Here is a 72,089-nt window from a genome sequence, read left to right on the forward strand (position 1 = left end):
CCTGATCTCCTGATATACATATTGGTACTACTTCTGTTCCCAAATAGTTGGCGCATAAACTTAGTTAAAGGGTCAACATTTTCTAACTTTGAGCGAATATATTGAAGAAAGTATCAACAGATTTAATTTTAAAATACATCATATGATTTTTTTTTTGAATTTGGGTTTATATTAATTAAGCAGCAATGTACTGATTACAATCACACAACACACTCTCCATCACGCAGGGTGGAACACTTCCCAGCATAACATTCTCACTCAAAACACTACGCCCTAGCTTAGCCAAATTATGAGCCACTACATTATAAGATCTATGAATTTTAGTAACCACTACAGCAGGGTGGGAATAACCGAAGTAAGTTTTTGATCTCCATAGTGAAACTAGCACTCGCAGACTTGTACCCGCCGTGTTCACTTCAGCAATCAGAGTAGCACAATCATTTTCAATGTGAAAAGGACCAGAAAAGTTTGATATGACTGCCTTAATAGCAGAAAGGCTAGCCACGGCTTCAGCTGCTTCAGCATTTTTACACATAGGAATATGTCCCCATGCCGACAGAATTACTCCTCCATAGCTATCTCGGAGAATAGCCCCCCAAGAACCAGAGCTAGAGGCATCATTAAAACCTGCATCAAAGTTAAGTTTAGCCCAGCCATCTGGAGGTTTTGTCCAACAATCAGTCATCTTGGTATTCTTTAAAACTTCAGCTTTGATATGATCCAACAGAGGTAGTTTTCCTTTCGGGTCAATCACAGTCTCAATGTCCCTTGTATCCTGCATAATTTGAAGATAGGCCTGAAGAAAAATAGCAGATTGTTCAATCCCACACTTACCATCTCCAAAGATAATATTATTCCTCAAGTGCCATGTTCTCCACCACAAGAACAGAATTTTAGCTCTCATTTGCTCATTGACCCGACTTAGGCTAATTATAGCCCAATCTGGCCTTGTGTTATTGAAGAATTGATCATCAGGAAGACCCCAATCGTCCCTAAGCTTGTTTCTTAACGCAACTGCCTTTGAGCATTTAATCATTGCATAATAAATTGTTTCAGCTTCCATACCACATATTTGACAAGTAGGAATAATATCCATGTGTCTCTGGCATCTCAAGTCCTGAACACCAAGCGCATTGTTGACAAGTTTCCAACCGAACACTCTCACCTTAGGAGGGACTCTAGCTTTCCATATAATGTCCCACATAGCTCTTTCACCAGCCGGTTTGGAGCTAATTCCAGGGGCATGTTCATTTAACTTTAGATCAGGACCCAATCTATATGCACTTCCCATAGAGAATACCCCATTCTTCTCATAATTCCAAGCAATGAAATCATCACCATTCAGGGAAGGGATATTAATTTGAAGAACCTCATCAGCATCAGGCTTATAGAAAATCTCTCTGACAATATCCTCTTTCCATGTCTTAGTAGTTGGGTCAATTAGATCAGACACCCATCTATATCTAGACCGAGAAGCATTCACAATTATTTTCAAATTTCCTCTAGGCACCCAATTATCACGCCAAATCCTTATTTTGTTTCCCGAGACAACCCTCCAAATAACTCCCTTTTTAACAAATCAAGGCCACGCCGCATGATACCTTGCCAACATGGAGAGGAATTCTGGATAAACGTTGTATCAATAAGATTACCTGCGAGAAAGTATTTGGCTTTCAATAATCTAGCACAGAGGCTATCGGGGTTGTCAATAAGACGCCAAGCCTGCTTTGCAAGAAGAGCTTGGTTGAAAATCCTCAGATCTCTAAACCCCGTTCCACCATGAGACTTTGGTTGCGTCATCTTATCCCAACCGATCCAATGTGTCTTCCTACTATCAGTGTCATCTCCCCACCAAAAATTCCTGATAATTTGAGAAAGGTCATCACATAGGCCAGCAGAGAACTTGAAAACACTCATAGCATAAGTAAATATAGATTGGGCTACAGATTTAATCAAGACTTCTTTCGCTGCTCCAGAGGTGTATTTCTCACACCAATCAGAACACTTTCTTCCCAGCCTCTCTTTTGAAGGTTGACACTTGTCATCCTTCATTCTTCCCTCTGGCACCGGCAGCCCTAGATATCTATCTTCAAAAGAAGTTGTTTGAACATTTAAAATAGCCGCAACCTGATCTTCGTCCTCCACCAGACAGTTCTGGCCAAGCATCAAAGAACATTTAGCAGGGCTAAGTAATTGTCCTGTCCCTTTCTCATAGTTACGAAGAACACTATTGATCTTAGTAGCTTCATCCCTATTTGCTTGAAAATACAGGATACAATCATCCGCAAAAATAAGGTGGGATATACCCGGGCTTCTTCGACAAATAAAAAGTTCCTGAATGTTACCAAGATCAATTTGATGTTTGAGAAGCTTTGATAAACCCTCCGCCACAAAGAGAAACATATATGGCGACAACATGTCTCCTTGTCTAAGGCCTCTCGAAGGGGAAAATCTTTTCAACAGCTTACCATTAAATCTATCTGAGTATCGTACAGTCCTGACACAAGTCATAATCCAGTGGATCCACTAGTCTGCAAAGCCAATTTTCTTTAAAGCTTTCTCCAGAAAATCTCAGTCCACTATCATACGCTTTCATGAGATCAAGCTTGTAAGCACAAAATTTTCCAGCATTATTCGAACCTTTTTGCAGAGCATGAATACATTCAAAGGCAATGATAGCATAATCAGTGATCATGCGTCCAGGGATGAATGCACTTTGTGATTCAGAGATCATGTCCTGAAGAACGGGCCTCATACGGTTTACTAGACATTTCACAACCACTTTGTATAGCACATTACAAAGGCTTATGGGCCTATAATCCTTTAGAGTGATGGGGTTCTTAATCTTTGGTATTAGAACAATGGTCGTATCATTGATACCCTCAGGCATATCACCGTCTCTAAAAAATTCTTGACAGCAGCTATGATGTCCTCTTTAAGAGTACTCCAATTCCTCTGGTAAGAGCAAGCTGGAAACCCGTCAGGACCAGGTGCTTTAGTTGGACCAATTTGAAAAAGAGAAAAACTTATCTCCTCATTAGTAAATTCAGCACATAAGGATTCATTCATATTGGCATCAATCTTATCTTCAAAAAGATCAGTAATTATATTCGGCTGAACAGAATTATCCGCAGAATACAATTCCTGGAAGTACTCAATAGTGATATTCTGCATTTTCTCAATCTCAGTAATCTCAGTACCATTACCGGACTGGAGTTTCTCGATCTTGTTTTTTTTCGCACGCCATGTGGCCTTCCTATGAAAATACTGTGTATTCCTATCGCCAGCTCTCAACCAGTTTATACGAGATCTTTGTCTCCAGTGAATCTATTCCTTTTCAAGTAATTCATCAATCTCAACATTAATCTGCCTGATCTTCTTTCTGCTTTTGTCATCAGATTTCATACTTATGTTTATCAACAAAGTTCTCTTCCTTTCAATCTCTTTTGGAATGCATCCTGTAGTTCTTCCACTCCAAGCATGCAGTGAGTCCATAACTCCACTCAAATTATTGGCAACATCACCCAGATCCGCGGGCTTTTGTACATAGCCCAAGCCTGCTCAATTTCATCACCAAGACTTGTTTCACGCTCCCAATACACTTCATACCTGCGCATAGGTTTATCTCTGGTCACAGCACCATAATTGTCCAAGAACAATAAAGTAGGACAATGGTCAGAGCGTGAAGAAGTGAGATGCACAACCTGGTTATTAGGGAAAAGGCTGGACCAATCCGGGCTTGCCACAGCACAATCAAGCCGGACCTTAACATTTTTGCTGACATCTTGATTATTATCATAAGTCCAGGGTCCTCCTTTAAATCCAAGATCATGCAAATCACAAAAGGAAAGAGCTTCTCTAAAATCCTTCATTTGCTTTTCACGTCTACAGGAAGCTGAGAAATGTTCCTGTTGCCACATGCACTCATTGAAATCCCCTAACATGAGCCAAGGACCATTGAGCAAAGGTTTTATTCTTTTTAGTAAATTCCACATATTGTGTCTTTCATGCGTGCGAGGTTCCCCATAAACAAAAGTGCATCTCCATTTTATTCCAGCAGAAACATCATGAATCCTCACATCAATGAGGCGACGATCCACTATGAACAACCTAACATCCACACTCTCATCCTAAAAGAAAGCTAGGCCACCTCCTTTCTCTTTTTCACAGAAGGTGACCACATTTTTCGATACCTTGTCACCAAGTCTCCACCTCAATCCCTCTACCACATTTTTATTCTGCCTAGTTTCAGAAAGAAATAAAAATTTCGGTTGGTGTACCTTTATAAGCCTCATGAGTTCTTGAACTGTCTCAAGTCGGCCCAAACCCCGACAGTTCCAGTATAGGATTTTCATGGCTCCTGACGGGCGACCACACTCGCGCATGTCAGTTTCCCGGCAGCCCCAAGGTCGGTTGCTTCCTTGTCTTCCTCCACCCGAGTCTTGTCTTCTCCAGCAGACTCCTCCACCCTCTCTTGATTCTCACACACACACCACTCCCTACATCCTGAATAGCAAGCACTACAGTACTCTTGCACACTCCCTTACCACTCACTCCACTACCACACACACACTTACAAGAATCATTTACATCATCAACCTTTCTTTTTCCTAAGTTTCCACTATTCTCACTCTCCAGATGGATCACCAAAGTAGGATCTTCACCTTGCATAGCAGCATCTTCAGCATTTTCAGATCCTTCCTTATCATCAGAGTTCTCTGTTAACGGAGGTTGAGGGATACCAGCAATAAAATGCTTGACCCCTCCGAAGCGAACAGCATCAAGATCCTCTTCTTGCTGCCTATACATTCTCTTCCACCTTCTCATTATTACCTTTTCCTCCTTTGAAGCAACTGTGCCTTCCTGTTCCAGCTTCTCCTTCAGCTTGACGAATTCTGCAGCCCCTTTCTAAATATTGTGTCGTGTGTTATGCTTAGCTTCATCTTGGCTCTCATGTTCAAAGGTTAGGGTCAGAGGAACTTGCTCCTTCGGTTTTGTTGCGACCGAAGGAACAACCGGCGACACCGCTAGCTTGTCCACCGCTGATGAAACATCATCAATCACTTCTTTAGGAGCCTTGACGTTGCCATCCTCCACAGCATCGTCCTCTGCAGCTCGAATTGGCAACCCCAATGCTGGAGTAGAGGGGCCGCCAACTCGTTTCTCTTGTTTGTATCTAGGGGCTCTGATGTCTGTAGAGTAGACATCAACACGTCTATCTCTCAGCAGAGCATAGAACCTTTCAGAAGTGTGTCCTATGATACCACAACATAAACAGAAAAAGGAAGTTTATCATATTTTACAAAGTATCTGATCTCATCTACACCTCCTTCGGGCTGCACTTTGACCCATCTCATCAAAGGTTCATCTACTGGGTGCTCTATCCAAACACGCAAATGCTCATCAACTATTACTCCATCCTAGTTGGAAACCCAGATCACCTTACCCAGGTCCCCCCCCCCCCCCCCCCAGCAGCCATCCCATCTCCACCTTCATGAGTGGATACGGTAGATCACGAATTTGGACCCAGATGCGCATAGCATCTAGCTTCACATCAGCAGCCTTACCCTTACCATCGAACTTAGCGAAGATGACAACATCACCTTTGTGTGTCCAGGGACCGCCCTTGAGGACGAATTGACGATCCCCGTCCAGCTGGAACTTGACGATGAACCTTTCATCCTCGCTTGATGTGCGCTGGACAACTGCATCCCCATGCAGCCGCCACACCGGCTTGAGGCCGTCAATGATGGCTTTTGGGTTGGCTCTGTAAGCATAGATGAGCCTCCCCACCACAAGTCATCCATCGACAGCCTGGTAGGTTGCATCCATGTTGACGATGATCGCAGCTTTCTCCTCTGAAGGCACGAGCATGATGGCCTTGCCCACGTGCTGCTTCCATCCCTCTCCCTTGTCACCCAGCTTCACCATGCTTGAGCTAGCCATTAGACAGAGCAAAGGAGAGCGGGAGTAGTGGCGAGCGGAGTATTGAGATGTGTGAACAATTCTCCCTCTCGCGCTGTATAAATAATCAGACCCTGTACTTCTTTCTTTTGAATCTTCCTCTAATTGCTCCTTGCCTGACTCAGAATCATCCCGTTGAACAGCTAATTGATGAACAGTAACTGAAACTTGATTATCCTGATATTCCGCCCCCAAAATCAGCCTATCTGGGCGACAGTTGAGAGACGAAATTTCCGGCTTAATTTTCGCATGGCTAATCTCCCTGTTTGATTTCTCTATTTCAAAACCGCTCAAATCTTTGCCTATGAATTCATTTGCCTTCAATCGCATCAGATCCAAGCAATTCCTAGAGTTCTGTGAGACTTGAAGAATATACCTCGCACGCTGATGAAAAACACTCCAATCGATTAGGGATCGATCCCCCTCCTCAGTCCGCACCTTCCGAGGGCCAGGATGGCCCCAGGTGGCCGGAGATTCCGACATAACTCAGGCGAAATCCGCCTCCGCCAGATCGCCCCGACAGTCGCGGGAGCCGAACCAGTTTCGGTCTAAACTAACATGGAACCTATGATGAATCTATAGTATTACAGATCTCCATGATTATATATATATTCTTGGTAAAACTTTAAAATATTGATTCCAACATAATATTCTACCGTCAGTCATCAAAATTCGGATTGTAGAAATTTTGTGACCTACTGACCTTGGTTTCATCTACCGTCAGAACCATGCAGCAAGTGAGTGTGATGCGGCCCAATAGAAGGTGATTTTTTTTATTTGAACACTATTTTTCAAGTTAATAAAGATAAGAAAAATGTAATATAAAGAAGACAATTATTCATCTGTATCAAAATAAATGCTCTTGTGTCCGGTGTACACACATATTTGACAAGAGAAAAGCAATAAAGAATATGGACGACAGTTCGATTTATGTTCTGGAAGTTTATATAAGTGTTCTTACATATTCATATACTCACACATTTATTCAGATATTCATTAGACCACATAATTGAAATATCTCTACCATAAATATGTATGATAACATAAAATTTATGTTAATGTCAAAAAAAGAATTTATGAAGAAAATATTGTAAAATTAGTTTTGAAAACTATACCGTAGTGCAAATGTATTTTTCATTGATATACATTACAACCATATAATAAAACAACACTAAAACTCATATTTAGCGCATACATTATATGGTTTACTATGTCAAAAAAAGTGAAAGAAAATTATACTCACTAGGACACTATCATTCTACATATAAGTTTAAAGTATAAATGTTTAGTATAAAAAATGTAATTAATTCTGCTTGAGTCAATGCGCATGTCTAAATTATTGCTTGGACATGGTTTGGGTTTATAGGCTTAGGGGGCGACGCAAATGGACACGCGGACGAAAAATGCGTCTAGGCCCTGCTCCAGCGGGGCGACGCATAGAGACCGGGCAGTCCGCAACGATGCAAACCTGACCCAAATATGCGCATCGGATGCGTATCTGCGGACGTTGCGTGGACACGCAAAGTGTCCACTCGCGTCTGGCGGACGTTTCGTTGGGTCCGCCTTGCAACGACCCAGGCACGATGCGTCTTCTCAGGTGCGCCAGTGACTGGCGCTGCTGCGTCGATTCGGCAGTCTGCGTCACGCTAATAGCGATGCCTCGCCTACCGAGCGGTCGACACCCACCTCTGCCAACACAGTAATGACGATGTCATGCGTGCCGCACCCGCCGTCTGCCTCCGGCCTATATAAAGAGGGCGCGCGCTCGTCTTCATCATCCACTCCCCCACACAAACCATAACCACCACAACCTCCACCGTAGCGTCGCCTAGATCTTCCTACGACATAGCCAGCCCCGCGAGGAAGTCCATGGCGGGTCCAGGTGGCCGGAGAGGTGGTCGAGGCCGCGGGCGTGGCCGCCCCCAGGGCCAGGGCCCCGAGGTGGAGCATCTACGGCCCCACGGTCGATGTCACATGCGCCATCGTCGTCTTCGCAGGAGGACCACTGCTTCGAGTTCCTCCTCTGCATCGGCGAGGACCCCCTCGACATCAAGCAGCTCCCAGACAAGTTCGCCGAGTTCATCGATGGCGTCGAGCCAGCCAGTTGCAGCTACGGGAGGCCAACTGCAACTTCTGCCGGTGGCCTGTCGAGATCTTATTCGACGAGCGGGGCAAGATGTACCTGCACACCGGGTGGGACAAGTTCGCCCGCAACCTCGCACTCGAGTCCGACTACCGGCTCACCATCCTCTACGAGTGGGACGGCGAGATGATCGTCAAGGTGTTCGACGACACGTCTTACCGCAGACACTACCACACTGGCGAGTCCGGCTCAAACACCGACAGTTAGAATTATCAGAGTGTTCTTTCTTTGCAGCAAATACGGCCACGGATCAATTGAAGCCGCTAGTGGCGGTTTCTAGATGTTCATCCTCAGAAGGACCAACAGGGCTATCAGTACCAGCTATATTTTCCATTTTGGGTGACTGAGAGTGTCTCAGAGTGTTCTTTCTTGGCAGCGAACATAAGAAAGCAGTGAAGCCAACACTAGTTAGGTTTCCTCATTTTGCAATGTTTTAACTATGTATTAGTTTGTGTAAACCGTATTCCAAACTATGTATGTATTAGTGTGTGTAAACCATGTTCCAAATTATATATTAGTTTGTGTAAAACCATGTTCACAATTATGTATTAGTTTGTGTAATGTTTGGAACTATGTTTATAAATGGAAAAGAGAAAAAAACAAGTAGGAACAAAAATTCGTCGGGCCGCCGAAGGCACCCCTAGACGCACGGACAAAAACTGACATTTTCGCGTCCGCCAGGCGACGGAAACTGACGCGCGCGAACAATTTGGGGGTCCATTTGTGTCGCCCCGTTGGAGATGCCCTTACAAGTACATTAAGTGGACACATTAGTACCGTCTGAAAGTACTCATCTCGGAGGTACAGAGCCTAAAGAGTATGAAAAAATAATCTTTGCCCTATTACCATTTGCAATGTAAGGCTGGTGTCCAAGGTGTTGGCAATTGTTTGAAGTTCAAACCAAAATGCCTTTGTACTAGGGAGGTTCATTTCTGATAATACTATATTAGCATATTAGACGTCACATTTTATGAAGAGAACAAGATATGGAAGGAAATACTACATGACAGGTCAAGTTGCACATGAGCAAAGGTTATGATTGTGTGGAGTGGTCGTTCTGGAAATAAACCACGTTGAGGCTTGGAATATGCTTTCCAATTCGTGGAGAATGTTATGAAGTGTATATGTTATGTATCATAAGGTTTCAAGGTTAGTGGCAACACGACAGGTACTGTGGTTCCTGGTCGAGGGTTACGACAAGGTAATCCTATTTCACCATACTTTTTTCACTTGTGTTGAAGGCCTCACGACGCTAATTCATGATGCAGAAGCGAGATGAAACAATAATGGTATAAATCTAGCGCCAAGTATGAACCACCTCTTGTTCGCTAATAAATTGAAAGCATCAAATGAAAGCTCAACATAGATAATTCTATCCTACAAAACTATGAAGAAGCGCTAGGGCAAGTGACAAGCCGAGGCAAAGTCCTTTTTAGTTCAAAAACCCCCGAGGGGGACAAAGGAAGCAATTCTGGGAGAATTAGGTCTACGCATGGAAGATTGGCGGGTAGGGGGATACTTTGAACTACCTATGTACCTTGGTAGGGAAAGATCAAGAGCGCTTGTATATTTGAAGGAGAGAACTCTTTTGGCAGAATTAGAGGATGGAAAGAGACGTTCCTATCCAAAGCTAGCAAAGAAATCCTTATTAAGGAAGTAGCACGAGTGGTACCAACATATTCCATGGAGTATTTTTACCTAGCTAAGAGTCTTTGTGATGAGATCACAGAAGAAATCTGCAAATTTTTGCTGGTCAAAATAAGCCGATGATCATAGGGCACATTGGATTAGTTGGGGGAGGATGACAAGACCGAAAGAGGAAGGGCGCCTTGGATTCAGGGATCTTGAATATGGCGATGCTCGAGAAACAAGTATGTCCATATTGGTTTATTACATGCAACATTAGTCAAAGGAGGTTGGGGGTGTATTGGCCGAGACCATGACGGTATCCCAGTTTTTTGCCGCTGTAGGTGCCATAACAAATGCAGGTGAAGCCTTGAGGACTGAAGCTCATGCATTACTACACACCCCTTGCTGATCAATTAGATTAGTCACAATGGGAAGTATCATAGACTAGTATCATACATATGATATTAGTTTATGATACAACACCTACAATCTATAGTATCATGAATTAATATCATAATTTTATTATATTTAATATTTTTTAGAATCTCAATGCAAATACGTGTACATGATGATGTGTTTGCCACTCTTTGCCACTAAAACTTTTAGTTTTACGTGCTATGATACGGTATCTACCTATGATACTTCTCTCACCTCTCTCTCCATTGTGGCTAGTCTTAGCAACTGGGAGGCCAATGTTTGCAAGTGACTGCCATGCCTTTAAGGTGTTGTGAAGTGTATATGTGGATTGCCTAGCTCTTTCCATTAGTTCGGACTTTTGGTTCAAGTGGCTAGTGCATGAAGCTTAACATGGTATCAGAGCCTCAGGTCTCAAGTTCAAATCCTGGATTTCACATGATTTTCGCAATTAAGCCTAAAAATTGTTGTTGCCCTCCTCTTTAGCCACCGCTGTTTCGGTGTGCTCTTCTTCTTTCACGTGTTGACTTTCTCTTCTCCCGTCACACGCGAGTAGGGGTGTTGTGAAGTGTATATGTGGATTGCCTAGCCCTTTCCATCAGTTCGGATTTTTGGTTCAAGTGGCTAGTGCATGAAGCTTAACATAAGGCAGCATCGAAATCGTTTGTTTAGGTATATATGTGCGTCTTGTTCATTAGCTAGCAGCTAACGTTGTGCTAGGAGGAAGAGAGGGTATGTAAATTGCTGTTGGTTGCTCTCTTAGTCTTGTACGTAGTCCTATTTTTTTCTCAAGAATGTACGTGGTCCTATTGTGTTTTTTTAAGCAGCGAACTAATTGGGATCAGAAATAGTTGAGCTACTATGTGAGTGTTGTGTCCATGCTAACAAAAGATCAGAGAAGCCATTTGATCTTGCCATTTGTGATACCTCAACGGCAAGTATATACTTTCCAGATCTACTGTACAGGGCCGGTCCTGAGATTTTTGGGGCCCGGGGCGAAACTATAATCTAGGGCCCTAGAAGCGTCAGATAGTAATTTATATACGCAAATATGAAATTTTTCCAATAAAAATTTAATCATACAAATGCAATATTGACACCGGAGAATGATTATTTTATGAAGAATTTCAAACATTCATAGAATGAAAAGTTGTTTGGGGTGGTATGTCGATATCTATCTTGCCGATTATTAAATCAACTCTGACTAAAACCATGTTGTGGCGACATCCCTGTTTCCAGGATTTGGGGGCCCGTTGCGATTTACAAAATGAAGACCCATTTTTTCCAAACTCAGCAACTAGTAAAGCAAGGTCATGTGTTTACTTAATTATATAACTTCCGAATGTGATATCCCCGTACAATGTTCAGAAATATATCAAGTATCATTTTTAAAAGGGTAAATATAGCACTAAAATAATAAAGGAAACCTCATGCTCTTGCCCAAAAGCATCATCCATTTGGTGTTTCTTGAAATAAATTCTTCTACCATATCTTTATAATTACCACAAGAATCTCTAGCAAGCGGGAAGCTAGCTGGTGTGGCACGATGACCGATTTTAGACCCAACGATCGATCGGCTGATTACAAGCATTTTCCTAAATTAAAACCAGTCTTAAACCTTGTCTTTTAGAATTGAAGGGAATTTCTTATTTTAGGAAATACTCCATGCAGGGTGGTAGTGACGGACAGACCCCACCCACCTTTTGTTTGAGCAGAACGACCCCATCCATTTAAACCCCCCCCCCCCCCCCCCCCCTCCCCCCTCCCCCCTCTAAAGAAAATTTTAAAAAATTGACCAAGCAAAAGAAATAAAAAGGCCCAGTACTTCAAGGAAAAGGCAGGCCTTTTCTAACCCACTACGCAGCATAACCCTTCGTCATCGTCTCCGTAACTGCACAGATGAAAAGCTCGGACATTCTCTAATGGCGCCGCCACTTACGTCCACCACTGCTACACCAGGACTTGGGCCCCCCTTGGTTGCGGGGGCCCAGGGCGGCCGCCCCTCCCGCCCCCCTAGGGCCGGCCCTGCTACTGTACGTACCACATACTCCGGAACTGGGTAATATTCTACCTCTAGTCATCAGAATTCGGACTGCGAAAATTTTGTGGCTTACTAACGTTGGAAGATCTTAGCTTGGGCCAGATTTTATAGACCAAATAACGACCAAACTCTAGGTTAGATCATTTTAGCTTTCATGGGTCGCCCCATGTTTGGAAAGACCGGATGTGCCAAATGGGCTCTTCCGGCCAAGTTTCTTATTTGTCGTTCTGAGCAGTGACCGGAGGCTCATATCTACCGCCCTGTTGCGGTCAAAACCCACCGGCGGGCAGCGACGGGCAACACAGTAGAGCCGGGAACAACCTAAGGCTGCGGCTGGCCCTGGTCCCTCCGAGCGACGGCCCGCAAAGCCTCTGGTACACACGTCCGATGCTGATGCAAGGGCGTGCCACCTGACCTATACCTGGTCAGGAAGGTGATGGAGATGCCTCGCTTAGTTTCCTGCATGGCATACACGTAAACATTAAATACGAGCCTCGATCGGCTCTCGAGTTATCTGTGAATCGGCTCAAGGAGCCGATCCACCCATGATTCGTACGAGGTGCACGAATATATGGTGGTCCTGCTTGATCAAGATAAAGCTAAAACGATCTACGACGATTTAGGGTTTTCACCGCATAATCGGATCATCCTACTCACGATTGGGCCTCGCGGCCACGCACGGTGATCGTAAGCCGATCCTAGATAGGGCCTAAAAACCAACACGAGGTTGATCCCCGGAACATCCTGTCTAGGACTAGCAAACGACACCCTACGTGCCGCTGGATCCTCCAACCCTTTGTAAGGCCTAACTATTGCAGATATTAAACTAATCCTTGAAGAACAAGGAGCAACCGTAACGGATCGGATCTACTAAATTATGATCAAGCGGGGTGCCGCCCCCACACCTAAGATAGGTGTGAGGGCGGCTAGATATGCAAGGGTTGCACTACGATAGCATATGATATGAAGAACAATGCTAACCCTAACATATCTAAGATAACTACGTTGCTCGCCATCAAAAAGGCTTCAGTACGAGCAACGCATGAACAACATGAAGCTTGTGCTGCCTAGATCGCAAGATGCGATCTAGGCAGCATGATGCTTACCGGTAGAAACCCTCGAGACGAAGGAGTTGGCGATGCGCCGAGATTGATTTGTTGGTTGAACGTTGGTTGTTGTTTATTTCATAAACCCTAGATACATATTTATAGTCCAGAGGACTTTCTAACTTAGGCGTGCACCTAACCGTGCACGGGTAAAACTCTATCTAAGATACGATCTACTATATTACAGATATATGGGCAATCTAGCCCAACTTTGCATATAAGGCCGATCCACGTATTTCTTCCGTATATAATCTTTAAGCCCATCTTGATCGCGGCCCACCTCTGCATGGTCAAATTCTGGTGATAACACATGCCCCCCTGATTTTGGAATTGATAATTCCAAAATCACTCTGTTCTTTCTTCGTCGGGTCATGTCATGGCAGAGCAGAACCGTCGCAGCATTCTTCATCATGATGCCCTGTTTTCTCAACTATTCCGCGTGATTTGACCGTTGTCTTTGGGCACCGCCTCCTCGGAAACTGCTGTGGCATTGAATTTCTACTATAGCCCCTTTATTTAACCGCTCTGAGCAGTTTGCCACTTCATCACCTTGCTCTGTTCTGGCCATCGGCACCCAAAAAACCCCCAATCTCCCATAGCCATGTCTTCCTCTTCTTCCTCTTCCACCTCGTCGGTCTTCTCTGACTCCTCCTCATCCCGCGAGCCGACGCCGGAGTGGGGCTCGTTGGCGGCGCACGACATTCTCGCCCCAACGACGTGGGACAAGGAGGAACACGATTCCTCCATCTGGTCTGAGGATGACAAATCCCTGACCGACGGAGAGGGCGACCTTCAATTCCTCGTCGAAGGGGAAGAGGAGGCGGAGAGCGAGGATGACCGCTTCTCCTGGGACGATTTCACCTCCTCCGAGGAAGAGGCGGAGGAGGACGACGACGACTCCCTCGAAGGTTACCCACCAGCGAAGCGCCTCCGCACCTGGCGGGACGACGACATCGATGACGACGATGAGGAAGATGAGGCTCCCGTAGAAGGCTACGGAAGCTCTGATGAGGAGCCTCTCTGCAGCTGCGCCGGAGGCAGCGACGACGAGGGCAGCAACGGCCCCTAGATTAGGGATCAGTAGTAGTAGTTGGCTTTTGCCCTCCTCTTCCCTGAGCAATCGGCTCTTTCTTTGTAAGAAACCCCTCTATTAATGAAGAAAATGTCCCTCCATTAATTTTGCTTCCTTGTCAACTTTGCCGATCGTCGAATGGAGTTGCCATACAGAGAGCCGATAGCAGAACATCGGCTCGCATTGCGATCTAAGGCCAAGCTGTCGCCTAAACACGCAGTCCAACAGGCCTCAATAGGCCTAATTCTCGTCCACACCATCAGATTTCTGGTCTGAACCGATTCCGTTAACTTGCTAATTTGAGCTTATTCCTCTAGAGTCGATATCAACGTATCGGCTTTGTTATTCTGAAGTCGATGCCCGTGCATCGGCTGTTTTTGCATACTGTTATCTCCGTATGTTTTCTCAAGTCGATGTCCTGCGCATCGGCTGTAAATTTTTTTTTTACTGGCCGATTAAAATCGGCCCCCACATCTTACTGCCCATCATCCCACATGCTTGGGAAATACTTCTTGAGGTGTTGACCATTGACAGCTACTGGGAACTTCTCGCTGTTCAACTCTTCCAACATGTATGCATTACCCTTCAAGGCCTGGACAACTTTGTACGGACCGTGCCAATTAGGAGACCATTTGCCATATGCCTTGTCCCTGGTTCCCAACGGCAACACAGCTTCCCATACTAGATCACCAATTTGAAACTCCTTTGGTCTAACTTTCTTATTGTAGGCACGAGCCACCCTGGCTTTGTTCTCCTTAATCTTCTCCAACGACCAAAGCCTAAGTTCTGTTGCGTCCTCAATAGTGTCACTCATCAAGGCTGCATATTCTTCAGCTGTCAGATCATTCTGAAACGTGACACGTCTTGATCCAGCCGTAATTTCCCAAGGTAATACGGCTTCCTTTCCATAGACAAGCTGGTACGGCGAAGTCTTTATAGCTCCATGGCACGACATGCGGTAGGCCCATAACGCTTCTGATAACTTCTCATGCCAATCCCTAGGGTTCTCGTCAATTTTCCTCTTGATCAGCTTGATCAGGCTCTGATTGGACGCTTCAGCTTGCCCATTAGCTTGAGCATAGTATGGAGATGATCGGATCAGTTTAATCCCCATGTCATCGCAGAACTTCCTGAATTCCTTAGAAACAAAGACCGAACCTCCATCGGTCGTGATAGTTTGGGGAATCCCGAACCTATGAATGACGTGTTCTTTCACAAACTTGATCACATCTTCTGATTTTACCTTCTTCATGGGGACGGCTTCCACCCACTTGGTGAAGTAATCTGTGATAACCAAAATCCATTCGTGTTTTTTGCTCGACGCCGGATGGATTTTGCCGATCATATCCATGCCCCACCCCCGAAACGGCCAAGGCTTGATGATGGGGTTCATCGCCGATCCGGTACCATATGAATCTTCCCGAACATCCGACACGCTTGGCACCCCTTGTAATAATTGAAGCAATCTTCAAGCATGGTGGGCCAATAAAACCACGATCGTCACGATCAGCCACTTCATCTTATGAGCCGATGATGCGTTCCACGAGCGCCTTCATGCACCTCATGTAAGAGCCGATTAGACTCGGTTGGTCCTGTGCACGTGAGGAGCAACCCTTCCAACGTCCTGTAGAACATGTCGTCTCCTATGAGGACATACTTCATGGCTTTGTATCGTATCCGTTTAGGTGCCCCCCGAGCCGAATCTTTTAAGTAATTGAAGATTTCGGCTCTCCAATCATCCTGTTCCAGGAATTGTACCTGAACTTCTGACCCGTCAGCTGTATCTATGTAGCCTGACGCCATTTGTGCGAGATTGTTGGCCTCGGTGTTTTGGGATCTTGGGACCCAATTAAAGTTGATGTACCGAAACTGTGTCATCAACTCACGGCATTCCATCCAATATGGGAAAAGCGATTCACTCTCGCACTTATATTCATCCGTGAGCTGGTTAATCACCAACTTGGAGTCTCCAAAAAGCTCTACTGCTTCCGCCCCGGCTTCCAGTAGTAACTCCATTCCCTTACGTATTGCCTCATATTCTGCTACATTGTTGGTGCAAGGGGTAGATAATCTGATGGAGAAGGAGTATTCTGCCCCCCGAGGCGACACGAGCAGAATGCCGATGCCACAACCATCGTCGCAAGCCGATCCATCGAAGAACATAGCCCATGCACGTATAGATAGTGCTGCTATATTGGTACCGATCCGTTCAGCGATAAGATCGGCCAACGCTTGTCCCTTGACTGCTTTCGCAGGCTGATACCGGAGATCGAACTCTGACAACGCAAACATCCACTTACCCTACGTCCCACCGGGCGTGCCAGAATGTGTTGCGGTCAAAACCCACCGGCGGGCAGCGATGGGCAACACAGTAGAGCCAGGAACAACCTAGGGCTGCGGCTGGCCCTGGTCCCTCCGAGCGACGGCCCGCAAAGCCTCTGGTACACACGTCCGATGCTGATGCAAGGGCGTGCGACCTGACCTATACCTGGTCAGGAAGGTGATGGAGATGCCTCGCTTAGTTTCCTGCATGGCATACACGTAAACATTAAATACGAGCCTCGATCGGCTCTCAGGTTATCCTGTGAATCGGCTCAAGGAGCCGATCCACCCATGATTCGTACGAGGTGCATGAATATATGGTGGTCCTTCTTGATCAAGATAAAGCTAAAACGATATACGACGATTTAGGGTTTTCACCGCATAATCGGATCATCCTACTCACGATTGGGCCTCGCGGCCACGCACGGTGATCGTAAGCCGGTCCTAGATAGGGCCTAAAAACCAACACGAGGTTGATCCCCGGAACATCCTGTCTAGGACTAGCAAACGACACCCTACGTGCCGCTGGATCCTCCAACCCTTTGTAAGGCCTAACTATTGCAGATATTAAACTAATCCTTGAAGAACAAGGAGCAACCGTAACGGATCGGATCTACTAAATTATGATCAAGCGGGGTGCCGCCCCCACACCTAAGATAGGTGTGAGGGCGGCTAGATATGCAAGGGTTGCACTACGATAGCATATGATACGAAGAACAATGCTAACCCTAACATATCTAAGATAACTATGTTGCTCGCCATCAAAAAGGCTTCAGTACGAGCAACGCATGAACAACATGAAGCTTGTGCTGCCTAGATCGCAAGATGCGATCTAGGCAGCATGATGCTTACCGGTAGAAACCCTCGAGACGAAGGAGTTGGCGATGCGCCGAGATTGATTTGTTGGTTGAACGTTGGTTGTTGTTTATTTCATAAACCCTAGATACATATTTATAGTCCAGAGGACTTTCTAACTTAGGCGTGCACCTAACCGTGCACGGGTAAAACTCTATCTAAGATACGATCTACTATATTACAGATATATGGGCAATCTAGCCCAACTTTGCATATAAGGCCGATCCACGTATTTCTTCCGTATATAATCTTTAAGCCCATCTTGATCGCGGCCCACCTCTGCATGGTCAAATTCTGGTGATAACACATGCCCCCCTGATTTTGGAATTGATAATTCCAAAATCACTCTGTTCTTTCTTCGTCGGGTCATGTCATGGCAGAGCAGAACCGTCGCAGCATTCTTCATCATGATGCCCTGTTTTCTCAACTATTCCGCGTGATTTGACCGTTGTCTTTGGGCACCGCCTCCTCGGAAACTGCTGTGGCATTGAATTTCTACTATAGCCCCTTTATTTAACCGCTCTGAGCAGTTTGCCACTTCATCACCTTGCTCTGTTCTGGCCATCGGCACCCAAAAAACCCCCAATCTCCCATAGCCATGTCTTCCTCTTCTTCCTCTTCCACCTCGTCGGTCTTCTCTGACTCCTCCTCATCCCGCGAGCCGACGCCGGAGTGGGGCTCGTTGGCGGCGCACGACATTCTCGCCCCAACGACGTGGGACAAGGAGGAACACGATTCCTCCATCTGGTCTGAGGATGACAAATCCCTGACCGACGGAGAGGGCGACCTTCAATTCCTCGTCGAAGGGGAAGAGGAGGCGGAGAGCGAGGATGACCGCTTCTCCTGGGACGATTTCACCTCCTCCGAGGAAGAGGCGGAGGAGGAGGACGACGACGACGACTCCCTCGAAGGTTACCCACCAGCGAAGCGCCTCCGCACCTGGCGGGACGACGACAGCGATGACGACGATGAGGAAGATGAGGCTCCCGTAGAAGGCTACGGAAGCTCTGATGAGGAGCCTCTCAGCAGCTGCGCCGGAGGCAGTGACGACGAGGGCAGCAACGGCCCCTAGATTAGGGATCAGTAGTAGTAGTTGGCTTTTGCCCTCCTCTTCCCTGAGCAATCGGCTCTTTCTTATTTTTTCCTTTTTCCTTTTTCTGTTTATAGTCTTATTTTTAAAAACTAACATTTACCGGGTTTTTTTTGTCTACAGATTGAAAAAATGTTCCATTTTAAATTCGTTCAAAATTTGAAAATCGTTCAAAATGTAAAAATAGTTCAAAATTCAAAAAAAGATCAAAATTAAAATTTGTTCAAATTTCGAAATTCATCCAAAATTTGGAAATTTGTTCAAGATTAAAATTTTATTCCAATATCGAAATTCGTTTAATTTAAAATTCGTTCAATTTTTTTTCAAATTTTAAAATTCGTTCAAATTTGAAAATTCGTTCAAGAATGAAAATTTGTTCAAAGTTCGAAATTCGTTCAAATTTTGCCAAACTTGAACATTTTTCAAATTTAAAAATTTTCTAAATTTATTTTTAAACAGAAAAAAAAGAGTGAAAAAAAAGAAAACAGAAAAAAAAGAAAAAAAAGAAAACAGAAAACGGAAAAGAAAAGAAAAAGGAAAAAAAAAGAGAAATAGGGAAAATCGCGTAACCGGGCTGGCCCACACCGCGCGCGGGGTGTGCGGCGCGGTGCAGGCGCCGACCTGGTCGGCATATAGGAATCGTCCTGGTGTATAGCGATCGCCGCTCCACCCTCTACGCAGCATGGGCCTGGCCCATATATCTCTAACTATGGTTTTTCCGTTTGCTGTTGGTTTCTTCGTTTTTTTCAGTTTGCTGTTGGTTTTTTTGACTTTTTTTTTCTATTTTCATTATTTCTCTGTTTTTCTTTTTTTTCTGGTTTCTTTTTCTCGTTTCATACTTCTGTTTTAAAATAATTTACGAAAATTTTCAAATTTGAAAAATGTTCAAGTTTGAAAAAATGTTCAAAATAAAAAATGTTCATATTAGAAATTTGAACGAATTTAAATTTTGAACAATTTTAAAATATGATTTTTTCAAATTTAGACGAATTTTGAATTTTAGACGAATTTCTAGTTCCGACCGAATTATTCGAAAATTGTACAATCTTCAAATTATCGAAAAGATTTTGAATTTTAAATGATTTTCGAATTTAAACAAATTCTGAATTTTGAATGATTTTCAAATTTTGAAAAAATTAAAATCGTACATTTCCAAAATCTATATACATAATTTTTTTGACAAATTTTGAAAACAGAAAAGAAACAGAAAAAGTTAGTTTAAATAAACAGAACTATAAAAAGGAAAAGGAATAAAGAAAAAAAAGAAAAAAAAACGCCTGATGGGCCGTGACTCAATTAACAACCTTCGGGTCGGAGAGTTTTGCGGCAACGTCTGCGCCGACCCGCTCGGCACATAACAGCTCCCCCCTAGCGTGCTATAGGTGCAACTCCGCCTGAAGGTTCCCTATGGGCCATCTGGTAAAGTTTTTTTTCTTCTTCTTTGTACTACTCGCTCGGTTCTCAAATAAGTTGACATTTAGGGTCAAATATTTTCTATAAAAGAGTGTACTTCCATCTTTCCAATGCACTTTAAAGAAGTAAAAAATTGTTTCTTTTTCATCGCACAAAAATCAAACCGAATAATATTCCATGTTATCTTCATTTTCGACATGATCTTCGCTCATTGGAGGTAAAAATATTAAAAAGGTGAGATATTGATTTGCATCTTCCCAATGTAATTTTATTTCCACTTGATAATTTGTTTTCAAAAACCCGCAAGTTCACTTATTTGTGAACGGAGGGAGTATTTATTTTTTAGTTATAATTTAATTTAAAAATGGTAATTACAAAGAAGAGAATTTTCCACTTCTATCAAAACAAATGTTTATACACGAAAATAAGGGTTCATGTGTTCCAAACTAAATGTACATGCAGCCCAGAAAACACAATCACACATTTACTACAAAAAAGTATATTACTCCCTCTGGTTCAAAATAATTGTCCAAAAATATGTATATACATACTAAAACATGTTTAGATACTTCTTTTTTTGGGCAACTGTTTTAAACCGGAGAGAGTAATAAAATATAATATTATATGTAATTAAAGATTTTTTATGAATCACAAAATAATGGTAATTCATATTATAAGAATGTTTCATTAAATTTTCACGTGTAAATTACTACGAATAATAAGTGTCTAAAACAAAGTCGGATTTTTTTTATTACTCGCATCTAATATTGTGGAGATAAATTATAATCCTTACATAATTTCTAAAATTCTTATGTCATATATACAAATAATAATAATATTTTATGAAAGAGGATTATTTATTCTTGATGCGGTCATCTAAAATAGGTAGTCTAGTTGTTATCTTGGCTACTGAGAACCAACTTACGGTTTGGTGGTTAGGAGGGCAATGGTACCCCCAGCCCATCAGAGTTCAAGTCCTAGGTTTGACACTTTGGTGTCTTATAAAATGCGAAATATTTTCAGTGGAAGGTGACGTTCTCATCGACAGCGAGACGCCTATGGTGTGACTTCATCAATCTCAAGACCCGTCGGATGAATTTTCTTCGAATCAGTCTATCGGAGTTGCTCATAGGGGTAGGGTATGTGTGTTGCGTGTGTGAGTTCATATGTGCGTATATATGAGTGTTTACTTCCGTACTGTGTTTCGCAAAAAATTATTATCTTGAATACTACGAAAAACCATGAAGAAAATATATGGATAGTCTAATTATTATGTAACAATCTAATATTATGACATACTATATAAAATATAACCATTTATAAAATTATTATTTCAAACATATAATAACTTCAGCATGAAATATATTCCTATAATTTGACGCCAAAATGGAAATATCAAATGGTATGATCCAGCCAGTTTGAAATGTTACAACGTTGGCAAATAAACCTTATGAATTGGCAGGCATACAACATACGTGCACAATATATAATAGTTTACTAGATATATAACAAATTTTGTCTATGATTTAGATGATACAAACATGACTAAAATAATACTTCATCCGCTTAAAAATGAGTGTCTCACTTTTATCTAGATACAGATGCATTTTAGTTCAAGATACATCTGTATCTAGGTAAAGTTGACACACTTATTTTTAGACGGAGTGGTTACAAATAATTAAACTATGCAATCTGACGGAGAATGTGCAGAAAACAAGTCTGAGCATATATGGCTAAGAAAAATGTTTTAACCAACAACAAGTCTAAGCATATTGCTAGGAAAAGTGTTTGAAGCATGATCTAAAAAAATATGAGATATCGTTGAGAGACATGCTACCGAAAAGTTTGTTGATGTCGGGGAAAAGTCATCCTTAGAGCATCTCCACTAGTGCCCTCCAAATAGGCGTCGGCAAGGGCGCCTGTACTACATCCTCTATTTGGGGGTGCTGCTCCCAAACCGGCTCACCCAAACCGGCGGTCCCAATAGAATTTTTTAGACAAACTAAACATTTTCTTGTAGTTTTATTTTCATGTCATTCAGGATCGAGGAATGAATAATGTTTTAGCATAGCGAAATCTGAGTTCGCTTCACATACAGTAAAACATTCGCTTCACATACAGTAAAACATTATTCATTCCTCGATTCCGGATGACATGTGAAATTGGTTTCAGCTCTAGCTTACTGGCCGCCTGGCTCTATGGAGATTTGGACAATCGCCCGCTGGTGCGCCGCCTGCTCTCTCCGCTGCCTCTCCGTCATCGATTCCCCGTTGCCCTCTCCGCCGCGAACGTCAAGTAAGCCGCTCTATCCGCGGCCGCCGCCTCCTGACACAGCTGCTGCTCTAGCTCCTCTCGCCACCGACGGTGCTTCACCCCTGCCTCCGTAGCCGCAGCTGCATCTCCTCCAAGCACCGCCACTCGTAGGCTTCATCCTGACGTTGTTGCTCCTCCCGCACCTCCCACCACTGCTGCCGCCACTCGACAGTCCGATGCCGCCGCTATGCTTCCTGTTGATGTTGCTCGTCCGCAAAAAATGCATCTGCGGTCGCTGCTAGTGCCACCTCCTCCCACGTCTCGTACTCTACGAGCTGCAGGTCATCCTCCACGGCATCTACAGTCGTCGCTAGCGTCGCCTTCACCCACACATCGTACATTGTGGGTTTAGATTTTTGCACGACTGAAGTGAGAGGCGGGGAAGGAGGAGTTAGTTTAGACCATCGGCGAGGCGGGAAACCTCCCGCGCAGCGTCGTGGCGGGAGAGTTTCCCGCGGGGCGTCGTGGCGGGAGAGTTTCCCGACAGCGCGACCCCATCGCAAAACGCGACGTGCCGGTGCGTCCGATCCGCGCCCTTTGTGAATAGGTCGGAACGGGGTTGTCGACGCCTCTATTAGGCTCGAAAACACGCCGGCGCTTTTTGGAGCACATCGGTGTGAGCCGATTTTGGCCTCCGGCCCCTAAAAAGCTATCGAGGGCGCAATCAAGGCCGCCGGTGGAGATGTTCTTTTTTATGGAGGGTGAAAATGCTCTTATCACCCTTGTGCCATACATCATTCGAAGATGTGTTGTAGTGTGTCTCTGGAGAGGAGCGGCCTCTCTTTTATAGGCATGGGAGGAATTAACACGCAGCGATGAGACATGAAATTCAGATTTTATGTAGGTTCTACATTGGCTCGGCCCACCATGAAACAAGAGCGTGGTGGGCGTGCGCGGCAGACAATGGAGGAGAAGCGCGTGTAGAAGTTGTGTTCTCACGCTCATAAACAAGTGAAAGACCCTGCCTTATAGGGAGGTCCAACTCCTTATAACTAGCAATGTGACTATGTGAAACTAAACTTTTGTCACCTTATTTGTTATGCATGAATGGGCCACATGAGCCTCTAGGATTTCAGAAATGATCAAAATAGGCAATATGAGTATGACCCATATTAGTCAAAATTCCAACATCTACCATCACATAATAAAAAAATGGTATGCCAAATACATTAACTTTCTTCTCATTTTTTTCTAAGTTATCAATTTCTTCAAAACTTCAATATTCATGAGTTGTCAGCATAGCTAGCTGCATGGGTTGACGACTAGTAGTACTCCCTCCGTCCCATTAAGATTGTCCGAGATTTGTCAAAATTTAAATGTATCTAGATGCTATTTAATGCATAGATATATCTGAATTTTGATAAACCATAGACAGCTTTCTTGAGATGGAGGGAGTATTTACCAGCCTAGTCGATCACGCGGTGGCATGATGCCATACATTTTGCGTGATAGACATAGGCACATATCTTCTGATCTTGGACCCCAGAAATTTTCAGTTTTTTTGGCTGCAGGCCTGCAACACCATCATGTGCGCAGCCCTGCAGTTACAGGTTCAATGCCCGGCTGCCAGCCGCCGCCCGGCCGCCGGATCGACACTCGCTGCACAGTTGACAGATAGCGAGATAAGATGATGGCCATAGCTGCTACCTACGCGCATGCAGGCTCCTGCCGTACGGTCCATGCCGATCTGCTTTATCATCTCAAGAACGTGATGAATCTGAATGCATGTATACCATGTGTTCGGTGATGGGAGAATCGGGCGGCTTGGTCCGATACGACCACCACCCACCAGCATGTTCGACGGGACAGCATCAGTGAATCGATCTCGCGGTATCTTTGGCATGAATGCTTTTCCTCCTTCAGGAACGATCGAGGTCGTCGACGGCCCTGTGCATTAGCAGTACTTCATGAAGAATCGGTCCCATGAGTCGATGCCTGCATGCCATCGCAAATTCTTATGCGTCTGAAGCGTGAACCACGTTTAGGGTTGCTACTGAGTATATATACATTGTTAATTTACTCCAACTGGCAGATATCACCATCGTTTGAACAATTGAACTTATCAGCGTCACACGCAGGATAAGCTCAAAAAGGCTGAATGATTCATAAAATGTGTTAGTATCTTAGCCAATTTCCGTGTGAGTCATACTAGCAAACTTAAGCATATATATCAGACTAAGTAAATCTAGCGGATATGAAAAAGGAATAAGAACTAGCACATGGACAAGAGGCAGATACACAGCGACGGGGAAGCCTACCACCGCGGCTTCTCTGTTGTTGTCGTCATCCATGGTGTTATCGATGTCGTCGGATTCGTGGAGGAAGAAAAAGGCACGGTGACGATGAAGAACATGAACAAAGGCGAGAATCGTGCCAACACGTTCCCCCAAAATATTATCATCCGTCTCATGGTACATGATCTCACCGCATGGGGCTTCAGAGGCTTTCTCCCTGGATGGCCGTGCACGCGGTTGCCAGGATAAGAAAGACTACAGACTAGCACATAAAAAAAACTAATCGCAACAGAGAGAGATAGGAGTGGAGAATACCATATCTATTTATTGTCAAAAAAAGAATTCCATATCTATTTTGTCTCTGGTCTGTGTGTATAGAAGGAGAGTACAGGCACCGATCGAACCGCCACATGGTGGAAGGCAAGGATTTAGAGCATCTCCAGCCGCGTCCCCCAAAGCGTCTCCCAAAGGGATTTGGGGCGCCGGACAAAAAAACCGTTTCAGCCGCGTCCCCCAAAGCCCATTTTTATCCGGCGCGCCCCCATACGGTTTCCGGCGCCCCGAGCCCGTCCCCGTCCCACAGGGGACGCACCGGGCACGCCGGACACAATGAAAAGCGAGGCGGGGAGTGGCGGGGCCGACCCGTCAGCGGCACAGTTAATTTTAACCTAACCGTCGCCTACCTCGCGACGGAAGTTATTCGCGCGCAGTGACACACGGCGGCATCTTTGCCTTAATGGCGACGGAGGGGCAGGCGAGACGTCTCGTCGGTGCTGCGCCGACGAGACGCGTCGCCGGCGTGCGCACGCCACCGCCCGTTTCCGCGCTTTCTTCCCGCCTCTTCTCGCCTGTTCCCGCGCTTTCTTCCCGACGCCGGCGTCTATAAAAGGTCTCCCGGCTCAATGGTAGCCACTGATACGTCTCCGACATATCGATAATTTCTTATGTTCCATGCCACATTATTGATGTTATCTACATGTTTTATGCACACTTTATGTCATATTCGTGCATTTTCTGGAACTAACCTATTAACAAGATGCCGAAGTGCCAGTTGCTATTTTCTGCTATTTTTGGTTTCAGAAATCCTAGTAAGGAAATATTCTCGGAATTGGACGAAATCAACGCCCAGGGGCCTATTTTTCCACGAAGCTTCCAGAAGTCCGAAGACGAAACGAAGTGGGGCCACAGGGTGCCCAAACCCTAGGGCGGCGCGGCCCCCCCCTTGGCCGCGCCGCCCTGTCATCTGGGGCCCCTGTGCCCCCTCTTGACTTGCCCTTCCGCCTACTTAAAGCCTCCGTGACGAAACTCCCAGTACCGAGAGCCACGATACGGAAAACCTTCCAGAGACGCCGCCAACGCCGATCCCATCTCGGGGGATCCAGGAGATCACCTCCGGCACCCTGCCGGAGAGGGGAATCATCTCCCGGAGGACTCTACGCCGCCATGGTCGCCTCCGGTGTGATGAGTGAGTAGTCTACCCCTGGACTATGGGTCCATAGCAGTAGCTAGATGGTTGTCTTCTCCCCATTGTGCTATCATTGTCGGATCTTGTGAGCTGCCTAACATGATCAAGATCATCTATCTGTAATTCTATATGTTGCGTTTGTTGGGATCCGATGAATAGAGAATACTTGTTATGTTGATTATCAAAGTTATATCTATGTGTTGTTTATGATCTTCCATGCTTTCCGTTACTAGTAGATGCTCTGGCCAAGTAGATGCTTGTAACTCCAAGAGGGAGTACTTATGCTCGATAGTGGGTTCATGCCTGCATTGACACCTGGGACAGTGACAGAAAGTTCTAAGGTTGTGTTGTGCTGTTGCCACTAGGGATAAAACATTGATGCTATGTCTAAGGATGTAGTTGTTGATTACATTACGCACCATACTTAATGCAATTGTCCTGTAAGCTTTGCAACTTAATACCGGAGGGGTTCGGATGATAACACGAAGGTGGACTTTTTAGGCATAGATGCGATTGGATGGCGGTCTATGTACTTTGTCGTAATGCCCAATTAAATCTCACTATACTCATCATGATATGTATGTGCATGGTCATGCTCTCTTTATTTGTCAATTGCCCAACTGTAATTTGTTCACCCAACATGCTGTTCGTCTTATGGGAGAGACACCTCTAGTGAACTGTGGACGCAGGTCCAATTCTCTTTACTGTAATACAATCTACTGCAATACTTGTTCTACTGTTTTCTGCAAACAATCATCTTCCACACAATACGGTTAATCCTTTGTTACAGCAAGCCGGTGAGATTGACAACCTCACTGTTTCGTTGGGGCAAAGTACTTTGGTTGTGTTGTGCAGGTTCCACGTTGGCGCCGGAATCCCTGGTGTTGCGCCGCACTACATCCCGCCGCCATCAACCTTCAACGTGCTTCTTGACTCCTACTGGTTCGATAAACCTTGGTTTCTTGCGAGGAAACTTGCTGCTGTACGCATCACACCTTCCACTTGGGGTTCCCAACGAGCGTGTGCTTTACGCGTCATCAAGCTAAATTTCTGGCGCCGTTGCCGGGGAGATCAAGACACGCTGCAAGGGGAGTCTCCACTTCTCAATCTCTTTACTTTGTTTTTATCTTGCTTAGTTTTATTTACTACTTTGTTTGCTGCACTAAATCAAAATACAAAAAAAAAAATAGTTGCTAGTTTTACTTTACTTGCTATCTTGTTTGCTATATCAAAAACACAAAAAATTAGTTTACTTGCATTTACTTTATCTAGTTTGCTTTATTTACTACTACTAAAATGAGTAATCCTGAAGTTGAAGTTCGTACGTTTAAGCAACGAGGGGGAGAATGTTTGAGAGATGCTTGGTATAGAATTAGTGATGCCCATAATAGATGCACTAAGAAACACTCCACCATTATTTTACTCAGGAATTTTTATGTTGGTATCTCTAGCTGGAATAGATATGTTCTTGATAGTCTCGCAAAAGGTGACTTCCTAAGTACTCCTGCATTAGAAGCTAGTTGCATTATTGAGAGTTTATTTGGAATACCCCCTGTTGATAAAGTTAAAACTGAAATCTCTCTTGAAGATGTTATGAAAAAATTGGAAACCATAGAGAAAAATTTTCCAAGTATTGAAGCTGAATTGGAAATGTTACTTGATAAAACTGATGAACTTGATAAATCCTTAGGAGGAATTAATGAAAGAATTAGTGTCCTAGGAACTTGTGTTGTTCATGATGATCAAATCAATAGGATTGATGAACTTGAAAAGGCTATGGGAACCTTGGGTTCAACATTTTCTTCTCTTAAATATAAGGAGAAAGCTTATGTGGGTAAGGAGCAAAAGTTTATGTATGTCTCTAAAGTGCCTAAACCAAAGAAGTATTATTATAGGCCTAAAATTGACAAAGCCCTTAGTACCACTGCGGATGGGGGAGCTCATAATAACGATACACCACTCTCCGATAATACTTGATACACACTTTCTGCGCCTAGCTGAAAGGCGTTAAAGAAAAACGCTTATGGGAGACAACCCATGTTTTTACCTACAGTACTTTGTTTTTATTTTGTGTCTTGGAAGTTGTTTACTACTGTAGCAACCTCTCCTTATCTTAGTTTAGTGTTTTGTTGTGCCAAGTTAAGCCGTTGATAGAAAAGTAAGTACTAGATTTGGATTACTGCACAGTTCCAGATTTCTTTGCTATCACGAATCTGGGTCTACCTCCCTGTAGGTAGCTCAGAAAATTAAGCCAATTTACGTGCATGATCCTCAGATATGTACGCAACTTTCATTCAATTTGAGCATTTTCATTTGAGCAAGTCTGGTGCCATTTTAAAATTCGTCAATACGAACTGTTTTGTTTTGACAGATTCTGCCTTTTATTTCGCATTGCCTCTTTTGCTATGTCGGATGAATTTCTTTGATCCACTAATGTCCAGTAGCATTATGCAATGTCCAGAAGTGTTAAGAATGATTGTGTCACCTCTGAATATGTTAATTTTTATTGTGCACTAACCCTCTAATGAGTTGTTTCGAGTTTGGTGTGGAGGAAGTTTTCAAGGATCAAGAGAGGAGTATGATGCAACATGATCAAGGAGAGTGAAAGCTCTAAGCTTGGGGATGCCCCGGTGGTTCACCCCCGCATATTTTAAGAAGACTCAAGCGTCTAAGCTTGGGGATGCCCAAGGCATCCCCTTCTTCATCGACAACATTATCAGGTTCCTCCCCTGAAACTATATTTTTATTCCATCACATCTTATGTGCTTTTTCTTGGAGCGTCGGTTTGTTTTTGTTTTTGTTTTGTTTGAATAAAATGGATCCTAGCATTCACTTTATGGGAGAGAGACACGCTCCGCTGTAGCATATGGACAAGTATGTCCTTGGTTTCTACTCATAGTATTCATGGCGAAGTTTCTCCTTCGTTAAATTGTTATATGGTTGGAATTGGAAAATGATACATGTAGTAATTGCTATAAATGTATTGGGTAATGTGATACTTGGCAATTGTTGTGCTCATGATTAAGCTCTTGCATCATATGCTTTGCACCCATTAATGAAGAAATACATAGAGCATGCTAAAATTTGGTTTGCATATTTGGTTTCTCTAAGGTCTAGATAATTTCTAGTATTGAGTTTGAACAACAAGGAAGACGGTGTAGAGTCTTATAATGTTTTCAATATGTCTTTTATGTGAGTTTTGCTGCACCGGTTCATCCTTGTGTTTGTTTCAAATAAGCCTTGCTAGCCTAAAACCTTGTATCGAGAGGGAATACTTCTCATGCATCCAAATACTTGAGCCAACCACTATGCCATTTGTGTCCACCATACCTACCTACTACATGGTATTTTTCCGCCATTCCAAAGTAAATTGCTTGAGTGCTACCTTTAAAATTCCATCATTCACCTTTGCAATATATAGCTCATGGGACAAATAGCTTAAAAACTATTGTGGTATTGAATATGTAATTATGCACTTTATCTCTTACTAAGTTGCTTGTTGTGCGATAACCATGTTCACTAGGGACGCCATCAACTATTCATTGTTGAATTTCATGTGAGTTGCTATGCATGTCCGTCTTGTCTGAAGTAAGAGAGATCTACCACCTTATGGTTAAGCATGCATAATGTTAGAGAAGAACATTGGGCCGCTAACTAAAGCCATGATCCATGGTGGAAGTTTCAGTTTTGGACATATATCCTCAATCTCAAATGAGAAAATTATTAATTGTTGTTACATGCTTATGCATAAAAGAGGAGTCCATTATCTGTTGTCTATGTTGTCCCGGTATGGATGTATAAGTTGAAGAATAATCAATAGCGAGAAATCCAATGCGAGCTTTCTCCTTAGACCTTTGTACAGGCGGCATAGAGGTACCCCTTTGTGACACTTGGTAAAAACATGTGCATTGTGATGATCCGGTAGTCCAAGCTAATTAGGACAAGGTGCGGGCACTATTAGTACACTATGCATGAGGCTTGCAACTTATAAGATATAATTTACATGATGCATATGCTTTATTACTACCGTTGACAAAATTGTTTCATGTTTTCAAAATCAAAGCTCTAGCACAAATATAGCAATCGATGCTTTTCCTCTATGGAGGACCATTCTTTTACTTTCAATGTTGAGTCAGTTCACCTATTTCTCTCCATCTCAAGAAGCAAACACTTGTGTGAACTGTGCATTGATTCCTACATATTTGCCTATTGCACTTATTATATTACTCTATGTTGACAATATCCATGAGATATACATGTTACAAGTTGAAAGCAACCGCTGAAACTTAATCTTCTTTTGTGTTGCTTCAATGCTTTTACTTTGAATTATTGCTTTATGAGTTAACTCTTATGCAAGACTTAATTGATGCTTGTCTTGAAGTGCTATTCATGAAAAGTCTTTGCTTTATGATTCACTTGTTTACTCATGTCATATACATTGTTTTGATCGCTGCATTCACTACATATGCTTTACAAATAGTATGATCAAGGTTATGATGGCATGTCACTCCAGAAATTATCTGTGTTATCGTTTTACCTACTCGGGACGAGCAGAACTAAGCTTGGGGATGCTGATACGTCTCCGACGTATCGATAATTTCTTATGTTCCATGCCACATTATTGATGTTATCTACATGTTTTATGCACACTTTATGTCATATTCGTGCATTTTCTGGAACTAACCTATTAACAAGATGCCGAAGTGCCGATTCTTTGTTTTCTGCTGTTTTTGGTTTCAGAAATCCTAGTAAGGAAATATTCTCGGAATTGGACGAAATCAACGCCCAGGGGCCTATTTTTCCACGAAGCTTCCAGAAGTCCGAAGACGAAACGAAGTGGGGCCACAGGGTGCCCAAACCCTAGGGCGGCGCGGCCCCCCCTTGGCCGCGCCGCCCTGTCATCTGGGGCCCCTGTGCCCCCTCTTGACATGCCCTTCCGCCTACTTAAAGCATCCGTGACGAAACCCCCAGTACCGAGAGCCACGATACGGAAAACCTTCCAGAGACGCCGCCAACGCCGATCCCATCTCGGGGGATCCAGGAGATCGCCTCTGGCACCCTGCCGGAGAGGGGAATCATCTCCCGGAGGACTCTACGCCGCCATGGTCGCCTCCGGTGTGATGAGTGAGTAGTCTACCCCTGGACTATGGGTCCATAGCAGTAGCTAGATGGTTGTCTTCTCCCCATTGTGCTATCATTGTCGGATCTTGTGAGCTGCCTAACATGATCAAGATCATCTATCTGTAATTCTATATGTTGCGTTTGTTGGGATCCGATGAATAGAGAATACTTGTTATGTTGATTATCAAAGTTATATCTATGTGTTGTTTATGATCTTGCATGCTTTCCGTTACTAGTAGATGCTCTGGCCAAGTAGATGCTTGTAACTTCAAGATGGAGTACTTATGCTCGATAGTGGGTTCATGCCTGCATTGACACCTGGGACAGTGACAGAAAGTTCTAAGGTTGTGTTGTGCTGTTGCCACTAGGGATAAAACATTGATGCTATGTCTAAGGATGTAGTTGTTGATTACATTACGCACCATACTTAATGCAATTGTCTGTTGCTTTGCAACTTAATCTTTGGAGGGGTTCGGATGATAACCTGAAGGTGGACTTTTTAGGCATAGATGCAGTTGGATGGCGGTCTATGTACTTTGTCGTAATGCCCAATTAAATCTCACTATACTCATCATGATATGTATGTGCATGGTCATGCTCTCTTTATTTGTCAATTGCCCAACTGTAATTTGTTCACCCAACATGCTGTTCGTCTTATGGGAGAGACACCTCTAGTGAACTGTGGACCCAGGTCCAATTCTCTTTACTGTAATACAATCTACTGCAATACTTGTTCTACTATTTTCTGCAAACAATTATCTTCCACACAATACGGTTAATCCTTTGTTACAGCAAGCCGGTGAGATTGACAACCTCACTGTTTCGTTGGGGCAAAGTACTTTGGTTGTGTTGTGCAGGTTCCACGTTGGCGCCGGAATCCCTGGTGTTGTGCCGCACTACATCCCGCCGCCATCAACCTTCAACGTGCTTCTTGACTCCTACTGGTTCGATAAACCTTGGTTTCTTACTGAGGGAAACTTGCTGCTGTACGCATCACACCTTCCACTTGGGGTTCCCAACGAGCGTGTGCTTTACGCGTCATCAGCCACCACACCCCGCCGGCAACAAACACAGCCCTCGTCGCTCCACCGCCATCTCCTCCACCACCAGTAGCAATGGTGAACCGCCCCGGCGCTGGCCACTTCCCTCCACCGCCGTCTCCTCCACTTGCAGTCCTGTAAACGCAGGTCGACACCGACCCCTCAGCAGCGGCCCGGGAAGAGCGGTGGCGCGCACACCGTCAGCAGCGGCGGGAGGCAATGTAGCAGCAGGGCCGCCAGCTGCGGGAGGCGGCGCATGCGGCGGATCTAGCGGCGTTCGGCGCCCATGTCCCCGCTGCTGGCGAGGCCGCGGCGGCAGCAGCGTGGCACGAGCAGCAGGGCGCCACTGTTGCGGCGTCTGACGCCTCGACGGGACAGGAGGCGCGACGGTGCCGGTACCGGCCGGAGATGGAGCAGCGGTGGGTTGACGAGCGCCGGCGCCAGCGCGTTGAGCGGGATGCGCTGTATCGAAGATCGCGAGAGGCGATCGAGCGCCGGCGGCGGGAGTCGATCAGCGCCCGGCAGCTGGCGCGCGAAGGAGCGTCGGCAGCGGGAGGCGGCGCTGGCGGCGATCTGGGGAAGGCGGGCAGACCAGTTGGCGGCGGAGGCCGACGTGTTGGCGGCGGCGATGATGGAGGCGCCAACAGATGTGGAGGACGATGCGCCAATGGAGGAGGAGGAGGCCGAGGCGGAGGAGACCGAGGTGGAGGACGACGACGACGACGAGTTCGAGTGGTCCGACGACGACGGGCCGCACCCGGACGAGACGGCCGATCAGCAACGCGCGCTCGTCGAGTCCTTCGAGTCGGAGAAGAAGCTCCAGGAAGACGCCCGTGCCCGCGAAGAGGCGCAGATTCGTCGCGCCGTCGAGCTCTCCCTCCAGGCAGCGCGGCAGGGGAGGGCGGACGTCGACGCGCTGCTAGAGCAGCAGCGTCTGGCCACCGCCCTACGCAAGGAGAGGAGGCGCGCGCAGGAGGAGCTGCGGCGTAGGGGAGGCGACGACGGGGCGGGGCCGTCGAACGCACCGCCGGGCGGTCAGTAGTGTAGGTTTAGATGAAATCTAGCCGTTTTCATTCAAACTTTGTAATATATAATCAAAATTGAATGAAAACCTTTATTTTCGTGCACCAAAATTCATTTGGGGCGGCGTTTGGGGGACGCGGCTGGGGAGCGACATCCCCCAAAGGCGGCACGAACAAAACATGTCCCCCAAACGCTCAATCCGGCGCGGTTTGGGGACGCTTTGGGGGACGCGGGCTGAAGATGCTCTTAGTCTTTGATGTGTTTCTAACTTGATTCGCGTACAATACGAGCGATAGCGAAAGAGTGCGCGTGAAACTCCTTCTTTTCTCACTCACTTATAGTAACTCTAATAGATTCTTAAACATTCAAACCCTTACGGTAACTACTTTATGGTTTCGGCATCGAATATCGCTCCGTGCAGATCCCGTATATTTACGAAATCCTTATTTATTTTAAGGTGCACAATAGTTCCGCCCCGCCTCTCGAACCCATTGGCGTGCGAAGTTTTAGCCCTTGTGCACCCACCTTCCGCCGAGTCCCGCCTGCGATTTCACTGCCCCCTTCGACCTCACACAGCCTAAAGGTCGTCCACCGCCTGATGCGCCTATTACACGCCATTTGAAACGTGTCGGTCACAGATTGCTTCCGCGTAGAATTGACCGAGGTCGTGGCCGACATGAATGTCGTGTAGAGTTTCGATTCAGCCGCCGTGGAGCTGTAGGCGCCCAGATTCAGCTTCGTCGGAGCTAAAGAGGCGTGCCTAAAGGACATTGTGATAATTTTTCGTTGTGTTGCAAGCTAGGTTTAGTATTGTTCAAGGTCCTGCTCATTTCTGGAACAAGAAAATCCTCGCAACAACATGACTGCATGTGTGATTCTCCAAAACAGGATCATCGCGGATGAGACGGACTTGAACTTGGAGTTTTTCTACGACAATGTTGGTAGCTTTGTCAAAGCAACAAAAAATCTAGATCCGATTCAAGCATTTATTAAGACCTAACGGCAGATTGAAGACAATGCCACACGTACCCAGCTTCGTGATGATCTCATTGGGCACCGTTGCATGGGTGGACCCATTTTTTATTCATTTGATTTCATATTTTGATATGTGATTTGAACGTTTATTTGCTTCCCGAGCCATTCACTATTGGTTTAATTATTTAGTATTGAACTACTGATTTAATTTGGATTATATTTGTATTGTCTGATATTTAAAATATTTATAACTTAGTTTATGTTGTTGTCACATTTAATTACATTGAGTTATCCAAAATCATACACATGTGCTAAAATTGTGAAAATGTCCAAAACATAGATTTACGGTTGTGTGGGGTCTCCTCGAACAGACCCCGTAAATGAAACCGTCAAACCAAAGATTAGGTGGGATCTCGCGTGATGGTGTAAAACTGTTTTTGAACACCCAATATACACGTTTGGCAAGCACGATTTTATGGGATCTGTTAGAGTTTTTCTTAGTAGAGCTAGAAAAATTGCCCTTATAAGCTACTCAAACTCTATTCCAACTAGCAATGTGGGGTTAAACCTTATCTCCATAGCTCCAAGCTACCATAGTAGATGAACTTTTGAGATTTTGAAATTTTTAGGCTATAAGCGCACATAAGTTTGAAAGAAAGCTTTGGACCCATAAAGAAGAGAAAAGTCCAAAATGAACCATGAACTCATAGCCCGAAGGTAAATCGAACACCTAACTCACAATACCCGTAATCGACACTTTGAAATATGTGATATCGGTCTAATTTAAACCTTGCGACATCTTATGCAGGAAAACACTAGCATGGCTGAGATTTCTATCAGTAGTGGGGCCAGGGTACCGTTGCACTTACCGCATCGGGGGATGGAGTTGTTACGCATGCGCGAGTGAAATAAGTAGGGAACAAAATTAGGTTTCATAATCTCCCCCCTCCACCGAGGCGATTGTTGGCGGCGGAGCGGTGGGCCGGAGTATGTCGTGGTCTTTCGGTGTATCTTCCGCTCTAAGTTCCGAGATGCTACAGGAAGGAGGGGGGAAGTGAGGTCACCGGTGCCCTACAGGGAGAACCTGATGGCGTACGAGCCGGCGAAGTTTTGCTGGTGCAATCCAGTGAGGAATGCACCTAGGTGGATATCGTGGAGTAGACGAACCTAGGCAGGGAGTACTACGCCTGCGTATGTGCTATGGTAAGCTTGAAATCTTCTGAATTTTGGCATGCTTACTTCTCCTTTCCCTCTATAATTCACTTGTGTTGGTTTAGAATGTAGTTGGTTTTGGTTATGTGGAATGGAATGATCCTCCATTGCCAAAGTCTTGGACCACATTTCTTGGCAATTTCCGCGATGAAGTGTGGAGGCTGCAAGGTGAAGAACAAGCGGGAAGAGAATTTATCATTCAGACTCAGCAAGATCAATTGAAAGAGAATGGTGCAAAAAATAAAGAGAAAATTGGAGAAAGTGGTGTTCATTTTAATTGTATTTGTGATAGGTGAAAGTGCATGGAGCCCCCATGTGTGGTTTTGGTAATTAATGATAATCCCTATGGACTAATGTTTGCATTGAGTTATATTTGTAGGAGTTGTTCATAGGCAATGCTTGAACCATAGGTTGGCTTCAAGATTGCAATAAGAAACTAATGAAGAAGATCAAGTGTCAAGTATGTCTTGAAGATGAAGATGAAGTGAGCCCTCAAGTTCTTCAAGACATCAACATGATGAAGAATGAAGAAATGGCGTGCAAGTTCAAGATGAGCCAACTCGAAGAGATCATATGCTTGAAGCTTGCCACCCATACGGTGTTCATGGATATGTGAAGACGCGCCGAAGAAGAAGCTCTCCCATAGTGGAGTATGGGGGAGCATTTCGCATGACTTCATCTAGCAAGCACAATCAAGAAAGGCGTTCCATCTTGTTGCGGTCAAGACCATCATCATCAAGATCAAGTGGAATGCACAAGGTTAAGGTTTGCTCTTGATAGGGTTTCTTTCTCACCGGTCTCATGGTGTAGTTGGAGACCGGTTTATAGTTTAGTTGTCGTACTATCAAGATGGCTCTCGAGTGAGTAACTCGATCGTATCCTTCGGAGAGCTCAAACCTTTGCATCCTTGTATCGTCTTTACTGGTTGATTATTTGGATCTTATCCATGAGGTGATTTAGAGCTTGTGGTTATTTCCATAGCAAGCTCTAGTTCATCAAAAACGGATTCCGCATGAATCACTTGTTGCGTTTTCGATATTGGAGTTTTTCTCGGTTTCTCGTATTGAAAGGTTTCACTCTAAAATACATAGAAAAACCTACCCTACTTGTTCTTAAGCTTTTCACTCTTTGTGGGGTAGCTCTAGCCATCTTCTTTACAACAAAATTGGTTTCACCTAAATCCGAGTTTCCTAACTCAAGTTGTTGCATTTTCCATATTGGAGGTTTTACCGGTTTGCCTTTTTTAGATAGGTAAAACATTTATTCATTTGTTTCTATCCTTGTCGAGGGTACTCCTCGCCAATGCCCTCCGATAGGGGCTTAGGGTTGATGGAATCTTGTAGGCTGACACGAGACATCGGTTCACAGACAAGCGGGGAGAGCGATTTACCCAGGTTCGGGGCCCTCGATGAGGTAAAACCCTTACGTCCTGCCTGTCTGTCCTTTGATTATGAAAACAATGGGCTACAATGGGGTGTCGAATAGTTCGGCTGAGATCTAGTCGAGATTGCTATTGCTAGGGTTACCTAGCTCTAAGCTTTTTCTGGCTAAGATTGCTAAGATTGATTGTGTCCCTCGGCAGCCCCTCTCCTGGCCTTTATATAGGAGGTCGGATCTCAAGGGGTCTAACCGAACACGACTAGATTTACAGTAGTTTAGATCCAAACTTTCCTTGTTTGTTCGCTTCCTCGTCTTGCACGTCAAGGAATCTTCTAGGGCGCTGACCTAGAGGCCCACCACGCCTTCAGGTATCTTCATGGGCCTCCAATTAGACAATACCGGATAGGGCAACGCTGGTTACTCGAAGGGTAATGCCCACGTCAGTAGCCCCCGAGTGTCTAGCCGGAGATAATTCGGGTAGAGACTTATTGCATGTCTTCTCTTGATATTCTTCTCTTTCATTGTCCTTGTTCATCTTGAATCTGCTTCACCTTCTTTTATCGGGTGCGCGTCAGCGCTCCCGATGGGAGTAGCCCCCGAGTCTAGGTACGGATGCTTGCAATCCGTGCGTAGACTCAAGTTGTTTTACTCGAATACTTTCCTCTGCCGAATTTTTCGCAGGTCTTCATAGGTCATCCGATATATTTTCTTTACGCAAAGGATAATGAGTAGCGTGCCCAACTTTTGTTGGTTAACTGCCGATGGCAAAACAACGTTACCCTACACAGAATCAAGTCCCCGGGCATGATCCTGGAGTGTAAAAAACTTTTAACGGGTGTGCACCACGTCCTCCCGATGGGAGTATTTATCGAGTCTAAGTACAGACTCAAACCTTCTTCCTTCGACTGCTTATTCTGTCGAGCCTTCTTTTATCGGGTGCGCGTCAGCGCTCCCGATGGGAGTAGCCCCCGAGTCTAGGTTCGGATGCTTGCAATCCATGCGTAAACTCAAGTCCTTCATCCGATGACTTTTCATGTTTCCTTCGAATGCCTCTAGTTTTTTTATGACATCATTGTTGACGTGCAACTGCTGCGGGCTGATTTGACGGGTCCTGACCTGACGGGCTTGCCCTAGCTCTGTGCAATCAGTTTTTTAGGGCTTGACCACTATACGCGTAACGATCGAGGTGGCTCCTCGATTTTCGCACAATCGTGGATGTAGTGGGCCGCCGGTTCTTCCCCTTCCTCAAGCGCCACGTGTTTACTTAACTCTTAACTTCTTCTCAAAAATCTCCAAAGGGCAAAAAATTCCCAATCTTCTCCACGGTTCCCGCAGTATCTCCTCATTCTCCCCCTTCTTCCTTCCTTCGCCATTGTCGCGCCGCCACCACAGTTTTTCCAATCTTCCTCAGATCCCACGATGGTGAAGAAGAAGAATCATGCCGCTGCCGCTAGCTCCACCAGCGGAGGTGCCGCCGCCAAGTCCTCCTCTTCTCTTCCGAAGGGGAGCGTTCCGAGCGCCCCTCCTCCAGTTCCGGCGCCGCCAGCGCCGTCGAGCTCAATGGTCAAACCTGGAGACTGGGTAGCATCAACCGTCACCAAGCGTGACGAGAAGAGGTCCCGAAGCCTAGGATTGATATCCTCCGATGCGGGGAGATGTGATCCTTCCAGGTGCGATTTCTCGGCCTAATCCTCCTGCTGGATTTACTGTGATGTTCTTATCTTTCCTTCACCGAGGCCTTTCGCTCCCCGCTCATGGGTTCCTCCTCCATCTCTTGCGGACGTACGAAATCCAATTATGGCAACTTACCCCCAACTCAATCCTCCATGTTGTTGTGTTCATCACCCTTTGCAAGGCGTTCTTGGGTATCAAACCTCATTTCGGGCTGTGGAAGAAGATCTTCTATGTGAAGAGATACAGCAGTAGTAATGGGTACTTTGTCACCGGAGGAGTAGGTTTTGTTGCTCGCTCAGAGGTCAATTACTTAAATTTCCCAATGAGAGAGTCCGTGCAAGGATGGAGGCTGAAATGGTTTTACGTCAAGGACTCCTCGTCACCCGAGTGTCGGCTGCCTTGCTATACCGATGTTTCTGAAGCCAAGCCCAAGAACTCTTGGAAGAATATTCTCTCAGCCGACGAAAGGGCTTTAGCCGAAGAATTATTTGCCAAATTCCTTCGCATCAAAGAGGCCGACGGCCAAACTATGATTGGTACAGAGGTGGCAGCAGTATTCCTGAAGCGTCGAGTCCAGCCAGTCATGGCCAGAGTTCACCCGATGTGGTTGTACTCAGGTCCAAAGGATGAAACCAGGATTAATGCTGCCGATCTATCAGAAAAGGAGCTGCTTGACGAAGTCCGTCGCCTTACTTCCTTTAACCAGGAAGATTCGATTCCGCTGATCTCTTCTTATGCTCCCCTTGACGTTGATCATCCACCATCAGGGATATTTTTCTTTCCTCACATTCCTACTATGCCTTTTTTCTTAGCTGACATAATTACCTATGTTCTTACTTGTCATTTTTCTTCGCCAGATCCCCATGGCTTCTGAAAATACACGTGATTCACCGGATGATATTTCTGAGGGGAGAGGCTCCTCAATCCCCGTAGATTTTCACACCACCGAGCAAACAGGTCCAGAGGATGAATATAATGGTCTGATGGATCTCGAAGTTGCCCACACTGACCTTCCCTCCTCAGCCAATAACACTTGTGTCGCAGATGGATCAGTGCGTAATGTCGACACTGATCGTGATACTTTTGTTGATGCAGCTGCGGAAGGGGCCAGAGCTTCTCCTGCGAAGAGATCAACCGGCGGCTTTGCCGATGAAGATGATCTCTTCGACATGTAAGTAGTTCTTTTCTAAAGTTATACTTTGCCTTTTTTACTTTTCACACCCCTTTTATAATCATAGTCGACCATTCACCTTTGCAGCGACGAGGGCTTTATCGAGCCTCCGCCTAAAAAGGCCAAATCTGATGCTGCCTCGCCGGTCGTGGTGGCTTCCGAAGCTTCAGCTCTTAAGGCTGCCCCCATGGCTCAAGCATCGACTGCCTCTTCCCTTTCCAAAGGGAAGGATGTTTCTCCAACTGCTGCCACTGCGGCTCCTTTTTCTGTAAGTCTTCTTCTGATTGCAATTCAGATATCTTGGAGCGTGCCTTGTTTAACTGTTTTTCTTTCTCTCTTAAGGACCTGCGAGGCGTTATCTCTTCTTTGGAGGTTTTCGCCTCCCGATTCACTTCTCTAGAAGCTGACAAGGCTCGGCTGCAAGAGGAAGTCGAATCCTCTTCCTCTAAATTAGATGGCGCAGTCAAGATAGCTGTTGCGGCTCGCCAAGAGATTGATTCTCTGAAGGAGGAACTAATCAGGCTAAAAGAGAATCTAAAGGAGGAGGAAGCATCCAGGCTGGCGGCTGAAGCTCGAGCAGCCGAAAAGGATGAAGTCCTTCGCCAGTCTTCTTTGGCCTTGCTTGGTAATTTCTGTTATACTTCTATCGAATGACGTACTTATGGATTCGAACTTTTTGTCAATGACTGAATTTTTTCCTTCCTCTCTACTGCAGAAGCAGCAAACATCCCTGTCGATGCCCTGGAAAGGGTTCCAAATAACTCCCCAGCAAATGATGTATCAACGATCCTCGCTTCTCACCAGCTTACACAAGAGCTTCTTGTAAAGGGAAAGGGTGCCTTGGCGCGGATGCACTCGATGATCTTCCCCAAGATCAAGCAAGAAAAGACCCTGGGACAGCTGATCGATACCTTCGCGGTTGACACCAAGGAGGTTATCTAGGTATTCAAGCGTACATCGCGCACTTTTGGTGCTGTCCTTGCCTTCCAACTTATGATGGGTTACGGCTTTAAGGGTGACATCGAGGAAATGACTAAGGGGCTTCTGAAAGAGCGAGACGGGCAGCTTGTTGATTTGAGCACCTTTAAGGCATCTGCTCTTACTTGCGCCCGTCAGCTCCTTGAACTGGTTTCATCAAGGAAGTCGTCGGCTGGACCCAGTTTATCAACTCAGACCCAACTCCCTTGATTCTTGTAACAAACTTGTGCCTTAAGCTGATGCGGAACATTGTTCTGCCGCAAAACTTGTGCTTGTAATAAACTCCGTGCTAGCAGTGTTGTTAGCACACTTTTGTTATGATATCACTTTCTTGCACTTCTCCCGATGGGAGTTATTTTGGATGTTCGGCTGTACCATATCCATCATCCCTTTATAACGGTATTTTCTGCAGGTCTTCCCAGTGCCCTCGTTTGTTGACGACTCGTCGGGTGCTCTTCCTGAAAGTGATCGGATCCAGCGGATGAAGGACCGGGTCACGCAGATGGAAAAGGACTTACGCAGCACTTATGCCTTAGCTGCCATCGTCAATAAAAAGAGCGAGATTGCAGCTGACGTGGAGCGGTACATTCTTGGCGAGCTGCATAAGGCTACCGAAAGTTTAAACTGTAAGTTTCTTGATCCCTTTGCCTGTTTGCTAGCAACTTCTTGTCTAAGTCTTTATTGATTCTTTCGCCAGTCATAGCGTTGAACCATGCGGAAGAGAACAAGCGGATACACGAGCGAGTGCATGCTTTGACTCAGCTTTCCTCATCCGAAGAGATTTTCTGGCGGGAACACTCGAAGGCCTCGACTGTCGTCAAATTTCAGGATCGAGTGCAACAGGTCCACCAGTTCTTCGACAAGTGCTACAAGGCTATGAGGGTAGTTTGGAAGACGATGTTTCCTTTGAATGCAGTTCCTCCTACTCTTTTGACTTTGATGTCTGAGTTTGGAAATGCCAAGAAGGTTCGGGAGCTAGTAAGATCTCAAGTTTTTGCAGGGGCCAAGTGTACGCTTGCCCTTGTGCTTGCTTGTTATCCTTCAGCTTGCTTGTTATATATCGCCAATGCAACTGGTGATTTTGAAGAGCTGTACCCGAAGGTTTTAGCACCCGCCCATATAATTTTCGACAGGCTTGAGGAGGAGTCAAAGGTACCTGAGGAAAGGGAAACTCCGCAAGGGTGATGTGAAGGTGTAAAGTTACTTTTGTAAATATACTGGCTAGTCCATCCGAGTGTTAGGATTGTTAAGCCGAAACTTTTTGTCTGGTTGATACATGAATATGTACTTTTACCATGCCGTTGGCAAATTTTCAAAGGAGCAAAGCTTAATTGCCCGTTGGACGTATGTGTACTAGTTGGTCAGCAAATCATTATGAGTGATCAGCTCGTGTTGCAGGTTTTGCTAAACCTGTTGTATGCGCAACTTTGCTTTCAACCGATTGTAAATTTCGACAGTCATTCCCAAATATTTCAGGTGTAATGATTCTGCCGATGAGCCCGTTGCTCTCTGATATTTCCATAAGTGAAATATCGAGCGTGGGTTGTGTGCAAGTTTTCCAAACTCTTGCTTTGTACGGCACTCGTAGAGGCATCTGAAGCAGAGGGAAGGGTTAATGTCCTTATTCTTCTTTGAAGTGCTCGTAGAGGCTTTTGCCCTGGGTGCTATCTTCTGCCGCGTGTTACGTTATGCCATTACTTGGCGGCAGCACGGTCATAGATGCTTTAGATTACTGCAATACTTTAACAAGAATCGAAACTTATGTGCTTATTGATAGGGTAAATACGAAACTAGAGGGCGAAAACAAGATGCCTTGTGTAAAGTAAAGGCAGAAAATTTAAAAACTAAGGGAGTGTTTTATCAAGGAAGGGGTTCTTCTCTTCTTCAGGAGCATCTTCCGATATCTTCGTCATGCTGGTGGTTGCTGCAGCACTATTGATTTCGCCAGATGCCTAGGCAGCGATTGTTAGCATCTTGCCGCCTCCTATATCTTCTGCTTTGGCGTCAGCCGAAACTTTTTCTGCCGATGCTTTTGCTGCTGGGGCTTCAGGAGTTGGCTTCTTCTTGGTTTCCCTATCGAGTTTTTCCTCCTTGATTTCTTGTATCGTCAATTTGGGCAGGGGGTCGGCAGTCTCTCGCCGTGGCTCAAACTTTGCAGCAATTCTTTGAAAGTCACGATCACAATTGTCCGAGCGCGAGAAGCTTCCGTAGACTGTGATGTTTGTCCCGTTGTTCCCTGGCATCTTCAGCTTGAGGTATGCATAGTGCGGCACAGCCATGAACTTGGCGTAAGCTGGTCTCCCGAGTATAGCGTGATACTGTGATTCCCAGTTCACGACTTCAAACTCAATCTTCTCCTTCCTGAAGTTGTCGGGTTTGCCGAAGACGACGTTCAGGTATGCTTTGCCAAGAGAGTGCGCTGGTGAAGTAGGGAGTATCCCATGGAAGCGGGTGTCTGAGTCTTCCAACATTCTCATGGTGATCCCCATACTTTGAATTGTGTCAAGGAATATCAAGTTGAGTCCACTTCCTCCATCCATAAAGACTTTGCTCATCTTGAACCCTCCTATCTGTGCTTCGACCACTAGGGCGGCGTGCCCTGGTTTTGGTATAGTCATCGGGTGGTCCATTCGACTAAATGTGATCTCCTGAGACGACCACTCGACATATTCAGGAATGTTCGCCATAACACTTTCTGCCAGGTTGATTTCTCGGGTGAGCTTCTTCATCTCTCTCCTTGAAACACCTGTCCTGTGGATCATACTCATTTGCCCACGTGGTGGTGGAAACGCCTCGTTGGGTTGATGAGGTTGAGCTTGCTGGACTTGATGTTGAGACGGGGGTGGCGGTGGTGGTGGCGGTAGCTGTTGCTGGCCTGCCTGCTGGATGAGTTTATGCATATCAAGGAACTGCCGACAGTCCCTGAGCAGGTGGCTAGACTTTACTTTACCATCCTTGGAATCGGTATATGAATGCAGGTAGCAAGGGGCGTTGATCTGTTCAGCGTAAGGCAATTCAGGAGTTCTCTGTGGTCGTGGTTTATAGTTGCCACGGTTCCCAGAGTTGTTCCGATTACCGTCCTGTCGATCGTCTCGCCTGTCGTCGTACCGATCATCCTGCCGATCAGAGTAACCTGCGGCCACCAAGTTATTGTCATCGTAACTGCGGTTCTTCTTTCTCTTGTTCCGATCCCTTCGACCACCCGAATCATGCTTCGGCTGATCATCCTCTTCGTCGTCACTGCGCTGTTGCGGCTTTCGGACGTTGTCTTCACCGTCGGCCCAGCTGTTGGCGATTTCCATTAACTTGGTTATGGTTTTCGGCTTCTTGCGCCCAAGTTCTTCTATGTAGCTTTCACGTCGGATGCCATCACTGAAAGCGTCGATTGCTCTGTCGACAGATACGTCTTCCGCAGCATTCAGGAGTTTGGTGAACCTCCCGATATATGCGCGCATCGACTCCTTATGCTTTTGCTGACAGTGCCGTAACTCCTCGATCTCGACGGGCCTTTTGTAGGTTGCTTGAAAGTTAGCGACAAAAGCTTCTACTAGGTCATCCCATGACTTGATGGAACCCTTCGGCAGCCCTCTGAGCCAGGCTCGTGCTCAGTCCTTTAGGTAAAGCTGCAGGCATTGCATTGCTGCTATCTGATTCCCTTTTTGCAGAATTACTGTCTGCAGATAGTCCTCTATCCAGGATCTTGGCTCCTGCTGCCCATCATATTTGGCGGCGTCGGTAGGTGTAGGTTTGAACTTCTTGGGTGGCATCGCCTCCCGAATTTTGTAGCTCAAACAATCGGCTCCTCTAAGCTCGCCGTCGTTCTCCTGGGTCTCGTTCGAAGAATCACTGTCAAGTTCTTCTCTCATGGCGCGTCGCCGTCTTGCTTTGTCGATCCTGCTCTGTGTGATTTCGTCCCGAGCGTCTTTTGCGCGATGCTTTGACCCGCTGGCCTGCAGGGTCTTCTCTTTCGGTGGAACTAGATTATGTCCTAGTATCGCAAGACTTTCCAAAGCGCCACGGTGGACCTGAGCCATGGATCCTTCGGGACGCTGGTTAATGAGGTATGCTGCGAGGTTGGTTGTTGCTCCTGCAACGGTTTTTGGCCGTGGCATGCCTGCGGTGTCCGTGGTTATAAAAGACTTGGTCAGGTTTGATGTTATCTCCCTTGCGTCATCTTCCGAAAGCCTGGACAGTCTCGATCGATGTTTGCCTCCTCCGTGGGTACTACGAGAGGCACTCCCCTGCGAGCCCCTTCGTCGCTCGCTGGACCGGTCTGCCGCAGATAGACGTTTCTCGAGGGTGGCTTGCTCCTTAGAGAGGCGCTCCCGATTTTTCTCCAATATGGAGCGGTAAGCATTGAGTGTGCCAACCGTGGTTCCCGCCGAAAGCGGTGTGTTGTTGAGTACAGCTGCCTTGGCCGCCGCCCACTCCTCTTCTGTAATGGTGTGGTCGCTATTGTCATTGCTGGCGCTATTCTCAAAATTAGCCCGCCTGCTGGAACGGGGGGTGCGATCTCCGTCTCCCCTGTTAGCGACGTAAACCTGGAGGGGCGCCACTCTTTGGGTGTCTCCTCGGGCGACGCTGCTGATGCTGTCCTCTCCCGATGAATAGTAGGTGTTGCAAATGAATGGTGTGTCGCTTGACCCTAGTCCATGCCTGGTGTCGCAGTTCATGCAGTAATACGAGGTCAGCTCCGAGGGCACGGGGTCATCAGATCCAACCGACATGGAAGATGCCGAACGAGGAGTCGATGGCGCGGACGGACTCGACTGGCTTGTCAGGCCAGCCGAGAGGTCGGGTGTCGATGATGCGCTTGGACTCGTCAATCTGGAGATAGGGGATTCCAGCAACCGAAGAATTCCTTCTGAGTTGACGTTGTAGTGGACGCTCCCGAAAGCCATCTCCATGTTGCCTTGTAGACCAGAGAAGGTCGAGCGAGATGATTCGCTATGCGGGGTGAATTCGTAGGAGCCAAAACGGATCGGGCTTCCCAGATGAGGCGATAATGGTGCTGATGAAGCTGCTGATGACATGACGGGTTCAGCCGATGTCCGATCTTGTGCCGACAGGGTTCCCACAGACGGCGCCAATTGTCGAGGGTACTCCTCGCCAATGCCCTCCGATAGGGGCTTAGGGTTGATGGAATCCTGTAGGCTGACACGAGACATCGGTTCACAGACAAGCGGGGAGAGTGATTTACCCAGGTTCGGGGCCCTCGATGAGGTAAAACCCTTACGTCCTGCCTGTCTGTCCTTTGATTATGAAAACAATGGGTTACAATGGGGTGTCGAATAGTTCGGCTGAGATCTAGTCGAGATTGCTATTGCTAGGGTTACCTAGCTCTAAGCTTTTTCTGGCTAAGATTGCTAAGATTGATTGTGTCCCTCTGCAGCCCCTCTCATGGCCTTTATATAGGAGGTCGGGTCTCAAGGGGTCTAACCGAACACGACTAGATTTACAGTAGTTTAGATCCAAACTTTCCTTGTTTGTTCGCTTCCTCGTCTTGCACGTCAAGGAATCTTCTAGGGCGCCGACCTAGAGGCCCACCACGCCTTCAGGTATCTTCATGGGCCTCCAATTAGACAATACCAGATAGGGCAACGCTGGTTACTCGAAGGGTAATGCCCACGTCAATCCTACTTTGCTGGACTATTATGTTTCTATGCATATTGTTGTAGAGCTCGTTTTTGTGATTTCAACGAGCCCAAGATCATCGAAATCGGAGTCCAGATGCAAAAGTTCCTAAGGTTTTCTTATGGGGTGTTTAGGTAAAAACGTTTGGTGAGGAGGGGCCCTGGCCGGAGCCTCCACCCAGCCCTGGCCGGAGCCTCCACCCAGCCCACGGCTGGAGCCTCCAGGCAAGGTACCGCCCATGGTACTGGATAATCGCCAAGTGAGGTAATTTTGTTCCAGGGCTTTGGGGCGGCTCGGCGGTACCTCGGCTGGTACCGCGGACGGAGGCTCCGGCCTCCTCCTCCCGGCTCGCAGCTGCTTGGCCGGCCTGGCCACGTGGCCGCCTCCCTGTCGCCGCGCCGGATCGACCTCCATCTCCAACGGGCAGAATTTTAGAACCCCTTGATACGTCTCCAACGTATCTATAATTTCTTATGTTCCATGCTACTTTATTGATGATACTCACATGTTTTATACATACTTTATGTCATATTATGCATTTTCCGGCACTAACCTATTAACAAGATGCCGAAGAGCCAGTTGCTGTTTTCTGCTGTTTTTGGTTTCGGAAATCCTAGTAAGGAAATATTCTCGGAATTGGACGAAATCAACGCTCAGGGTATTATTTTTCCACGAAGCTTCCAGAAGACCGGAGGAGATACGAAGTGGGGCCACGAGGCGGCGACACAGAAGGGCCGCGCGGCCAGGGCTGGGGCCGCGCCGCCCTGGCGTGTGGGCCCCTCGTGACGCCCCCTGACCTACCCTTCCGCCTACATATAGCCTTCGTCGAGGAAACCCCAGTACCGAGAGCCACGATACGGAAAACCTTCCAGAGACGCCGCCGCCGCCAATCCCATCTCGGGGGATTCAGGAGATCGCCTCCGGCACCCTGCCAGAGAGGGGAATCATCTCCCGGAGGACTCTTCATCGCCATGATCGCCTCCGGAGTGATGTGTGAGTAGTTCACCCCTGGACTATGGGTCCATAGCAGTAGCTAGATGATCGTCTTCTCCTCATTGTGCTATCATTGTTCGATCTTGTGAGCTGCCTAACATGATCAAGATCATCTATTTGTAATGCTACATGTTGCGTTTGTTGGGATCCGATGAATATGGAATTATGTTATGTTGATTATCAATCTATCATCTATGTGTTGTTTATGATCTTGCATGCTCTCCGTTGCTAGTAGAGGCTCTGGTCAAGTTGTTACTTGTAACTCCAAGAGGGAGTATTTATGCTCGATAGTGGGTTCATGCCTCCATTAAATCAGGGACAGTGACAGAAAGTTCTAAGGTTGTGGATGTGCTGTTGCCACTAGGGATAAAACATCAATGCTTTGTCTAAGGATATTTGTGTTGATTACATTACGCACCATACTTAATGCAATTGTCTGTTGTTTGCAACTTAATACTGGAAGGGGTGCGGATGCTAACCTGAAGGTGGACTTTTTAGGCATAGATGCATGCTGGATAGCGGTCTATGTACTTTGTCGTAATGCCCAATTAAATCTCACACTACTCATCATAATATGTATGTGCATTGTCATGCCATCTTTATTTGTCAATTGCCCAACTGTAATTTGTTCACCCAACATGCTATTTCTTATCGAAGAGACACCACTAGTGAACTGTGGACCCCGGTCCATTCTTTTACATCGAATACAATCTACTGCAAACATTGTTCTTACTGTTCTCTGCAAACATCATCATCCACACTATACATCTAATGCTTTGTTACAGCAAGCCGGTGAGATTGACAACCTCACTTTCACGTTGGGGCAAACTATTTTGGTTGTGTTGTGCAGGTTCCACGTTGGCGCCGGAATCCCTGGTGTTGCGCCGCACTACACTCCGCCACCATCAACCTTCAACGTGCTTCTTGACTCCTACTGGTTCGATAAACCTTGGTTTCTTACTGAGGGAAACTTACTGCTGTACGCATCACACCTTCCACTTGGGGTTCCCAATGGTCGCGTGCTGTACGCGTGTGATGCGCGTGGTTGACGTATTGTCTTTCCGTTCGACACGCGTCCGTTGGGAACCCCAAGAGGAAGGTGTGATGCGCACAGCGGCAAGTTTCCCTCAGTAAGAAACCAAGGTTTATCGAACTAGTAGGAGTCAAGAAGCACGTGAAGGTTGATGGCGGCGAGATGTAGTGCGGCGCAACACCAGTGATTCCGCGCCAACATGGAACCTGCACAACACAAACCAAGTACTTTGCCCCAACGAAACAATGAGGTTGTCAATCTCACCGGCTTGCTGTAACAAAGGATTAGATGTATAGTGTGGAAGATGATTGTTTGCGAAAACAAGAGAACAAGTATTGCAGTAGATTGTATTTCAGTATAGAGAATTGGACCGGGGTCCACGATTCACTAGAGGTGTCTCTCCCATAAGATAAATAGCATGTTGGGTGAACAAATTACAGTTGGGCAATTGACAAATAGAGAGGGCATGACCATGCACATACATATTATGATGAGTATTGTGAGATTTAATTGGGCATTACGACAAAGTACATAGACCGCTATCCAGCATGCATCTATGCCTAAAAAGTCCACCTTCAGGTTATCATCCGAACCTCTTCCAGTATTAAGTTGCTAACAACAGACAATTGCATTAAGTATTGCGCGTAATGTAATCAATAACTACATCCTCGGACATAGCATCAATGTTTTATCCCTAGTGGCAACAGCACATCCATAACCTTAGAGGTTTCTGTCACTCCCCCAGATTCACGGAGACATGAACCCACTATCGAGCATAAATACCCCCTCTTGGAGTTACTAGCAAAAACTTGGCCAGAGCCTCTACTAATAACGGAGAGCATGCAAGATCATAAACAACACATAGACATGAATTGATAATCAACATAACATAGTATTCTCTATCCATCGGATCCCAACAAACACAACATATAGCATTACAGATAGATGATCTTGATCATGTTAGGCAGCTCACAAGATCCGACAATGAAGCATAATGAGGAGAAGACAACCATCTAGCTACTGCTATGGACCCATAGTCCAGGGTGAACTACTCACACATCACTCCGGAGGCGACCATGGCGGCGTAGAGTCCTCCGGGAGATGATTCCCCTCTCCGGCAGGGTGCCGGAGGCGATCTCCTGAATCCCCCGAGATGGGATTGGCGGCGGCGGCGTCTCTGGAAGGTTTTCCGTATCGTGGCTCTCGTGCTGGGGTTTCGCGACGAAGACTATTTGTAGGCGGAAGGGCAGGTCAGGGGGCCACACGAGGGGCCCAGGAGACAGGCCGGCGCGGCCAAGACCTGGGCCGCGCCACCCTACCTCCTGGCCACCTCGTGGCCCCACTTCGTTGACTCTTCGGTCTTCTGGAAGCTTCGTGTGAAAATCGGCCCCTGGGCGTTGATTTCGTCCAATTCCGAGAATATTTCCTTACTAGGATTTCTGAAACCAAAAACAGCAGAAAACAGCAACTGGCTCTTCGGCATCTTGTTAATAGGTTAGTGCCGGAAAATGCATAAATATGATTTAAAGTATGCATAAAACATGTAGATATCATCAAAAATGTGGCATGGAACATAAGAAATTATCGATACGTCGGAGACGTATCAGCATCCCCAAGCTTAGTTTCTGCTCGTCCCGAGCAGGTAAACGATAACAAAGATAATTTCTGGAGTGACATGCCATCATAACCTTGATCATACTATTGTAAGCATATGTAATGAATGCAGCGATCTAAACAATGTAAATGACATGAGTAAACAAATGAATCATATAGCAAAGACTTTTCATGAATAGTACTTCAAGACAAGCATCAATAAGTCTTGCATAAGAGTTAACTCATAAAGCAATAATTCATAGTAAAGATATTGAAACAACATAATGGAAGATGAAGTTTCAGCGGTTGCTTTCAACTTGTAACATGTATATCTCATGGATAGTTGTCAATGTAAAGTAATATAACAAGTGCAATATGCAAGTATGTAGGAATCAATGCACAGTTCACACAAGTGTTTGCTTCTTGAGATGGAGAGAAATAGGTGAACTGACTCAACATAAAAGTAAAAGAATGGTCCTTCAAAGAGGAAAGCATCGATTCCTATATTTGTGCTAGAGCTTTGATTTTGAAAACATATAGAGAGCAATAAAAGTAAAATTTTGAGAGGTGTTTGTTGTTGTCAACGAATGGTAGTGGGCACTCTAACCCCCTTGCCAGACAAACCTTCAAAGAGCGGCTCCCATTTTATTTTATTTTTGTGTGGCACTCCTTCCAACCTTTCTTTCACAAACCATGGCTAACCGAATCCTTCGGGTGCCTGCCAACAATCTCATACCATGAAGGAGTGCCTTTTTATTTTAGTTTTATTATGATGACACTCCTCCCCACCTTTGCTTTCTCAAGCCATGGCTAACCGAATCCTTCGGGTGCCGTCCAATCAATCACATACCATGGAGGAGTGTCTATTTTTATTAATTAATTTGGGACTGGGAATCCCATTGCCAGCTCTTTTTGCAAAATTATTGGATAAGCGGATAAAGCCACTTGTCCATTGGTGAAAGTTGCCCAACAAGATTGAAAGATAAACACCACATACTTCCTCATGAGCTATAAAACATTGACACAAATCAGAGGTGATAAATTTTGAATTGTTTAAAGGTAGCACTCAAGCAATTTACTTTGGAATGGCGGAGAAATACAATGTAGTAGGTAGGTATGGTGGACACAAATGGCATAGTGGTTGGCTCAAGTATTTTGGATGCATGAGAAGTATTCCCTCTCGATACAAGGTTTAGGCTAGCAAGGTTATTTGAAACAAACACAAGGATGAAGCGGTGCAGCAAAACTCACATAAAAGACATATTGAGAACATTATAAGACTCTACACCGTCTTCCTTGTTGTTCAAACTCAATACTAGAAATTATCTAGACCTTAGAGAGACCAAATATGCAAACCAAATTTTAGCATGCTCTAGGTATTTCTTCATTAATAGGTGCAAAGCATATGATGCAAGAGCTTAAACATGAGCACAACATGTGCCAAGTATCACATTATCCAAGACATTTTAGCAATTACTACATGTATCATTTTCCAATTCCAACCATATAATAATTTAACGAAGAAGAAACTTCGCCGTGAATACTATGAGTAAAGCCTAAGGACATATTTGTCCATATGCTACAGCGGAGCGTGTCTCTCTCCCACACAAAGAATGCTAGGATCCATTTTATTCAAACAAAACAAAAACAAAAACAAACCGACGCTCCAAGCAAAGCACATAAGATGTGACGGAATAAAAATATAGTTTCAGGGGAGGAACCTGATAATGTTGTCGATGAAGAAGGGGATGCCTTGGGCATCCCCAAGCTTAGACGCTTGAGTCTTCTTGATATATGCAGGGGTGAACCACCGGGGCATCCACAAGCTTAGAGCTTTCACTCTCCTTGATCATGTTGTATCATCTCCCTCTCTTGATCCTTGAAAACTTCCTCCACACCAAACTCAAAACAACTCATTAGAGAGTTAGTGCACAATCAAAATATACATGTTCAGAGGTGACATAATCATTCTTAACACTTCTGGACATTGCACAAAGCTACTGAAAGTCAATGGAATCGAAATATCCATCGAACATAACAAAACAGGCAATGCGAAATAAAAGGCAGAATCTGTCAAAACAGAACAGTTCGTAATGAAGAATTTTATTGAGGCACCAGACTTGCTCAAATGAAAATGATCAAATTGAATGAAAGTTGCGTACATATCTGAGGATCACTCACGTAAATTGGCATAATTTTCTGAGTTACCTACAGATAATTTTGCCCAGATTCGTGACAGCAAAGAAATCTGTTTCTGCGCAGTAATCCAAATCTAGTATGAACCTTACTATCAACGACTTTACTTGGCACAACAAAGCTCAAAACTAAGATAAGGAGAGGTTGCTACAGTAGTAAACAACTTCCAAGACTCAAAATAAAAATAAAGGTACTGTAGTAAAACATGGGTTGTCTCCCATAAGCGCTTTTCTTTAACGCCTTTCAGCTAGGCGCAGAAAGTGTGCATCAAGTATTATCGAAGGATGGTGCATCTACAGCAGGGTGTGGAGTTTTCTCAACTATGCATTTTATCTTTTCTATGTGAGTTTCAGAGGCTCCCTTTTCATTAGTCTTAGGTTTGCTACTTTCATCAAACAAATCTTCAGGAACAATCCAGTCAAAATTCTTTTCTAGTGCCTCGCACATTCCCAAGAGCTTGCAAGGTATTGATGTTTTAATATCCCCCTCATAATTAACTTCATTAGTGTACTTTTGTCTATCTTTTTCCATCTTCTCAAGGGTACTGGCAAAGTTGGTATAAGAGCCTAGCATATTATATTTAGTGAAGACTTTTCTAGCTTCTCTTGCTATTCCCCCAAATTCTTTAAGAAGGGTTTCTAATACAAAATCTTTCTTTTCTCCTTCTTCCATATCACTGAGTGTAAGAAACATATGTTGAATCACAGGATTAAGATTAACAAATCTAGCTTCTAACGCGTGTACTAAAGAAGCAACAGCAATTTCATAAGTAGGAGCAAGTTCTACCAAGTGTCTATCTTCAAAATCTTCAACCGTACTAATATGAGTGAAAAAATCTTCTATATTATCTTTCCCAAGGATAGACCCTTGGCCTACCGGTACATCTTTAAGAACAAACTTAGGAGGAAACATGATGAAATAAGTAAAGTAAATGCAAGTAACTAATTTTTTTGTGTTTTTGATATAGAGTGCAAGACAGTAAATAAAGTAAAGCTAGCAACTATTTTTTTTGTATTTTGATATAATGCAGCAAACAAAGTAGTAAATAAAATAGAGCAAGACAAAAACAAAGTAAAGAGATTGGGATGTGGAGACTCCCCTTGCAGCGTGTCTTGATCTCCCCGGCAACGGCGCCAGAAATTTTGCTTGATGCGCGTGGTTGATGTATTATCTTTCCGTTCGACACGCGTCCGTTGGGAACCCCAAGAGGAAGGTGTGATGCGCACAGCGGCAAGTTTCCCTCAGTAAGAAACCAAGGTTTATCGAACCAGTAGGAGTCAAGAAGCACGTGAAGGTTGATGGCGGCGAGATGTAGTGCGTGTAGGATAACGTTGCATAGAAAACAAAAATTTTCCTACCGCGAACACGCAATCCAAGCCAAGATGCAATCTAGAAGATGGGAGCAACGAGGGGAAGATCAAGACTAACCCTTGAAGAGATTCCAAAGCCTATAAGAGTAGGCTCTTATTGCTGCGGTAGACGATCACTTGCCGCTTGCAAAAGCGCGTAGAAGATCTTGATCACGATCGGTTTCGGTGCCACGAACGGCAGCACCTCCGTACTCGGTCACACGTTCGGTTGTTGATGAAGACGACGTCCACCTCCCCGTTCCAGCGGGCAGCGGAAGTAGTAGCTCCTCTTGAATCCGACAGCACGACGGCGTGGTGTCGGTGGCGGTGTAGAAGTCCGGCGGAGCTTCGCTAAGCTACGCGGGCAATATGAAGTGGAGGAGCAAAGCTAGGGTTTGGGAGGGGGTGGCCGGCCACTCTATGGGGGGCGGCCAGCTTGTGGTCTTGGGGTGGCCGGCCCCCTCCCTTGGCCCCTCATTATATAGGTGGATCCCCAAGTGTTGGTGTCCAAGTCTTCGAATAAGACCCGAACCAAAACCTTCCATAAGAGGGGAAACCTAGCCCAACTAGGACTCCCACCAAAGGGTGGGATTTCCACCTCCCATGTGGGGGGGTGGCCGGCCCCCTATGGTGGAGTCCACTTGGGACTCCACCCCATCTAGGGCTGGCCGGCCATGGAGGTGGAGTCCCATGTGGACTCCACCTTCCTTGGTGGTTTCTTCCGGACTTTTCTAGAACCTTCTAGAACCTTCCATAGAACCTTCCGCGACATTTTATTTCACATAAAATGACATCCTATATATGAATCTTATTCCCGGACCATTCCGGAACTCCTCGTGATGTCCGGGATCTCATCCGGGACTCCGAACAAATATTCGAACTCCATTCCATATTCAAGTACTACCATTTCAACATCCAACTTTAAGTGTGTCACCCTACGGTTCGTGAACTATGCGGACATGGTTGAGTACTCACTCCGACCAATAACCAATAGCGGGATCTGGAGATCCATAATGGCTCCCACATATTCAACGATGACTTTAGTGATCGAATGAACCATTCACATACATTACCAATTCCCTTTGTCTCGCGATATTTTACTTGTCCGAGGTTTGATCTTCGGTATCACTCTATACCTTGTTCAACCTCGTCTCCTGACAAGTACTCTTTACTCGTACCGTGGTATGTGGTCTCTTATGAACTCATTCATATGCTTGCAAGACATTAGACGACATTCCACCGAGAGGGCCCAGAGTATATCTATCCGTCATCGGGATGGACAAATCCCACTGTTGATCCATATGCCTCAACTCATACTTTCCGGATACTTAATCCCACCTTTATAGCCACCCATTTACGCAGTGGTGTTTGGTGTAATCAAAGTACCTTTCCGGTATAAGTGATTTACATGATCTCATGGTCATAAGGACTAGGTAACTATGTATCGAAAGCTTATAGCAAATAACTTAATGACGAGATCTTATGCTACGCTTAATTGGGTGTGTCCATTACATCATTCACACAATGATATAACCTTGTTATTAATAACATCCAATGTTCATGATTATGAAACTAATCATCCATTAATTAACAAGCTAGTTTAAGAGGCATACTAGGGACTACTTGTTTGTCTACATATCACACATGTACTAATGTTTCGGTTAATACAATTCTAGCATGATATATAAACATTTATCATAAACATAAAGATATAAATAATAACCACTTTATTATTGCCTCTAGGGCATATCTCCTTCAGTCTCCCACTTGCACTAGAGTCAATAATCTAGATTACATTGTAATATACCTAACACCCATGGCATTCTGGTGTTGGTCATGCTTTGCCCTAGGGAGAGCTTTAGTCAACGGATCTGACACGCTCAGAAACGTATGTATTTTGTAATTCATTTGCGTCTCAACGCATTACTCATTTCCAAATGAGTCGGCATTAAATATGTTTGATCTTCTGGTGGAACCTTAATTCCGCTATCTGAAATATGTCACTAATATTGTCACACACAATATAGCTTCAAAATTCTGACTCTGTCGGAACTACACCAAGTTCTCAAAGAACCTCTTGACTTTAACATCCTTTGTCATTTGTCAAAACAATGACATATTCTGCCTTCTTTTGTAGAATCCGTCACAATATTTAGAACTCTTCTAAATCTAGCATAGACAACTTCTAGCTCATTGTGCTACCTTTTAAACAACACTTAGTCTAATTTGAGATTTGAAATTATATTTTATATGTGACAAAACCAATATCGGTGTAACACCTTACATCGATTTGTTTGTCATTTCTTCATACAAAAAAATATATATATATATATCCTTAGTTCTTCTAAAGTACTCAAGGATATTCTTACTGTCGTCCCATGATCATCTTATGAATCATTCCGGTATATGCTCATAACATTTTAGAGCACAAGATATCTGATTTTGTACATATTATTCGTGATCTAAAATCACTCATGTGTTTTTACTCATCGAGTGTCAGATACACTCAAGTCTTGTTAAACCTTCACATGACAAGAACATTTTCTTAATATTTCTATATTGAACTACTTCAATATCTATCATATGTACTTTGACTTAAACTTATTTATGTGTTTCAATCTATCTTCATAGATCTTGACACTAAATTTGTTTCAGTCCATATCCTTTCATTGAAGTTAATTCTCAATGAAACCTTTAAATCAAGTATATAATTACATCATTTATAACCAACTATATGTCACCTACATAAAGTATTATAAATGTGTCTTAGCGCTCCCACTTAATTTCTTGCAAATGCAAGCCTCTTCATCGTCTCTGATGAAATCAAAAACTCTTTGACTATTTCATCTGGTGAAGATTCCAACTCTGTGATACTTACTTCATCCAATTGAAGCTTGTATACCTATCTAGTATTCCACGGACCAGCAAAACTCTTGGTTGTATCTTGTATACATACTTCTGTTAAGTAGTGTATTTTGCCATCCTACTAGCATATCTCATAAAAGAAATATGTAGTGATTACTAGAATAATCCACATAGACTATAAGCATTGCTACGGAAGATCTAATCTTATCGTATTCAACTCTTTGAACTTTGTCGTAAACAATTTTTCGATAAGTCAAGCTTTCTTCAAGGATATTTCATCCAAGTCTATCAATTTCATAGATCCATTTACTTTCATAAAGTATTCATCTATCTTGGATTTCATGGCGCATGGCCATTTTAACGGAGTCAGGGCCCATCATAACTTCTTTGTTTTGTAGTTGGTTTATCATTGTTCAAAATCAATCCTTTGTCCACAAATCATTTATTTTATCACAAAGTAAACCATACCTACAAGGTTCAATATGTACTTCGATCTTCATGGCTAAAACACTTTGTAGTCATGAGAGCCATGATCGTCGTGGCCGCTTCCGAAACCAATTCCGATGCTGCGCTACTCTGATCATTATGCTCAGGTTCATAAACCTTATCAAATTATATTGTCCTCCCACTCAAATACTTCATTCGAAACAATTTCTCGGAAATAAGAAACATTGACAAACACTTTTGTCTTTGTCTCGTGGGAAGAATTCCCAATTAAATCTCTGGGATAACCAACAAAGACATTCATCCGATTTTGGTTGTAAATTCTTTAGACCAAAATTTAAAGAAAAGACTATTAGGGTTTATACCCATACCATAACTTGTATGGTGTCATTTCAACGGATCATGATGATGCTCTATTTAGTGTAAAAGCGGTAGTCACTAAAGCATAATCCACAAACATATAATGGCGTCATAATATTTTATCTCATCATTAATCCAACAAGGTTTGGATACATCTCTCGGATACTATATCATCATTATGATACTCCAAGAAATGTGAGTTGTAGAACAATTTCATGACTCTCTTAGATGTTCGCTAAAACTCGTAATTCAAATATTTTCACCATGATCCAATCATTGATATTTGATTTTTCTATTACGATGATTTCCACTACATGCTGAAATTTATTTGAATCCATTCAAATGTTTCAAACTTCTTCCTTATTGAATATATCCACATATATATACTCAATTCATTGTTGGAAGTTTTCATGAAGTAGAAGAATCTCCCGCACACAACTATGCCCAGTGAACCATATACATCATCATGTATTTTTCACTAAGTTAGTTGCCCGTTCAACTCTTGGCCTATGAACGGTATTTTAATCATTCTCTTTAGAAAAGATTTGCAAGCGCCAAATGATTCAAAAAATCAAATGACTCCAGAAATCCATTTGCATGGAGTTCCTTCATGTGTTCCTTTCTAACATGACCTAAATGGCGGTTCCACAAATAAGTGGAATTCAAATCATTTGCCTTATGGCATTTTAGCGTCAGTGTTATGTATGTGTGTTTCACCATTAAGATTTATAATAACTTATCCATCGTACATGGAGTAATGTCATAATTTAAACAACTCATTGTTTTTATTTGACCAGAGCAAAATAACAATTATTAAGTTCTTTATTATAAATTCTAAGGGCTAGATAGAATGCCAACGAGGAACATAATAACACTTTATTTTTTGTTCCAGACGTGCATTCCTATCATATTCCTTGTCAGTCACTTAGGCCATTGTATTCTTGTATTGCGTTGTTTTGTATGACACTTCATACCAACCAATATGGTACAAATACCCAAGAATTTCATTGTGTGACCAAACGAGGAATACATCCATAACATGTATATCATTGATATACACCTGAGTTAGACTTTCTAGTCTTTTCTTTTCTTTCTGCCAGAATATCTTTTGCAGTTTCTCTTTTAGCTTTCCTCATTATTCAGAAAAATACTTCAACATCAATAACTTCTAGGTTTGTTGGTCAAATACCAATAACCTTGAGGTTCTTACTTTGAAGTTGATCATCATATGACAAGTGTTCTAGATTTCACTTATTAGTAACTATGATGAACAATTTCACTCATAATTTTATCCATCAATTCATGACAACTTTTTGAGACCATGTCTGTACATGCTAGGCTCATAAAGTTTAGCCTTGGTATTTGCATGTGCAAATCTAGCTTGCACCCGTTGTATGCACTCGTAGAATCTATCACACCCGATCATCACGTGATGCTTCGAAACGACGAGTCTTAATAACGGTGCATATTAAGGATGGTCACTTCATGGATATACGAATATTGTTAGTGCCCCAATAGTTGGAGGATTGTGACGCCTGGCGTCTTCAACCTTCATACATTCCCATAAAACTTATGAGTTTATGTAGTCTCACCAAATTATATTCTATTATCTTGTAATAAGGTCTTAGATATCACATATATCTCATACCTTGATTATTTCTGAAAACTAAATTTTCAGCTCCTTACTTTTCAAACAGATTTGAACTTCAAGTTTCACGGAGACAAGATAACTTTAGGTACTAATTGAAACCATAGCTCTTTGAATCAACAATGTGAGGTTAACTAAAAGTTTGCAATAGGACTTAATCAATTCTTGATTCTTTAACAATACGGTACCAATCCGTAAAGTTTCTTATCAGATTTAACAGTATTTCTATCTCAATTACAAGACTAGCGCATGGTAGTAAACGGATGCCAATACTACAAAATTAATTCAAAATACTACTCAGACTATGTTCATGATAATTAGTTCATGTTTTAATCTAATTACTAATGAAATCCCACTTAATACAACATCCCTCATAGTTGTTAAGTGGTACACGATCCAAATCCACTACACCAAAACCGATCATCACGTGAGATGATGTAGCTTCAATGGTGAACATCAACATGTTGATCATATCATCCATATGACTCATGTTCAACCTTTCGGTTTCCGTTGTCCCGAGGCCATGTCTGTACATGCTAGGCTCGTCAAGCAAACCCAAGTATTCCGCGTGTGCAACATGGCTTACACCCGTTGTATGTGAATCGTTGAATCTATCACATCCGATCATCACGAGATGCTTCGAAACGACGAACTGTTACAACGGTGCATACGAGGGGAGAACACTTTATTATCTTGATATTAATGTGAGGAATCATCTTATAATGCTACCGTCGCGATCTAAGCAAAATAAGATGCATAAAGGATTAACATCACATGCAGTTCATATGTGATATGATATGGCCCTTTTGTCTTTGCGCCTTTGATCTTCATCTCCAAAGCACGGACATGATCTCCATCATCTTCGGGCATGATCTCCATCATCGTCGGCGTAGCGTCAAGGTTCATGGCGCCGGCTTCATGGTTGTTCACCTCATGTAGCAACTATTACAACTACTTTGAAATACTACTCAACATGAAAATTAAAGACAACCATAAGGCTCCTGCCGGTTGCCACAATACAATAATGATCATCTCATACATATTCATCATCACATTATGGCCATATCACATCACCAAACCCTGCAAAAACAAGTTAGACGTCTCTAATTTGGTTTGCATATTTTACGTGGTTTAGGGTTTTCGAGTAAGATCTAATCTACCTACGAACATGAACCACAACGGTGATACTAGTGTTGTCAATAGAAGAGTAAATTGAATCTTCACTATAGTAGGAGAGACAGACACCATAAAGCCTCTTATGCAATACAAGTTGCATGTCGAACGAGGAACAAGTCTCATGAACGCGGTCATGTAAAGTTAGTCCGAGCCGCTTCATCCCACTATGCCACAAAGATGCAAAGTACTCAAACTAAAGATAACAAGAGCATCAACGCCCACAAACCATTGTGTTCTACTCGTGCAACCATCTATGCATAGACACGGCTCTGATACCACTGTAGGATAACGTTGCATAGAAAACAAAAAATTTCCTACCGCGAACACGCAATCCAAGCCAAGATGCAATCTAGAAGATGGGAGCAACGAGGGGAAGATCAAGACTAACCCTTGAAGAGATTCCAAAGCCTATAAGAGTAGGCTCTTATTGCTGCGGTAGACGATCACTTGCCGCTTGCAAAAGCGCGTAGAAGATCTTGATCACGATCGGTTTCGGTGCCACGAACGGCAGCACCTCCGTACTCGGTCACACGTTCGGTTGTTGATGAAGACGACGTCCACCTCCCCGTTCCAGCGGGCAGCGGAAGTAGTAGCTCCTCTTGAATCCGACAGCACGACGGCGTGGTGTCGGTGGCGGTGTAGAAGTCCGGCGGAGCTTCGCTAAGCTACGCGGGCAATATGAAGTGGAGGAGCAAAGCTAGGGTTTGGGAGGGGGTGGCCGGCCACTCTATGGGGGGCGGCCAGCTTGTGGTCTTGGGGTGGCCGGCCCCCTCCCTTGGCCCCTCATTATATAGGTGGATCCCCAAGTGTTGGTGTCCAAGTCTTCGAATAAGACCCGAACCAAAACCTTCCATAAGAGGGGAAACCTAGCCCAACTAGGACTCCCACCAAAGGGTGGGATTTCCACCTCCCATGTGGGGGGGTGGCCGGCCCCCTATGGTGGAGTCCACTTGGGACTCCACCCCATCTAGGGCTGGCCGGCCATGGAGGTGGAGTCCCATGTGGACTCCACCTTCCTTGGTGGTTTCTTCCGGACTTTTCTAGAACCTTCTAGAACCTTCCATAGAACCTTCCGCGACATTTTATTTCACATAAAATGACATCCTATATATGAATCTTATTCCCCGGACCATTCCGGAACTCCTCGTGATGTCCGGGATCTCATCCGGGACTCCGAACAAATATTCGAACTCCATTCCATATTCAAGTACTACCATTTCAACATCCAACTTTAAGTGTGTCACCCTACGGTTCGTGAACTATGCGGACATGGTTGAGTACTCACTCCGACCAATAACCAATAGCGGGATCTGGAGATCCATAATGGCTCCCACATATTCAACGATGACTTTAGTGATCGAATGAACCATTCACATACATTACCAATTCCCATTGTCTCGCGATATTTTACTTGTCCGAGGTTTGATCTTTGGTATCACTCTATACCTTGTTCAACCTCGTCTCCTGACAAGTACTCTTTACTCGTACCGTGGTATGTGGTCTCTTATGAACTCATTCATATGCTTGCAAGACATTAGACGACATTCCACCGAGAGGGCCCAGAGTATATCTATCCGTCATCGGGATGGACAAATCCCACTGTTGATCCATATGCCTCAACTCATACTTTCCGGATACTTAATCCCACCTTTATAGCCACCCATTTACGCAGTGGTGTTTGGTGTAATCAAAGTACCTTTCCGGTATAAGTGATTTACATGATCTCATGGTCATAAGGACTAGGTAACTATGTATCGAAAGCTTATAGCAAATAACTTAATGACGAGATCTTATGCTACGCTTAATTGGGTGTGTCCATTACATCATTAACACAATGATATAACCTTGTTATTAATAACATCCAATGTTCATGATTATGAAACTAATCATCCATTAATTAACAAGCTAGTTTAAGAGGCATACTAGGGACTACTTGTTTGTCTACATATCACACATGTACTAATGTTTCGGTTAATACAATTCTAGCATGATATATAAACATTTATCATAAACATAAAGATATAAATAATAACCACTTTATTATTGCCTCTAGGGCATATCTCCTTCAGTGCGGCGCAACACCAGGGATTCCGGCGCCAACGTGGAACCTGCACAACACAAACCAAGTACTTTGCCCCAACGAAACAGCGAGGTTGTCAATCTCACCGGCTTGCTGTAACAAAGAATTAGATGTATAGTGTGGAAGATGATTGTTTGCAGAAAACAGTAGAACAAGTATTGCAGTAGATTGTATTTCAGTATAGAGAATTGGACCGGGGTCCACAGTTCACTAGAGGTGTCTCTCCCATAAGATAAATAGCATGTTGGGTGAATAAATTACAGTTGGGCAATTGACAAATAGAGAGGGCATGACCATGCACATACATATTATGATGAGTATTGTGAGATTTAATTGGGCATTACGACAAAGTACATAGACCGCTATCCAGCATGCATCTATGCCTAAAAAGTCCACCTTCAGGTTATCATCCGAACCCCTTCCAGTATTAAGTTGCTAACAACAGACAATTGCATTAACTATTGCGCGTAATGTAATCAATAACTACATCCTCGGACATAGCATCAATGTTTTATCCCTAGTGGCAACAGCACATCCATAACCTTAGAGGTTTCTGTCACTCCCCCAGATTCACGGAGACATGAACCCACTATCGAGCATAAATACCCCCTCTTGGAGTTACTAGCAAAAACTTGGCCAGAGCCTCTACTAATAACGGAGAGCATGCAAGATCATAAACAACACATAGACATGAATTGATAATCAACATAACATAGTATTCTCTATCCATCGGATCCCAACAAACACAACATATAGCATTACAGATAGATGATCTTGATCATGTTAGGCAGCTCACAAGATCCGACAATGAAGCATAATGAGGAGAAGACAACCATCTAGCTACTGCTATGGACCCATAGTCCAGGGGTGAACTACTCACACATCACTCCGGAGGCGACCATGGCGGCGTAGAGTCCTCCGGGAGATGATTCCCCTCTCCGGCAGGGTGCCGGAGGCGATCTCCTGAATCCCCCGAGATGGGATTGGCGGCGGCGGCGTCTCTGGAAGGTTTTCCGTATCGTGGCTCTCGGTACTGGGGGTTTCGCGACGAAGACTATTTGTAGGCGGAAGGGCAGGTCAGGGGGCCACACGAGGGGCCCAGGAGACAGGCCGGCGCGGCCAAGACCTGGGCCGCGCCGCCCTACCTCCTGGCCACCTCGTGGCCCCACTTCGTTGACTCTTCGGTCTTCTGGAAGCTTCGTGTGAAAATAGGCCCCTGGGCGTTGATTTCGTCCAATTCCGAGAATATTTCCTTACTAGGATTTCTGAAACCAAAAAGCAATGACAAAGAATCGGCTCTTCGGCATCTTGTTAATAGGTTAGTGCCGGAAAATGCATAAATATGATGTAAAGTATGCATAAAACATGTAGATATCATCAATAATGTGGCATGGAACATAAGAAATTATCGATACGTCGGAGACGTATCAGCGTGTCAAGCTCTTTTTCTGGCGCCGTTGCCGGGGAGATCAAGACACGCTGCAAGGTGAGTCTCCACTTCCAATCTCTTTACTTTGTTTTTGTCTTGTTTTATTTTATTTACTACTTTGTTTGCTGCATTATATCAAAATATAAAAAAAATTAGTTACTTGCATTTACTTTATTTACTATCTTGTTTGCGTTCTCTATATTAAAAACACAAAAAAATTAGTTACTTGCATTTACTTTTATCTAGTTTGCTTTATTTACTATTGTTAAAATGAATATTCCTGAGAACACTAAGTTGTGTGATTTCACTAGTTAGGCTTAATGGAAAACAACAAAAATATTAGAGATCTTTATAGTATTTATCTTGAGTTTGGACATGAGGTGTTTGAAGAGAAAATTAAAAAACCCATGGAACTTTGTTTGCAAAATAGTTGTAGCAATGTTATTAGCATGAACTCTTTGAACACTATTATTTCTAATGCTATGGAAGAATTTAAGCTCGGGGAAGCTGGTTTTGATGAGCATGATATTTTTAGCCCCCCAAGCATGGAGGAGAAAATTTACTTTGATGATACTTTGCCTCCCATTTATGATGATAGTGGTATTTTGGTGCCACCTACTATGGAGGATAAAGTTTATTATGATTATACTATGCCTCCTATATTTGATGAGAATAAAACTGATAGCTACTTTGTTAAATTTGCTCCCACTACAATTAATAAGAATGACTATGCTTATGTTAGGAGTAGTAATTATTTTATGCAGGAGACTCATGATAAGATTGCTTTATGTGATAGTTATATTGTTGAGTTTGTTGATGATGCTACTGGAAATTATTATGAGAGAGAAAAATATGGTTGTAGACGTTTTCATGTTACTAAAACACCTCTCTATATGCTGAAAATTTTGAAGTTACTTGTGTCTTATCTTCCTATGCTTGTCACTTTGTTCTTCATGAATTTATTTGTGTACAAGATTTCTTTTCATAGGAAGTGGGTTAGACTTAAAAGTGTTTCTTATTTGCTTTTGATGCTCTCTTTTGCTTCAACTCTTATTTCTTGCGAGAGCATCATTAAAATTACTGAGCCCATCTTAATGGCTATAAAGAAAAGCGCTTATGGGAGACAACCCATGATTTTACTTCTGCACTTTTGTTTTATATTTGAGTCTTTGTAGTTGTTACTACTATAGCAACCTCTCATTATATTTATTTTATTGCATTGTTGTGCCAAGTAAAGTCTTTGATAGTAAGGTTCATACTAGATTTGGATTACTGCGCAGAAACAGATTTCTTGCTGTCACGAATTTGAGTAGTATTCTCTGTAGGTAACTCAGAAAAATCTGCCAATTTACGTGAGTGATCCTCAGATATGTACGCAACTTTCATTCAATTTGAGCATTTTCATTTGAGCAAGTCTAGTGCCCCAGAAAAATTCGTCTTTACGGACTGTTTTGTTTTGACAGATTCTGCCTTTTTATTTCGCATTGCCTGTTTTGCTATGTTTGATGGATTTCTTTATTCCATTAACTTTCAGTAGATTTGTGCACTGTCCAGAAGTGTTAAGAATGATTATGTCACCTCTGAACATGTGAATTTTTGATTATGCACTAACCCTCTAATGAGTTTGTTTTGAGTTTGGTGTGGAGGAAGTTTTCAAGGATCAAGAGAGGAGGATGATACAATATGATCAAGGAGAGTGAAAGCTCTAAGCTTGGGGATGCCCCCGTGGTTCATCCCTGCATATTTCAAGAAGACTCAAGCATCAAAGCTTGGGGATTCCCAAGGCATCCTCTTCTTCATCGACAACATTATCAGGTTCCTCTAGTGAAACTATATTTTTATTCTGTCACATCTTATGTGCTTTACTTGGAGCGTCTGTATGTTTTTGTTTTTGTTTTTGTTTGAATAAAATTGGATCCTAGCATTCATTGTGTGGGAGAGAGACACGCTCCTATGTTGCATATGAATACATATGTTCCTAGCTTTGTTCTTAATGTTCATGGTGAAGGTTGAAACTGCTTCGTTAATTGTTATATGGTTGGAAACAGAAAATGCTACATGTGGTAATTGGTATAATGTCTTGAATAATTTGATACTTGGCAATTGTTGTGCTCATATAGATCATGTTTAAGCTCGTGCATCATATACTTTGCACCTATTAGTGAAGAAATACATAGAGCTTGCTAAAATTTGGTTTGCATGATTGGTCTCTCTAAAGTCTAGATATTTTCTGGTAAGGGTTTGAGCAACAAGGAGGACAGTGTAGAGTCTTATAATGCTTGCAATATGTTCTTATGTAAGTTTTGCTGTACCGGTTCATACTTGTGTTTGCTTCAAACAACCTTGCTATCCTAAGCCTTGTACTGAGAGGGAATACTTCTCGTGCATCCAAAATCCTTGAACCAAAAACTATGCCATTTGTGTCCACCATACCTACCTACTACATGGTATTTTATGCCATTCCAAAGTAAATTGCTTGAGTGCTACCTTTAAACAATTCAAAAGTTATTACCTCTTATGTGTGTCAATGTTTTATAGCTCATGAGGAAGTATGTGGTGTTTATCTTTCAATCTCGTTGGGCAACTTTCACCAATGGACTAGTGGCTTCATCCGCTTATCCAATAATTTTGCAAAAAAGAGCTGGCAATGGGGTTCCCAGCCCCAATTAATTAACTTTTCATAATTTTACAAAAAGACACTCCTCCATGGTATGTGAAAGGTTGGACGGCACCCGAGGATTCGATTAGCCATGGCTTGAGAAAGCAAAGGTGGGGAGGAGTGTCATCTAAATAAAACTAAAATAAAAAGACACTCCTTCATGGTATGAGATTGTTGGACGGCACCCGAGGATTCAGTTAGCCATGGTTTGTGAAAGCAAAGGTTGGAAGGAGTGTCACCCAAAAATAAAATAAAATCATGGGAGCCGCTCTTTGAAAGTCTGCCTGGCAAGGGGGTTAGAGTGCCCACTACCATTCGTTGACAACAACAAACACCTCTCAAAACTTTACTTTTATGCTCTCTCTATGTTTTCAAAATAAAAGCTCTAGCACAAATATATCAATCCATGCTTCCCTCTGCGAAGGGCCCTTCTTCTACTTTTATGTTGAGTCAGTTTACCTACTTCTTTCTATCTTAGAAGCAAACATTTATGTTAACTGTGCATTGATTCTTACATGCTTGTATATTTGCATTCATCATATTACTTTGCATTGACAATAATCCATGAGATATGCATGTTGAAAGTTGAAAGCAACCGCTGAAACTTAATCTTCCTTGGTGTTGCTTCAATGCCTTTACTTTGAATTTACTGCTTTATGAGTTAACTCTTATGCAAGACTTATTGATGCTTGTCTTGAAAGTACTATTCATGAAAAGTCTTTGCTATATGATTCAGTTGTTTAACCATTGTGTTTACCATTGCTTTGGATCGCTGCATTCATTACATATGCTTACAATAGTATTGATCAAGATTATGATAGCATGTCACTTCAGAAATTATCTTTGTTATCGTTTACCTACTCGGGGACGAGTAGGAACTAAGCTTGGGGATGCTGATACGTCTCCAACGTATCTATAATTTCTTATGTTCCATGCTACTTTATTGATGATACTCACATGTTTTATACATACTTTATGTCATATTTATGCATTTTCCGGCACTAACCTATTAACAAGATGCCGAAGAGCCAGTTGTTGTTTTCTGCTGTTTTTGGTTTCGGAAATCCTAGTAAGGAAATATTCTCGGAATTGGACGAAATCAACGCCGAGGGTATTATTTTTCCACGAAGCTTCCAGAAGACCGGAGGAGATACGAAGTGGGGCCACGAGGCGGCGACACAGCAGGGCCGCGCGGCCAGGGCTGGGGCCGCGCCGCCCTAGCGTGTGGGCCCCTCGTGACGCCCCTGGCCTACCCTTCCGCCTACATATAGCCTTCGTCGAGGAAACCCCATTACCGAGAGCCACGATACGGAAAACCTTCTAGAGATGCCGCCGCCGCCAATCCCATCTCGGGGGATTCAGGAGATCGCCTCCGGCACCCATCCGGAGAGGGGAATCATCTCCCGGAGGACTCTTCATCGCCATGATTGCCTCCGGAGTGATGTGTGAGTAGTTCACCCCTGGACTATGGGTCCATAGCAGTAGCTAGATGGTCGTCTTCTCCTCATTGTGCTATCATTGTTCGATCTTGTGAGCTGCCTAACATGATCAAGATCATCTATTTGTAATGCTACATGTTGCGTTTGTTGGGATCCGATGAATATGGAATACTATGTTATGTTGATTATCAATCTATCATCTATGTGTTGTTTATGATCTTGCATGCTCTCCGTTGCTAGTAGAGGATCTGGCCAAGTCGTTACTTGTAACTCCAAGAGGGAGTATTTATGCTCGATAGTGGGTTCATGCCTCCATTAAATCTGGGACAGTGACAGAAAGTTCTAAGGCTGTGGATGTGCTGTTGCCACTAGGGATAAAACATCAATGCTTTGTCTAAGGATATTTGTGTTGATTACATTACGCACCATACTTAATGCAATTTTCTGTTGTTTGCAACTTAATACTGGAAGGGGTGCGGATGCTAACCTGAAGGTGGACTTTTTAGGCATAGATGCATGCTGGATAGCGGTCTATGTACTTTGTCGTAATGCCCAATTAAATCTCACACTACTCATCATAATATGTATGTGCATTGTCATGCCATCTTTATTTGTCAATTGCCCAACTGTAATTTGTTCACCCAACATGCTATTTCTTATCGGAGAGACACCACTAGTGAACTGTGGACCCAGGTCCATTCTTTTACATCGAATACAATCAACTGCAAACATTGTTCTTACTGTTCTCTGCAAACATCATCATCCACACTATACATCTAATCCTTTGTTACAGCAAGCCGGTGAGATTGACAACCTCACTGTCACGTTGGGGCAAACTATTTTGGTTGTGTTGTGCAGGTTCCACGTTGGCACCGGAATACCTGGTGTTGCGCCGCACTACACTCCGCCACCATCAACCTTCAACGTGCTTCTTGACTCCTACTGGTTCGATAAACCTTGGTTTCTTACTGAGGGAAACTTACTGCTGTACGCATCACACCTTCCACTTGGGGTTCCCAACGGTCGCGTGCTGTACGCGTGTCACCTCTTTTTAAGCCTGCTTTCCTCTCTCTCTCTTGGCACTTCTTCTTGCTCCTCTCTCTCTCAAGCTCACCACCATTTTTGTTGACTTTTTGTGAGCTTGATCTCTCTTTCCCCAACCAATGATTCTTGCATCTTTTTGAGAGAAAGATTGAGGGGATCTAGATCCACACTTTGACCAAACCAAATCATCTCTTTGTGAGTGAATCTTTGGGATCTAGATCTTGGAGAATTTGGTGTTCTCCTCTTTGTTCCTCCTCTCTTATTCCCCCAATAGCTTTTGTAGCTTTGTTGGAATTTGAGAGAGAAGGACTTGAGCATCTTTGTGGTGTTCTTGCCATTGCATTTGGTGCATCGGTTTAAGTTCTCCACAGTGATTCGTGGTGGTGAAAGCAAGAAGGTTGTTACTCTTGGGTTCTTGGAACCCTAGACGGATTCTAGACCTTTGTGGTGATTTGTTGGGAGCCTCCGATTAAGTTGTGTATGTGTGCCCCAACCTTTGTGTAAGGCCCGGTTTCCGCCTCGAAGGAAATCCCTTAGTGGAACCGTGACCTAGGCCTTTGTGGCGAGGGTCACCGGAGATTTAGGTGAGGCGCCTTCGTGGTGTTCGGTGTGTGGTGTGAGTGCCGCATCTTGGGGTGAGGCCTTTGTGGCGTTGGTGTGCATCGAGCAACCACACCTCAAGGTGAGCCTCTTGTGGCGTTCGGGAGCACTAAGCCACCGCACCTCTCCAACGGAGATTAGCACTCGCAAGAGTGTGAACTTCGGGATAAATCTTCGTCTCCCGCGTGCCTCGGTTATCTCTATACCCGAGCTCTTTACTTATTGATATGTCTCAAACGTATCTATAATTTCTTATGTTCCATGCTACTTTTATGATGATACTCACATGTTTTATACACACTTTATGTCATATTTATGCATTTTCCGGCACTAACCTATTGACAAGATGCTGAAGAGCCAGTTGCTGTTTTCTGCTGTTTTTGGTTTCAGAAATCCTACAAAGGAAATATTCTCGGAATTGGACGAAATCAACGCCCAGGGTCTTATTTTTCCACGAAGCTTCCAGAAGACCGAAAGGATTACGAAGTGGGGCGACGAGGCGCCGCCACGCCAGGGCCGCGCGGCCAAGGGTGGGGCCGCGCCGCCCTATTGTGTGGGGCCCTCGCGCCGCCTCCAACCCTACCCTTCCGCCTACTTAAAGCCTTCGTCGCGAAACCCCCAGTACCGAGAGCCACGATACGGAAAACCTTCCAGAGACGCTGCCGCCAATCCCATCTCGGGGGATTCAGGAGATCGCCTCCGGCACCCTGCCGGAGAGGGGAATCATCTCCCGGAGGACTCTTCATCGCCATGATCGCCTCCGGATTGATGTGTGAGTAGTTCACCCTTGGACTATGGGTCCATAGCAGTAGCTAGATGGTTGTCTTCTCCTCATTTGTTATCATTGTTCGATCTTGTGAGCTGCCTAACATGATCAAGATCATCTATTTGTAATGCTACATGTTGTGTTTGTTTGGATCCGATGAATATGGAATACTATGTTATGTTGATTATCAATCTATCATATATGTGTTGTTTATGATCTTGCATGCTCTCCGTTGCTAGTAGAGGCTCTGGCCAAGTTGATACTTGTAACTCCAAGAGGGAGTATTTATGCTCGATAGTGGGTTCATGCCTCCATTAAATCTGGGACAGTGACAGAAAGTTCTAAGGTTGTGGATGTGCTGTTGCCACTAGGGATAAAACATCAATGCTTTGTCTAAGGATATTTGTGTTGATTACATTACGCACCATACTTAATGCAATTGTCTGTTGTTTGCAACTTAATACTGGAAGGGGTGCGGATGCTAACCTGAAGGTGGACTTTTTAGGCATAGATGCATGCTGGATAGCGGAATATGTACTTTGTCGTAATGCCCAATTGAATCTCACACTACTCATCATGATATGTATGTGCATTGTTATGCCCTCTTTATTTTTCAATTGCCCAGCTGTAATTTGTTCACCCAACATGCTTTATCTTATTGGAGAGACACCACTAGTGAACTATGGACCCGGTCCATTCTTTTACATCGAATACAATCTACTACAAACATTGTTCTTTACTGTTCGTCACATACAAACATCATCATCCACACTATACATCTAATCCTTTGTTACAGCAAGCCAGTGAGATTGACAACCTCACTGTTAAGTTGGGCAAAGTATTTGGATTGTGTTGTGCAGGTTCCACGTTGGCGCCGGAATCCCTGGTGTTGCGCCGCACTACACTCCGTCACCAACAACCTTCATGTGCTCCTTGACTCCTACTGGTTCAATAACCTTGGTTTCTTACCGAGGGAAAACCTGCTGCTGTACGCATCACACCTTCCTCTTGGGGTTCCCAACGGGCGTGTGCTTTACGCGTCATCACTTATGCACTTTACCTTGTGATAGCCATCGTGCTTGAAGTTATATATATCTTGCTATCACATAAGTTGCTTGTATTGCTTAGCATAAGTTGTTGGTGCACATAGGTGAACCATAGTATATAGGCTTTGGGCTTGACAAAGTAAACGCTAGTTTTATTCCGCATTTGTTAAGCCCATCTCGTAAAAGTTTTAAACCGCCTATTCACCCCCCCTCTAGGCGACATCCGTGTCCTTTAAATAGGTGTAGTTGCATGAAGAATGTTTATTTGGTGAATTAGTATGAAACTCACCACAGAGTAATGAAGTTCTATGCAATGTGCTGGCAAATTTCTATGAATTTGAATATTCTAGCAGTTTAAAATTTGTGTAAAATTCCATCATTTCTACTGGGACATGTGCAGATTCACAAAAAAGCAATATTGTTTACATTTGAATCAACAATATTGACAGCAACATAACCTAGATATCAACACAAATATAGAAATGAATTTAGACACCATCTTAGCTCTATTTAACTAGAAATGTTGATAAAAACATAAACTGCATGTTTGCAAGTTGGACATAAGCTGGATATCAACAAAACAAATTGTGGCATATAATCTGTATTTGCAACATTACACACTGATCAATGATCATGACACAAAGTACTTCAGTACATGATCAACAAAAGGACATAACAACAACTACAACATGCTTCAGTAGTTGCCACTTGCAGTAAGTATCGATAGATGGGAACTGAAGGTGCAACTTTTGTTGTTTTTTCCACCAGTGCTAGGACATGATCTTTTAGAAACCCTTTCACCTCCTCCAAAGATACCTTGTCCCTCTCAATCAGTGACATGTCTCCATCCCCCCCACCCCACACCCACACACGCACATACGACAAATGCGGCCGAACTCGCTGATACGCGTACAGCACGCGTCCGTTGGGAACCCCAAGAGGAAGGTGTGATGCGTACAGCGGCAAATTTTCCCTCAGTAAGAAACCAAGGTTTATCGAACCAGTAGGAGCCAAGAAGCACGTTGAAGGTTGATGGCGGCGAGATGTAGTGCGGCGCAACACCAGGGATTCCGGCGCCAACGTGGAACCTGCACAACACA

The sequence above is a fragment of the Lolium perenne genome, chromosome 2 (genome assembly GCF_019359855.2).
Source record: "Lolium perenne isolate Kyuss_39 chromosome 2, Kyuss_2.0, whole genome shotgun sequence".
Classification (NCBI taxonomy): domain Eukaryota; kingdom Viridiplantae; phylum Streptophyta; class Magnoliopsida; order Poales; family Poaceae; genus Lolium; species Lolium perenne.